At 39.2% G+C, this 70,135-nt stretch overlaps 8 protein-coding genes across 8 annotated transcripts in view; 4 read left to right on the forward strand and 4 right to left on the reverse strand.

Moving 5' to 3' along the window:
• Window positions 1–608: 608 nt before the first annotated feature.
• On the reverse strand, window positions 609–4,815 carry LOC116246124 (zinc transporter 4, chloroplastic-like). Its single transcript, XM_031617830.2, has 5 exons — window positions 4,628–4,815; window positions 4,409–4,478; window positions 3,594–4,291; window positions 2,859–3,008; window positions 609–1,054 (listed from the first exon to the last, which is right to left on the reverse strand). Exons 1-5 carry the CDS (start codon window positions 4,628–4,630, stop codon window positions 749–751), a joined length of 1,227 nt encoding a protein of 408 aa, XP_031473690.1. The 5' UTR covers window positions 4,631–4,815; the 3' UTR covers window positions 609–748.
• Window positions 4,816–7,948: 3,133 nt separating this feature from the next.
• On the reverse strand, window positions 7,949–14,172 carry LOC116246274 (zinc finger CCCH domain-containing protein 59). Its single transcript, XM_031618059.2, has 10 exons — window positions 13,994–14,172; window positions 13,622–13,895; window positions 12,965–13,094; window positions 12,688–12,807; window positions 11,595–11,712; window positions 10,032–10,429; window positions 9,452–9,794; window positions 8,871–8,967; window positions 8,605–8,747; window positions 7,949–8,390 (listed from the first exon to the last, which is right to left on the reverse strand). The coding sequence occupies exons 1-10, from the start codon at window positions 14,084–14,086 to the stop codon at window positions 8,262–8,264; spliced, it is 1,845 nt and encodes a 614-aa protein (XP_031473919.1). The 5' UTR covers window positions 14,087–14,172; the 3' UTR covers window positions 7,949–8,261.
• Window positions 14,173–17,458: 3,286 nt separating this feature from the next.
• On the forward strand, window positions 17,459–17,968 carry LOC116245712 (LOB domain-containing protein 22-like). Its single transcript, XM_031617226.1, has one exon. The coding sequence runs from the start codon at window positions 17,459–17,461 to the stop codon at window positions 17,966–17,968; it is 510 nt and encodes a 169-aa protein (XP_031473086.1).
• A 9,482-nt stretch (window positions 17,969–27,450) lies between these two features.
• LOC116248486 (probable mitochondrial adenine nucleotide transporter BTL3) lies at window positions 27,451–31,838 on the reverse strand. The gene is made up of 4 exons (XM_031621298.2): window positions 31,128–31,838; window positions 28,996–29,296; window positions 28,081–28,506; window positions 27,451–27,693 (listed from the first exon to the last, which is right to left on the reverse strand). Exons 1-4 carry the CDS (start codon window positions 31,601–31,603, stop codon window positions 27,625–27,627), a joined length of 1,272 nt encoding a protein of 423 aa, XP_031477158.1. The 5' UTR covers window positions 31,604–31,838; the 3' UTR covers window positions 27,451–27,624.
• A 1,201-nt stretch (window positions 31,839–33,039) lies between these two features.
• On the reverse strand, window positions 33,040–39,956 carry LOC116246358 (uncharacterized). The gene is made up of 5 exons (XM_031618206.2): window positions 39,817–39,956; window positions 38,560–38,584; window positions 33,677–33,751; window positions 33,455–33,559; window positions 33,040–33,380 (listed from the first exon to the last, which is right to left on the reverse strand). The coding sequence occupies exons 2-5, from the start codon at window positions 38,575–38,577 to the stop codon at window positions 33,264–33,266; spliced, it is 315 nt and encodes a 104-aa protein (XP_031474066.1). The 5' UTR covers window positions 38,578–38,584; window positions 39,817–39,956; the 3' UTR covers window positions 33,040–33,263.
• Window positions 39,957–40,605: 649 nt separating this feature from the next.
• Window positions 40,606–46,898, forward strand: LOC116268396 (uncharacterized). Its single transcript, XM_031650056.2, has 6 exons — window positions 40,606–41,342; window positions 43,644–43,746; window positions 43,828–43,893; window positions 45,443–45,616; window positions 45,765–45,861; window positions 46,402–46,898. The coding sequence occupies exons 1-6, from the start codon at window positions 40,787–40,789 to the stop codon at window positions 46,525–46,527; spliced, it is 1,122 nt and encodes a 373-aa protein (XP_031505916.1). The 5' UTR covers window positions 40,606–40,786; the 3' UTR covers window positions 46,528–46,898.
• Window positions 46,899–53,537: 6,639 nt separating this feature from the next.
• On the forward strand, window positions 53,538–56,567 carry LOC116245752 (zinc finger protein GAI-ASSOCIATED FACTOR 1-like). The gene is made up of 4 exons (XM_031617284.2): window positions 53,538–53,839; window positions 53,913–54,548; window positions 54,682–55,078; window positions 55,348–56,567. The coding sequence occupies exons 2-4, from the start codon at window positions 54,410–54,412 to the stop codon at window positions 56,267–56,269; spliced, it is 1,458 nt and encodes a 485-aa protein (XP_031473144.1). The 5' UTR covers window positions 53,538–53,839; window positions 53,913–54,409; the 3' UTR covers window positions 56,270–56,567.
• Window positions 56,568–69,057: 12,490 nt separating this feature from the next.
• LOC116246035 (uncharacterized) overlaps window positions 69,058–70,135 on the forward strand; it is a 6,491-nt gene continuing 5,413 nt past the window's right edge. Inside the window, exons 1-2 of the mRNA XM_031617718.2 lie at window positions 69,058–69,846; window positions 69,963–70,057. Of these exons, the coding sequence (XP_031473578.1) occupies window positions 69,569–69,846; window positions 69,963–70,057 (373 nt within the window). The 5' untranslated portion in view covers window positions 69,058–69,568. The remainder of the gene's footprint in view (window positions 69,847–69,962; window positions 70,058–70,135) is intronic.

Here is a 70,135-nt window from a genome sequence, read left to right on the forward strand (position 1 = left end):
CTTTGAAGGAATGGAGTTCACAGCTCCTGGACCAATCTGTACCTAGAATTTATCCCTTTTTACTGGAATTAGGATATGTGATTCTACAATTATTTAAATAGGAAACCTTACGAGTTACTTCATTTTAAAATCACAGCTTTGGGAATGCGCCGATGGACCTTTGCACAGCGCATTGAGGAGCTTAAGGTTCGGTGGTAGGGACTGGCCCCAACAAATAAATTATTAGTATTTGGCGTTTGAATTGGGAGATGAACAATTGCATTAGATGCAGTCCTGCGGAGAAAAAGGTAAGAATGACCAGCGAGTAAAACCCACTGCTCCGAATCTTTTAACTCGCATGACTTCAAACAAATGGAGAGATATGAAGATCACGGCAATGCCATGTAGTCCAAACATTGTTCTAGCATTTTATAGGGCACAACTCTGCCGGCCATGCTTGACTGCAGGTTCGTGAAGTTCAGAGGACCTTTACTTTCAGAACTCAAAAGAGCCTACAGGACAGTCTACTTTTATACTATTGGGAGCGCGACTGTAAGCATTCCCTTAAAATTGATCGACGAAAGGGAATTCAAATTGCTTTCGGCTTGTGGTATGTTGAGCAGAGATACTATTTCGAAACTCTATTCTGATGACAATTTACTTCCTCTAACAAATACAGGAACTATAGATGCCATTGCAATTACAGAAGGAGATGAAAGGAAGAAATGCCTTCTCTCCTTTCACCCAAAAACAGAAGAAAAGAATTTAATCATGCCCATACTGCAAGGAGCGACATAAGACTCGCACCAAGGAAGAGAGTGAAGTAAGACAAAATTTGTAACCGGGTGTTGCAGCTCATTTTCTTGCTCAAAAAATCCGCAGCTATCAGATCTACCAGTGCCATGTAGATCAAAATGCCTGCCGAAACCGAATCCAAGATCCCTTCCACAACTAGTGCCCTAGGACTGTTAGGGTTGTAAAAGGATGACAGCCCTATGCCGATACTGATCCCCGCTGGAGTTGTGATTGCGAAGAAGCAAGCCATGATTGTAGCAGACAATGTATTGAACTGAGCCTGCAGATACAAATTTAGTTAAGTTTCCTGCACCATTTTGCTCTAAGAAAAGGAAAAAACAAAGCATATCAAACGGTGATATGAAGCAGCATAGTTTACACTACAGCAGTGATCCTTTCTTCTTTTCCTCTTCATTACAATTTCAACAAACATAAGAGGAAACTTACTAATGACATCAGACTTGGATGATTCAAGAAGAGAGAACACTTCGGCAGATTGCCAAAGAAAATTAGGTGGGAGCTGTATATACCTATGGATCCCCACTACCAAACTAAGTCGGCATGATGAGAGAAAAGGAGACAGCTCAGGCAGTAGAAACCTGACACATTTCCCAAAGGAGGAAAAAGTGGCATAGACCTCACAACAGTAAGAAAATTAGAATATGGAGAAGCATGAAAGGCCGCCCTTACAAGTTTAAAAGTCATTGGAGACTACCGACCACTGTCCACCTTCAGCAATCGCAACTATTGCTTGGTGGAGAAAAAGATCAATCCAACCATTTTCTTATAAATGCCCAGACTGGAGAACAAACGGAATCAGAATAATGCGAGCAAAGAAGAATGTTCATCCGGGACATGGTTTCACAGATCACCAACGAAAGACTACTAAAAATTTCTGAAAATGGCTTGTGTTTAGGCGATCATAGACACAATAACGAGCAAAAGAGAAAGCATGGTGAATGATGTTTGACGTTCACATCAGCCACCTGGAGAGATTGGGTCCTAAATGTGATATCTTGGGAGATTTGGTTACCCTTTAATTCATGTTACTCTAACACCGAAGAAAGCCAAAGCAAAATCAAGAAAGTTCATCCACTCAAGGAAATTAGGCTCTTGGAGATCGTTCCCATCTCATACATGGTATAATACGGTAACAACAGGAAAATGAATTGCATTCTACAACGCAGAAACTGAAAGGGTTCTTCGTGCTCGATGAGCTGATTTTCAAACATACCTTCTTCTCCTTCCCCTTATCCATCATTCTTTCCTGTCCTTATGCTAAGAAGGATCTATGCAAGTCATTCATGTTTTCTCAAAGATGCATACATTAGAAAACAAAAAGGGGAAAGAAAGAGTCTGTCCTAACCTATAGATTATTGCATTCCCAATACTCCTAACTTGAGCAGCCACGGATTCCCAATGCTCCTAAGCAGCCATGAAGTCAGCCACACATTCTCCTCTTTCACTATTATTTCACTTGATTTTGATCCCTATATGAATGAACAATACTCCCAACTTGAGCAGCCATGGATTCCCAATACTCCTAACTTAAGCAGCCATGGAGCCAGCCACACATTCTCTTCTTTCACTATTATTTCACTTGATTTTGATCCCTATATGAATTTCATATGTCAATTTAATGAGGTTCCTTTCCTTCAAATGACTCCAACGTACATGAAGGTGAGAGACAGTACCATAAGGGTGTCTTTTGGAAGCACAAATAACTACTGTAAAGATGTAAGACGTAGACTCCTGTCACACAAGGTGGTAGAAGGTAGATATGATTTGTGAATATGACACTAGTCGTTGCGCTTATTATGGTCGAACGCTTCTGCAGAAGGATAAAAAAGACACTCGTCCCAAATTGCCAATGTCAACAGAAAAAAGCATCCTCTCTGTAAAGATGCTAGAGGAAAGAAATGCTGAAAGCTAAAACCAACAGATAAAACTTAAAAGCAACAAGTCACAACAAAGCAAATGATTTCTTAATAGTAGAGGACTGCAATCAATCTGCTAAAATCACCCGCTTGAAAAGCAAATAGCCACCAAATTTAAGAAAAAAAAAATGCAGTTGTAACATTTACCTGTGAAATGCACCCACCAAGGGCAAATCCTTCAAAAAACTGATGGAAAGACAATGCAGCCATGAGAGGTCGGATGGTGCAGGGACTCTGAGATACCCCTAGGGACAATCCGATGATCACCGAATGTGATACAATCCCCAGCTCCAATACCTTCAAAACAAAATCCAGCACAACTGTAGCAACATCAGAAACTAACAGTTGACAGAAACAGGATTGGACTCGGTTGATTAGGTCTGATCGTGGATGTCTCTTCCGCTGCTATGATGTGGGTTGTTGGACAAGGGAACGATCATATTATTTTTCCAGATCAGACAGAAGTCGGGCAAGTATTCCACTTTGTACGGCAAGGATAATGAATAGTGTTCAGCAGCATATAGCTGATGGGCTGGTCTATTATACTACTGTCACAAGGATGTAGAAGTTCTTGCATGATACATACTCACAGGATAACAATGTGAGTAGGATTGTACAGGTCGAGTTTGTTTCAGAAGCAAGATTTGCCCAGAATTCTAAAAACAGTAGTTTAGAAGATATCACCTATTTCAATAAATATCCTATTTCTACGCTTTCCTAAAGAAAAGTCTTCAATTTATCACGAGATATTTCTTTATGAAATTACCGAATTCGCCATTTTAAGAAGTATCTATGAAAATCAGAATGAAGGAAAAAAAATCTTGCCACCAATGCTGGAACCAAGATGTAGTTCCAGCCGAAGAGCTTCATTCAGCCGCTGACCTGAGAGACGACGATGTGGCGTACGTGTGAGTCGGCTTCCCCATGTTCGTGCGTATGAGCGTGGCCCACCAGCTTGTGCATGTGCGGATGCGTCCGGTCCTCGCAGGAGTGGTGGCCGTGTGGGTGGCTGTGCTGGTGCGACGCAGCGTGTGCGTGCATCCCCACGATGTGCATCCCCTGCCCCGCCCCGAAGCCGTCACCCTCAGCCTTCGCCTCCGCGTCGTCCACCACGATCCCAGCTTCCTCCGCCAGCAGAGGAGTCGCGGCACTACCAGAGCCAACGTCCTCCCGGGCGGCGTGCTTCCGCTCGTAGTATTGCGTCCCGATGAAGTCGATGACGAGCGTGGCGAGCGCAGCGGCCATTGCAACGAAGCCGGAGAAGGGGAACTTGGACCAGGGCACCTCCGGAAGGCAGGGGTCCGTTAGCGCCTCCTCGGCGTCCGGGAGCATGTGGACGAATCCCGTGGCTAGGATGACGCCGGCCGCGAACGCCTTCGCAGCGACGAAGAGATTGCCTTCCGTCGGGATTAGCCGACGCTTCCTTCCAACCAGCGGCAGCGCCACGCCGGCCGCCCCCGCCACCAGAATCAGGAAAATGGCCACGCTCTTCAGCCGCAACGCCGCCGCCTTGTCCCGGCACTCCGTCTCAAGATGCGACGTCCCGCAACTAGTCCCCGACATCGACTCCGCGATCGCCTCTGCAAATTTAACCGCCACCACGATCACATCACAATCAGCGAAGTCCACTAATGAATTCAAGAATGGAAAAATAACCAAAAATGCCTCAAAAGAGTCTATATGAGCGCGTCAATTGCCTGCGAGTACGTTGGTTTTGTTCCACAGAGATGCGAGCGAAAAACCGAATCCCAACTCGCCCATTTGATCCTGAAATTCACAAGGTGTTAGACTCTAAAAAATTCTCGATCCCCATTTAAGAATTCATCAAAAAAGAGGAATTCAAGCGCTTCATCCCCCCACTGCTCATCTGAGAACAAGATCGCACGGAGAAAGAGCAAAAGCAAGGGAGAGCATACCATGGTGGTCTGCTTTCGTCTGAATCTGCGTCCGTATCAAGCCAACAATACCGAAGAATTAATAAGAGATATAGGCACCAGAGTCTCGCCACGCGCCTTTCTCCACCCTTCCCCTTTCCCCTTTTAACATATTCGAATCCATTCCATTCGGTGGGAGGGGATCCCCTGAAAAATTACGTGAGGATGTCGACATTTTGAAATGGAGCGGCCGCCCACTCTCCCGGGCCACCGCTTCCGCCATCTCCCATATTGACCAAAATGGCCTGTCCCTGTGGCCGCCTCTAGCAACGAAGGTTCGCTCCCAACGAAGGACCGCCTCGTCATTTCGGACATCCATGTCTACATCCTTCCCCTTCGTGACTCCATCGCTCGGCGGAAGTCTGCCGCCTCGGGATGTGCAACTCTGAGACGACAATCCGTTTCGGGAGCTTCAACTTCAAACTCGGAGAATCTTAAATCCCAAGAAGAGACATGAAAAGACAGGGGCGAGCAGATGCTAGCTTAAACCTTTCAGATTTGGATTCCTCAAACCCCGTTAAGTAAAATCCTGAATGACATAGATTGTTTTACTGTCAGAAAATCCACAAGATACTTGAAACTGAAATTTCCATTTTTGCTTATGTTCTCTGGATTTTGTTTTTTCCACTGAGAACTTGGTTTCTCTTTAGCCATTTCTGGAATTTAATTAACTTCTCTCCCCGGTAACATTCCATGTCTCCATATTAACATCATGTGGCTGAAGTGAAACATACCTCTTATAGCTCAGAGGGATTCAGATTAAAATAATTATGTGATCTTCTTTGATGACGAAGAGGGGCCAAACGAGTTCATCATTTCTAGCGAAGTAAATCCAACACCATAAGAAAGCTTATAGATTAGGAAATCTTGGGTTTGGTTAACAAACTTCTCTTCAATTTCCTTCTCCATTTCCCTTTCAATAGTGAGATTGTAATACTAATTTTTAGGCATCAATCCCTTTGTTTTAGTCTTTCCTGCACGAAATTTCCTCCTCCCAACAATAATTGAGAACCATAACGATTTCATGTTTATCCTAACAGACGTGTGATTGACCTCGATGCCCATCCCCTCAAGTTGTGTATTTATGAACTTTTTGCTCCTAAAATATAGTTCAAGTATAAAACTCTTAATCAAATAAATATGTGTGTGTGTGTGTGTGTGTTGCATAAGTACGTGTGTGTTTGTGTTTTGGAAGGAAGTGTTGATGTTTTCCATGCATACTGGCGATGTCTGTGTTGCCCGATCTGCATTGTGGCATGTGCTTGAGGAGATAGATTCTTCCCGTATACATATTATATACCCATGCATGGTTGTATCTTTGTATGCAATAAAAGAATTAGTAGATCTATTCCGCCAAAAATGGAAATGGTCTAAGGTTATAAACTTATAATCATAGAATAGATTTCATCATCATCAGATTATATAAGTTCATTCCATACAGAATACGGTTATGTATATTCTGATTATGTTATAAGAATGGATCGTTTAAACGTATCTAAATATATACAAATACCTATCGTTGTGACTTTACATTCCATTTAGGATTGAGAAGAGGCGTACGTGCACCCGCTTTTGACATTTTTATTGTTATTTTGGTACTACATTCACTTCCATATGCTTATTCCATTGAATCGAGAAATAAGTTTGATTATACATCTTAAGAACCGCCAACAATTCAAATCAAAATAATTTGATGTCTGCTCAACGCTATATGACGTGAACGATCGATAGAAATACTCCATCACTCTATGTTTATGATATATTCCACATATCATGCCATATATATAATTTTTTTCTATGAAATTGTTTTTTTTGTTTATTATACACAGAAGGTGCACACAAGTTGAGAGATAGTTCATTTAATAGCGAAAAATTTAGAAGATAATGCTGTCACTCTCAAAAGCTTATGCGTGCTTCAACTTGTGGAGAGCGCTAACGTTCGTAAGGTAAAGAAGGCAAGGTGTTTACGTGACCACAGGCTGTATCCTAAGGTCAAGCACAAGGGTCGTCTGCCACATGTGTTGCAGAGTTCAGACCAGGCACACTTTCCAAGTGAATTTTTGTTCTTATAGATTATAATAACGCCCAAGAGTCTACGGCTCCATTATATTTATGTGGATGAGCCGCCGCCCTTGACGTCAGTGCCATTTTTTTTTAACTCACTCGTGCATGTAGGACCCAAGTCATGCAAGTGGGAACCAACTCAATCTTGAAATCAACTTGACTTCCACTCGGCTGGTTTAATAAACGGGTTGAGCTCGAACTTGAGTTGCATGAGTTCGGCTCATTTAAACTCAACTCTGCTTGTGTTTTTCCTATTTGTTAATCTTCAAAGGGATGTTAGTAACTTTTTTATGAATTTTAACATATTTTTGTAGTTTTCGTTTTTATTTAAAGAAAAAAAAATCGAATGACACTCGCTTTTTACCGAGTCGAGCTCGAGCTCACCTCATAAACCTCGAGTAATATGTGGCTCGAGCCTTTCTCGTTCCTAATCTTGCCTGACTTTTAAATACAAGATAAATGTTGTTGTTCGGATAGATTTCGGCAGCAATATGTATCGGCCGATACGCCCCCGTAAATAGAGTAGGGAAAGGTGGGGTTGATGCTGCGGCCCCATGCCTCGGCATCGTCTCGGTCTGGCTCTTTTCCATCACTCTTTAAGACCCAGAAGACAAATCACATTGAATGCTGGCGACGACAACAGAAAGACGCAGAAACACAAGGCAATTAGCCAAGTTGCCTTAAGGCTTGACTTGAACACCAATGACGTGAAAATGTTGAAAGGAAAGGTTGGTTCTAGACTGCGAAAATCTGGATCCCCATGTCAACACAATGGCGACATGGCCAGCCAGATTCAGACAAAGACAGTAGACCCTTCTGGCTGGCCGGTCCGTTGATGAGTTCCCAGATCCGTATCTTCATTTCGTCGGGTCGAATTGTTATTGAATCCGAATCTAGTACCAAATTCAGATTTGAGTTTAGGTATGAAGCTGCACGCTAATCCGATTATTAAGTCAAAATTTTCATTAGATTTAACTAAACGGAATTGAAATCAAGTTGGTAATCCAAAAAACCCACAACCGTTTACATCCTTGCTTTTCAGTGTCGGGTTCAAGTGGCTAAAAGTGAGGAGATGTTCAAACATGAGTGTCTTCATGTTCCAAGAACAGTTTTTGCATGGAGCTGCCTACTCGTTTCCCTGTTGGAGGAATATCATCATCTATCCTAGTTTCCATTTCTTATTTGATCTCTGAGTCATTGACAGCTAAACATGATATGGTAGAAAAGGACATGCACCACTTTGAATAAAGATGTAAAACCACAGGAATTGATGCAAACAGCAGATTACTGTTGTCGTTTGCCATGTCCAGTAAGGTACGGGAGATTACAAAATATGAACTTCACAAGGTACAGCTGAAGATACAAGCGGGAAACCTGGATTGCTAGGATGCACTATTATTATAGTGGGAGTTCAAATTTGAACCTCGTATGCGAGGCAAAACAAAGGAATGGGACCAAAACTGATAACGCAAAAAGCAGATGGTAATACTGGTCTTTTGCTGTTCAGCTGAACCATAAATCACAACCTCGTTGGCCTTTTGATCTCCATGACTCATCGGTTTGGATCAAATTCCTCAAATCCCTTCTTGAAATCTTCAGCCATCTGGATTTCTTCATCTTTGCTAAGTTTACATTTCCTCCAATCAGCTCTATCTTTCTGGTTCAGCACGCCTGCTAGAACCTGCAGTAACATGATATTTCTAGCTGATCCTACAGTTTCATTAAGAAAATAATGATAGAGAAAGAAACTGAACCGTCTAAAACCTTCACACCTGAATCCAACTCTATAGAAGCTCAGGCTAATTGACCGGACACATGATTGAGGAGCTGATAGTTTCCATTTGGTATCAATAAAAAAATAATTATTTCCAATATATGCAAACAGAAATAATTACCTCGCGACCAAATTGGACAGGGAATTTCTCATTGTCCCCAATAGAATGGGAGAGTATTGAACCTTCTGCAAGTTCTAAATAAAAGAAGCTTGAGCTTCTGTCAAGTTGTGACCTCAATTCTTGTCTAGCATCAACCTCGGAGGCTGAAACAAATGGAATTTCTCAGCAGGTAAAGATGTGCATATTTTAACTTTAAACAAGTACCCCTTCACAGTCCACTTAAATAACAGAACAACCAGCAAAGAATGACAGATAAAGCAACTTACTTGGCATGTGAACTGAAAACTCAAACCCTAATTTTTTTGCAGCTGAAATAAAATGTTGCCGCACCTCCGATGCTTTAGATAATGGCAGAGGAACCGCCTGCAGGCAAAGAGTAAGTTTGCATTTGTTGATTTATATGCTAAATTTGCACTTCTATAACAAAAAAAAAAGCTGGAAATGATTCCTTGATAACAATCTAGAGAAAGGAATTGTTATGATTTATATAGAAGGTAGGTACTTCCTCAAGTTCCAGAAGTGCAGGGTGGAAATCAGTAATTCTTAATATGCAGCTATTTTGAAAGTACATTTTGATGGAGCGTATGAGACTTTATATGCATAACAAAAATCATGATTTTAAAAAATAATAATTCCTTTTCTTTCATAATGTTCAACGAAAAGAAGGATATCTATCTGGCCGATTCCAAATAAGTAAACTCTGAGATCATAGTGGGTTCAGATTTTTCCAGATATGAAAAGTAGATGAAGACAAAGAAAAATATGACAGGGAACAAGCTTCTCTAGAACGCAATACCAATTGATAGCATTGATTCAAAAATTGTAGAAGCAACGTTACTCTTTCTACCTGAAGGTTAGCATGAGTTGTTCTACTGGGATTTGAGATGAACTCATACACTATTAACGCCATGCCCCGACTCCGGAAATATGCCTTAATTGCACTTTTAAACTTCAAAAGTTCTACCTCAGCACCTTCATGAACTAACAGAGTATTGTGAACATGTTCAATTGGTAATAAAAGCACATGGTCTTCAACTAATGGGCCCTTGGCCAGTGCACAATAGAAGGCATCTCCAACTGAAAGTATAAGGTGTGATTCCAAATTGGGGCTTGACAAGCAGAACCAACAATGACTTGACTGACTACTCAAGCGCCCACCTTTTGCTCCAGTATCAGCATGATCACCATGCCTAAAAACACATCCAGCGACATTTACAAAAAAATTAGAAGCAAAATCAGCAGTTTCTCAAACATAGTTGTAACATTTGATGAAGAAATCAAAACAGAAAGAAAAATGAAATTTCTAGAAAAATCCATGCAGCAGATTCCCACAACTGCATATGCCAATCTCCCTAAAGCCATAAACCAGGAAACAATGGAAAGAGTTTAATCTTCCCAAAGTCATGCAGACAATTCACTTGAGATACCTTGGATTTTCGTCAGATAAGCTATGGCGAAATTTGCATTCTTGACCCCGTTCACACTTTCCTTTGATAATGAAGTCAAAGCATGCACCTTTAAAAAATTGTTCTCGAGCTTCCACATCATGATGGAAGTCGCACTTCTCTCCTCGAGAGCATGACCCTGTAGAAACAAAATTGAAACAGACTCTTTTACCATCTTCAGTGTCGGATCTACGCCTCTTACGGGAAACATCATACCGCCAATGCTGAGCATCATCTCTAGGTCTCTCCAGTTCTTTCACACAAATATTTTGTGGTTCAGCAACAGTGTATGGTGATAATGTAGTATTTGGAGGAGCAGTGCGAATTTCAGCATCGGACATTTTACATGCAGGGGTAGGAGAAAGTGCATGTATAAATTTCTGGATTCAGAAGAATTAAACCATGAGCTAGGGAGCTTTCGAGCCAAATTTTCTGGAACTATCAAATAATTCAGACAGTACAAAGGACAAAAAAATCACAAAATTTCCAAACAGAAGTTCTTTTGAAAAAAAATAGTAATAGATTAAGACATAGTCACATAACAAATGCACTTGACAGCCAGCTAGAGGGAATACAAAAAAACATGAGCTGCAGATTCAAATAGTTCGAGAAAAACCTTCTTAAACATGAACCATTTGCACAACAATCAAGAATGAGTTTATTCATAAGCAAACATGAAGTGTGGACATGCCCTCACAAATTGCAGTCGCTATCTAATTTAGTGATGTAAGAGAGCACAAATCCACAAACATGCATGGCATAAAGGATAGCAGCTGATGATGAAACTTAAATCTGCCTTGAGGTGCACAACTAAGTCCTTTTCCCATTCTTATGAGAATGTTTAAAAGGTTAGAGGAAGCTTGAGCAGACATATCTTGAGACAGTTGGAAGCAATACAAGCAATAGAAGGGTAAAAATTCACAATTCACTCAAACAGAAACTTCCTGATGACTGTTTTTCTGTTTCCTCCTAGAGGCTCAGACTAGACCATGTGGTGCAGAAAAGGAAAAAAGGGGTCGACCGTCAACAAGGACTTGAGAAAAGTTGTCATTCATTTTTTGCATGCACACAGCTTCAACTAAACGAAGCTCAAATTCAAAGTTAAATGGCAGACTTTTTTAGGAGCTTGAGAAAAAAATCATTATTTCCATTTTTCATTTTAAGCAGGTGAAAGAAGAAGGGGAAAGAATCAGATAGAATGAAGAAAGATGCACAGAACAGCTATGAAGGACATCTAGTAAACCTGATGCTTATTTGATAATACGTATAGCAGTACTGCAGTTTTCCTTTTTTTTGCTACTTAATATTCCCATTTGCACCAACAAGAACAAAAGGGAGGCATTACTGAGCTTATCCAAAACTATATTTAAGATATCAGGTAGTTATATCCTTATGCTAGACAGATAGTTCACAATTGGTTTGACAAATTTGTATCAGAAAAAGAAATTTCCCAGGATTATATATTTAAAAAGACAAAGCACAATGATGCTTATGGCACCAAAACTATTAAAGTATCATATAAAGAAAACAGGAACAGCAAGGGACCTGTTTAGAGGTGTTTCCAACAGCTGCAAGGCCAAGAAATCTTGTGACATGCACAGCTGCATTATTACTGTATGGCTCTCGTGCATAAAACACACCTTTCGTACCTGCTATATGATAGCTATTGACAATGGTTCTGTTAGAGTTATTTCCACCAATGCATAACAAATTTCAACCACAATTAAAAGAGAAAACATGAAAACCGAAGTTTGCTTGTGCATGTGTGGGTTAGCCTGAGGAACATTGCCTGTCAAATTTTCGGACCTCTGGAATTTGCTACTCAAATGGAAAATATTGATTCTGATCATTACAAGCTAGCGTCATTTTATATGATGCACGCATGCATATAGAAGGTAGCTTACATCATTTTCTACAAATTGAACTGAAACAAGAAACAGCTATTGTCCTATTGATTTCAACATGCATACTTCTGCCTTTGATTTTCAGAATATGAGGCTTTTGGATATATGGAAAATCAACAGGTGTCGGAGAGACACAATGCAGTGCATTGATCACCTCTGGTGAGTTGCGACCCCAAATAGACAAATATGGCATGTTCAGCCAATGATTCATCTTGTCAGGTAATTTATCTTATTTATGTGAAATAAAATTCCCTTTAAGCAGTCAAATACATGCATTGGTGTGTGGGCTTCAATCCGACAAATGGTCCCATGGCGGTTTGGTCAATTATGAGAATCAAGTCTAATTTTTTTTAAATACTGATTTCTGAATTGCAACAAAAACCCTTTATATTCAAGCATCAGGAATTTAAGACAGGATGACCTAACACGCAATGAAGCGGCAAAAACTCCAGAAAAAGTTTTCTTCAATATAACAGCTAACTGAAAGGCTTCTTTAAAGTTAAAAGACATAATTCTAATAAACTCTTTAAAGATATAATTGTAATCAATGTACTGCGATTTTCTTACTGATAGCAATTTTGCCCAAAATCAAAACTGATTTCTAAGCGCAAATTTTAGCTCTGCTCTTCTCAAATGTAGAATCAGCTATAGACAAGATTTTCACTTTCAATGAATTTCCTCTACTATTTATGATATTGAAGGCTGAAGACATGAAAAATGGCAAGGGCAATTACCGAGGCTTAATTTCTGCAGCTAACTCAGACACAATTGCGTCAGTGCCTGCAGATGATAAGACATCAGGCAAAGCACTGGAAGTATCAGCTCCATTACAAATACCTCTTGGCCATTCATTGGTGGTTGTTAGTCAAGGCAAAAACCAAATGAAATCTGGACAAGCCATACACATCTTCACACCAATAACAGAAAGGAAGTTCAGAACATGTGCAAAAACAAGAAGCTAATGCTGAGAAGGAGCAACCATATTCCTAATGCTGACACCAAAGAGGATATGTTAGAAACAGATCAGTGACGCCAGGTTCTTCAGCTAAAGCTCGCAAGGCATCGATATCATCTTCACCATATACCCCAGTTGGCTGACCCTTGGATGAACATCTTCCAGATAAGTAAGCTATAAATAGATCTACAAAGCAAAACGTAAGCACCATTACCAAACGTTAAAAAAACCATGATTAATCAAAACCGACATATGCATGTCAACTGAAGTGAAATGTAACATATCCCCTGAGCAGGTTGAAAATTACCAATTAATATATCCTCAAAACAGGTTGAAAATTACCAATTAATATATCCTCAAAACAGGTGAAAATTTACCAATATATGTGCTAATGCATACATCATGAAATGAAGCTCAAGCAAGTTAAGAAATTATCAAAATGTTAAAATATCAGAAACAGCAAAACCATTCCCAACTACATGCCAGCAACTTTATTGACGAAAAGTTTAGTTAGATTTGATTATTTCCACATACAATTACAGCAAAAAAAAAAAACAAAGCATCACTAAGCAAGTACGTTTAGCATTCAAACTAACAAGAACAGGAAGTTAGAAGGCAAAACATAGAAATTTCTTCCACAATTGGGGTTTCGAGAATGGCAGGGGGCAAGTGAAAAGGAAAAAGCAAGACAAACAAATGATTGAAGGACGCACTGTGGAGAACGAATCGCCCGCTTCCTTTTAACCAGTAGAGATTGTCGCAGAGCTTCACACCGTCGGTTTTGAAACCCAAGTTCGCTGGGTCCCTAGTGGCAGCTGCGAGGATCTTCGCAGCACTAACGCCATAGTCGCCGATGAAGTAGGTCGGTATGGGGACCTCGCGGCGGCCTTCGACGAAGTCCATGAACTCGCCAAGGAGCTCAGGGTCGTCCGGGAAGAACTGCCCCACGCAGAGGAGAAAGTCGAAGGGCCCATTGGATTTGTTCACCTGGAAAACAAAAGAGCAGTTTCAGAGAGGGTTCCAAGATACCCATTTTCTCACCCCAACTCTCCATCAGAGGGATTGAGAGAGTGGTAGCTAATTACCGCACAGACTCGCTTGAAGAGAATGGGGAGACGGCCTAGGACGTCCCCGGACAGCAACACTCGGGGGGACGAAGACGACGACGATGAAGACATCGCCGGCAAAACTCAGCACCAACCTGAGCAGAGGTCACAGGGTCAGGTTCCGGGAGGAACCCTGGCGAGGGAAAATTTCAGTGTGTTTAAAATTTGGAGATTTTCCCTTTGGTTTTTAACGGTGATTTTAGTTTTTTAAGTCACCAAATCATTTATTTCGCGCACTATGTTGTTGAACTGATGTAAGAAGAAAAAGTAACGAACATTTTTGTTAACTAATATTAATTTTACTTATATATATATAATTTTTATTGGTGACTTAGCTTTCAAAGTTACACAAGCTATCTCCAAGTCGTTTAGGAGAGAAAAATAAAGAGAATGTGTAAAGTAAGAAAACTAAAATATTGATCACTTTTTTTTTTGTGTGAGAAATCTTCAATGACTTATAAAAATGACTTATAAAAAGATTATTAAAGTGGTTTGTTGTTTTGGTTATTAGGTTAGAATGAAATTTCTAAAGGACATGTTGGGATCCATCCAACCATGAGCCCGAACCCAGTATGGGAGTGGGTCAACTTATTTCAGCTTTATTATAAACCATTATTATACTATAAACCATGGCTAATGTTAATTTAATGATTTTCATTAGTGACAACATTTTAAATTTTAGTTATCTGATAACAACCAACACATGGTATCATAAACTATATTACCTTAAAAATATGCATATAATATAAATTTTCCAAAATTTTTCAGAGCAAGTGAAGACATAAAATAGGTTTACTTAAATGAAATGTTTCTTAGCACATGTATAATTGTTGTAGGTTATGAAATTGTGATTTAGTTTAAACTCTTTTCTAGTTGATTAAGTAAACCCATGCAAACGCCAAATATGTATTCCTAAATGGTTATGTATGCTTTTTCCTCTTCAAAGTGTTCAAATTTCGTAAAAAGAATAAAAAAAACAGATATGTTCCATAAAATTTTGAATTTCTTTAATTTCAAAAACTTTTCAAAGCTTTTAAAAGGCATTGGATATGGCTAAGATTTTGACAAAAGTTAAAAATTATGACAGTTTTCAAAAGATTTCTAAAAACTTCCAAACATGTATGAGTAGTTGAGTTACTTGCAATTGTTTAACAATGATGTACCTATAAGTATATAATCTGTCATCCAACTCTTAAAATCTGTATTCCAAAAAATTAACTCTTTTTCATCTTTATGTTAGCAACAATAATTTGCTTTTTCTAATATGCTTGTTTATGCATTTTGAAAATTCAATGATAGATAAAGTACTGGAGTCTTATTCCAATTGTCTAGATTTTTTTAAGCCAAAAAACATATTTATTTGTCTATCTTCCATGTATTGCACTTCAAATAAAACTTACTTATAATTTCATATATAAAGCTTCATTAGTTAGGAACATATTGCAACCATTGATTTGAATGAATGAACTTGTACAAGGAGAGAAGAGAAAAACAATGCATCATTCAAAAGATGAAAATATGTTTTGAACAACCTTTAATTGACGTAAATGAACATGATAGAACAATAATTTCGATAATGAAGATCCCATTATTTGTATAATTGATTCCTTACAATTTTATACAATAATTAACAATTATAGCTTCACATATAATTATTTAGATGAGCACTTCTACATACTTCAAATTTTGGCTATATACTTATGAATTGATTAAAAGCTACATGCATGCCCCAAGGAGGCGATTTTTTTTTCTTGTAGTAGTAAGAAAGGTACAAAAACATTAGAAATGCTAACACCATACTTTTAGACTTATAAAGGCATTTACATAATCTGCACATAGAGTTATTATGAATAAAGCTCCATCAAATCTCATTGTCACTTGTTTTTCACCGTCTCATAGATCCATTAAATTTAACGAATAATATATTTCTTCTACCCATGAACTAATATGTAGCAGGTCATTATATAACCATGCATATTTGGGAGACTAAAGGACAGTTAGCACACAACTTATTACTTAGAAAATAATAATTGTCATCAATAATGTAAAGTATAAAAAAATCATTCAAGTTTAGACTAAATACAATTTATATTTGGTCAAAAACAAGTTCTCCATTTTAACTAGTCAAAACTTTGGCATTTGATATTGTTCATAAATGTTGTTCTTCTTTTCCAAGTGCATTCATACGCACCCAAATCAAGAGCAACTCTATTATCAACATAACTAGTTTGCACATGTCTCTTGTATAGGATGTCATGATCTTTTTTTGATGCATTTCACAATCCTCCTTATGCAACGTGACCAGGTGACCGCAGAATCCTTCTTATGAGTTGTAACAAGATGACCTCAAGAATCTTTTTGCTAAATAAAACATATATATTAGTTATATTAAACTTAATATATAACAAATTTAAACCCCCTTTTATATATCTCTTGTTTTATTCTTCCTATTCTATTCATGGGAGAAAAATAAATATAAAGAAGATTATTCCAAAAAAATGACTACTATTTGCCCAAAGCAAAGCTAAGTATCAAGTGTAACACACATATTATCTATCAACATGTTGGTATGTTCTTGCTCAATTGGTAGTCATCCTTGTTAATTTTCAGCCATGATTTAATTACATATGCATAACATATTAATTTATACAGTACATATACATTCATTGACAATCACGATCTCCCTGACTAGCTATAGTCTTAAGTGAGCTTCCTTGCTCTAAAGACCACATGGTTAACGTTAAAACTTTTGAAAGAGAACAGTTTTCCGGGGCTGAATCTTTCTTTCCTTCTTTGCTGCTCAAGCATTAGAGTAGGATAGGATTTATCATTCCATTTAGGAAATAAAAGATAAAGCAATAAATGAGAAATCATAAGAATCAAATGAACCTGCATCTTCACTCTCGTATTAAAGAAGGTAAAACTATACATGACTAGTGTTACACACGCATATAGGCATGTATTTTTACCTTGTTCAGTATATATAATAATGAATATGGTTTTTTTTATTTTTATTGTTTCTCATTTTATTTCTTTATCATTTATTTCCCAAATGGAATGACATTCTTATCCAACTCCAACTCCTGAGAATCAAGGATCCCAATGCCATCCAGCAACAATTGATGTGGTCCTTTGTAATTTCCCTTACTTGGTTCCAACGCTATAAAGTCGTTCCCACTCCTTCCTCTAATGCATATATGAAGCATTAGATTCTGCCCATTTTAGTTTCATATTGTGCAACACAAGGCATCCATTTCTGCATTTTTTTCTTCTCAAGCTCCCAAGCTCTCTCTCTCTCTCTCTCTTTCCTCCTTGTCACTCCTTTTAGTAATAAGATTTTTCATGTGGTCGCCATTACTGTAATTTTTTTCTCAGGCCGTCTTTTTCTCTCTCTCCCTCAGTGCTCACTCTCTTACTGTGGTAGATTGTGTTACTTGGGTAAGCATGAAGGAGAAGCCATCATGTGCATCGTGCAAGCATCAAAGAAGACGGTGTAATGCTTACTGCCCACTGGCACCATACTTCCCACACGATCGCCTTGCTCAGTTTCTCAACGTACGCAAACTGTTCGGCGTCAGCAATGTCCTTAGAATCATCAAGGATCTTGAACCACAGCAGAGGGACGATGCCATGAGGACCATCATCTTTGAGGCTGAAGTGAGGGCCAGAGATCCCGTCAGGGGCTGCCTCGGTGTCATCGAGGACCTCCAGAGGCAGATCAACTGGTCAAGGGCGGAGCTGGAGGTGACTCTTGCCCATCTTCGTACTGTCAAGCAGCAGCGACAGACCAATCATGGCATTCCGGCGGCTGCCCACCTTGGTGGCTTCCCGGTTGGCTCCTTCTCGTCGAACCGACTCTACGGTATGCCCTTGAATCCGCTGCTGCACACGGACGGTGGTCGTGCTGGACATGGCGGTCGTAACATGGCTGGGGGCGTCGGCATAGATATATGATCAAAAGCAGTAAAAAGCGTAGATGCAATTGTTTTGGGCTTCTGCGGCTCCAAATATATAATTTGGAGCATTTTATGTAACATAATGCATTTGGTAAAGTTTGTAATGTTCCAGACAAGAAAAACCAGATATATGTTAATGGAGATATGTTAATTACAATGAAAGCATCGTAAACCTGCCTTCAGTTTTTCAAGATGAGCACTAAACATTTTTTTTTTTTCTTTTCAATGTTACTTCTTGATTCACTGCACGATATATGATACAAGGGTAGAACGCGAAATTGGCTCTTCTGGAGCCTTGAATCTATTAATTGCAGCATAGAAGACGGGAAACAGGAGAAAAATATAAAGCAAAACTTCTTTCTACGGTGCCATAAATAATTTGCACTTTGTTCCTGGGGATTAGTGGACACAAGCAAGATTTTCAGTAATGACTTAAAGATATAATAGGCAAGATATATAGACACAACAGACAGCATGATTATTTGCTTGTACATAACGTTAAAAGAACCGATCAACTTGACCACCTGTTCTCCTCGACATTAGGGTTAGTTTGGTAGTACTCACATTCTAAAAGATTTTATTGTGTTATGAATCTACTTCAAAGATTATGTCATGCATAATTTTTTAGATATATTTATGAAACACTCATAAAATGTCTCTTACCACATGACCCCTTATAAATCTTCAACTCAAAGAGATTTTGGGGCTCTTTGTGGCTTCAAATAGCTGAAACATTTTTTGTAACGTAGGTAAAAGCATGTATCCGTCTATATTTCCATAAATTTGATATGAATATGTTTGAAAAAATTACAAAGAACCGCCCAACTAAAAGGCGAATAACAAAGAGGCGCTCGTTTTAGATACACCAAAAAGATGCCTAACTTTTGCAGCAAATTCATAAACAGCGGCCTTTTTCACCAAAAAAAAATGTAAATATTAATTTAGCTTTACAAACTGACATTATGTTTAAGAAATATAAAATTTACTGTCGCTCATCAACAGCCAGAGAGTGACGGGCGACCCATCTGCCATCTTTGGTCGGGATGCCGCCGCCCCGACCCTCCCTCTCTGTCCGGCGAGCGTGCCGTCTGTCTCTGACTCTTGCCGTCGTCCACTGGCGACAAATGGTGATGTTGTCGTCGCCCTTCACCGACTGTGATGATCGATGCGGCAAATGGTGATGTTGGCGTCGCCGTTCACCGACTGTGATGATCGATGCGGCCCCATCCAGTCAAACTAAATTGAACATCATCAACAGCATAGAAATATGATGCAATTCGCAAACTTTATAGGTTGCTGCTACTTGCTGCTGGGCATGTTAAATTTTCTGCACCGTGTAAACAGGAGTGGCAAGCCAGGCACGATGATGACTTGTGAAGCAGATCAAGCAGTATCGCCTTACTGTTGCGCATCAACATGCTTTCAGAAAAGCGTAGTCTCTTAAAGGAACGCCACAAGAAGTTATGTGGAATGAAAAGGAAGAATAGTGTCAAGTTAGTCACAATCAATCAAAGTTTCACATTTAAGGGAAATTTCTGTCAAGTAAACAGTCTTAGAGAAGTTACTAAGCACTCAATATGCACATTAAGGGGAAACTTCCTTACGTATCCAAAGCAAGCAATAAATTTATTTGATATTATTTTTCAAGCTAAATAGTGTCTAAAGACAAGTTTTTGACGTGTTCCACGACATAAATACATGGAATGGTGCACTAAGCAAGTCTACTTACAAGGCTAATCTTATAAGTGAGCTTCAAAGCACAGGATTGTTTTGGAGATAGAACTGTAAAACAGATGAGAAACGTAGTACATGGTAAATGGTTATGAAACACAATGGTGAATAAAACAGAGAACCAAAAGAACGAGTTTTTCTTCCAAAGCGTATCCTTCAACTTCCATAAGCACAATGCCTAGAAATATGTCTATTTATGCCAAAACTGCAGCAAGGATTCCATAGAAAGAATGAATTGAGTGATCTGACATAAAGCTACCTTAACTTTTCTCCAGGTTGTGATGGTACCTCTGCAAGTGAAGTAACATTGAACTAATGGGTGGATTCCATCACGCAGTAATCAACTAATCATCGCTAGCTGGGAACATGCAGACTGATAATATCTGGTCATACTGCAGCTGTGTGTCATAATGTTGTATGTAATAGTGGTGCAAGGTATCTTAAATATATTCATTTTTTGTGAAAATTTCAATGGTCCCGTAACCCTGCCAATTTATGTAATATAGTCAATTAATGACACATAACTAAAAACTCTCCTATGAACTGTATTATTTGGAACTTATATTTTAATCAATCTAACTTCCTTCCTTTGTTTCAACTAGTTCATGAAGTATTGTGGCAACCCATCTTTGCCAGCGACAGTTTTCTGCTACATCCAAGTAATTTATCTTTCTGATAAACCGCTCAGCTCTAAGGACTCTCATCTGTATAAGAACCACAAGCTCTGTCAATATTTGTGCATTGAAAAATTAGTAAGAATTTCCAAGACATTTCGGCGTTGTAGCACATTAAGACAGTTTGGTAACTTGAATTTTTTCTAACTCAATTGAACATCTCAATACTGAATCGAGACAGTTTGGTGAACCGAACTATTTTTAGGAAACCAAGTGTTCCAGTGTACCTGCAGGACAATTTCATATTTCCTTGGCATAAAGTTATGGACCACACAATCTTGTCTAAAAACTGCAGAGTTAACATGAGAAGGTATCTGTTGCCTTCTCTAATATGCTCAGATGACTTGCAGTATCCTCAAGAGTTCATCCTTCATGAGTTCTAAATATGAAGAGTGTGTACACATATGTGAAACACATGCAGTTACATAGACAAGTATGTGTGTGAAGGAGATGTTCCTAAATCAGCCCAAGTTCAGTCAACAATCATCCGTTAAAGATCTTCTGCAGGGTGGCACATATAGATTAACCGAAGAAGAAAAAAAAAACCATGTCAGCAAGAGCGCAACTAGGATCATTACTAGGCTCAATGCCTTCCCGTCACCCATCTCCATCTCCCATGACTTCTTTTTAAACAAGTGACAATTCGATTAAAGAAATGCTTCACAGGCTAGTCAGATCTACCACGATAGATAATCACTCTAATTAAACTGTTGATTAGAAAATTGTCCCTCAAAAGGACAACTTGAATTGTTAAAGAGAAATCATGACCTTTAACTTCCAAACAGTCCTAACATTAATGCCACATGAAAGGAACTTCCATCAAAATTGAGTCCTTTTAATGTCTTCACGAAGCACAACATGTGCAAGGGAAGCTGGATAAAACAGAATGTACAGTAAAACCTATGGACTATGGAGTAAAATCGTCAAATGTTAGAATGAGAGGAAACATAACAAGAATGTCCTGATAACTCTTCCCTTTATGTTACGTCTATGAGTTGAACTTCAGTACCATTTTGGTCATGCAACGAAAGAAGAGGATGGTTGGGCCAAGTTGTGCATCGGCATCTTTTAGTGTAACTGTTCCTGAAAGGGAAGATTAATCATAAGAGAACACCTTTACTATGATTAGGACTTAGCAAGAAGTCTACCATGTTTAAAATAGACATAAAACAGAAATAGGGAAACCTGCAAGGGTCCACGCTGGCACCGCAGGCACCAGCTTTGGTTGCCACTGCTGGAACAGAAGATGAAGAGAACTCAGGTTGCTCGTTTACGTATTAATGGGCAACCAGCTGCCTGTGGAGCCACAAGAGCAAGACAAATGCAATATAAATCTCGTTAGTGTATATTCTTTCAAAACTTGGTATTCGTTACACATATTTCATGTTTTATTGGTTATTGGAGCGGTTCGACTGACTGATTGCTATAGTTGATCGATGTAAGTACCTTGACACTGAGTCACTCCCAAGGTAAGCCACTCTTGAGCTGATTATATTTTCTATTTTTAGTCCTAGTTATCTTTTCTTTCTTTGGCTAATTGCAGTTCTTTTCAAAGCCGTGGCCATGAAATTGCACGCTTACATTCTTGCAGCTATCGACGACAATTGGAAGAGCTCAGTATCAAGGGAAGTGATGTTTGTCAGTACCAAATTAATGGAGTTGCTGAATGGTAGTGTCTGCGGAGAAATATGTATATGAATGTGAAATTGGCAAAGAAAGATTGGAGCCTCTTCATCCATCTGGCATTTGAGACGAAGCTTTTTTGTTACCTAAAGCGATATAATGATAAATGGCTAAACATTTTGATTTTTAACTTCAGAATTATAGCGCTTAACCAATTGAGTCATCCAACAATGTGTAGGCATTGAAAAGTTGTCAATTTACTAATAAGAATTTTTATTTCCTCTTCCGTTGAAACAGGTCATAACCTTATATTTACGTGCAGTACTGGCAATGTTCGTTAATGATGTATTGGATCATTGAAAAGGAGAGTGACAATTAAGTGATTGTGAAGAAACACAATGCCTTCAAAATATTAACAAGCTTCTTTGGTGATTACAGCATTCAACTTCTTTGGAGGAAAGGCATGGTTGCAGCTAGGCAACCATTTTGGTGAGGCAGTCTTTCAAGCTGCCAACAGTTCCTTCTAGGTAGGTTGTCATGGTGCGACCTGGATCTGTGGTGGCACTTTTCACGGGGTCCTTGCAGGTTTCTCTATTTTTGTTTTATGTCTATTTTAAACATGGTAGACTTCTTGCTAAGTCCAAAGCATAGTAAAGACGTTCTCTTATGATTAATCTGTTTCTTTCTCTTTCAGGAACAGCTACCATAAACGGATGCCGATGCACAACTTGGCCCAACCATCCTCTTCCTTCGTTGCATGACCAAAATGGTACTGAAGTTCAACTCATAGACCCAACATAAAGGAAAGAGTTATCAAGACATTCTTGTTACGTTTCCTCTCATTCTAACATATGACAATTTACTCCATAGGTTTTCACCGTAGATTCTGTTTTATCCATCTTCCCTTGCACATGTTGTGCTTTGTGAAGACATTAATATCATATGTTCCTAAGGAAAATCTTATTATCGTGATACGACTCCTGTTTTACAGACAGCCATGTCATCTGTTGCAGGTTTTGCCATCCGCAGCTCTTAGCTATCTCTTCTACGAGATGATGAAGTCGATACTGAAAATCAATTGATTCGTATAGCTGAGCATGCGTGCATCCACAATAATCGTATGATATAATCAATTTTATGGCAATGTAATAGAAAATTACCCTTCGATAAGATTTTGGTCACTGTCTCCCTCGCCATTTTGTTTGTTGTTAATTGATGAATTGAAGCTAATAGAAGAACAATATTGCATTTTTGGTTTACACTGAACTTCAAGAGGAAAGACGAAAAGGCAAAAAGGTTCAGTGGTCATTTGTCTCGACAAACTGAAGGCCAGTTTTTTTAAGCTTTTACCATTTAATATAACTTCTGCTTTCCTTGTAACAGTTACAATCTACATCTGAAAGAACTGTTAGAGAAGATAAAAGAAATTGTGAAAATACAGAGAAAGATAATGGGGGTCAAAGGCAAGTGGTTGCCAATGGTGATCTTAACAAACAAGAGAGAGGGAGAGAGAGAGAGAGAGAGAGAGAGAGAGAAAGAGAGAGCTGGCAAGAATGTTTAGCGCCAAGCTCATTAGATAAGGAAATTAACTTCAAACTGTATGCGAAATACGGTTGCTCTTGATGGGGATCACGATAAGATCAAGAGAGAAAAATTAAAATGCCAAATGCTTATCATGATAAGGAATGTATGTTAGGTTACCATAAAAAACTTCAGTAATACATGCTCTCTCTGTCACGAATGTATGTTAGGTTACCATAAAATGCTCTCCACTAATATCTGTTATGCATTAATTCCACCCAAGAATGATGAATGACACCTTCGCCTCTTCTTTCTTTTCTGTACACGTGTAACTTGGCCGGGTTGGTTCAAGGATCATGGCTTGGCGGATCCTTTTCCTTTCCTGTCTGCAAAATCGCTCGTTGGTACCTGCATGCTGTAAGATCAAAAGCAACCTCACCAACAAAGCATAAGTCATGGTCAGTTTAATCAAAACAAGACCAAGTGAAAATTGCAATGATTCTTGGTGTTATATGTTCTTTTTGCAAACCATCAATCTCAGGATCGTTTCAAGATCAAAAGATCCATTTGGTGTAAAGGTTATCACGTCAATCAGAACTATAGCAATCGGTCTGCACAAATGGCCAAGAACAAAGACGAACGTATAATGCCGAAACAATAGTGGGCTCTGTGAAGATTTAAACCCGCGTTTGTCTTGCTCTTTGGGATCCACAGGCGGCCGGCTGTCTGCATCGAGCATGTTGGCGAGCAACTTGAAATCATTATCTTCAGTTTCAGCACCGGCAGCCAAAGCTGGTGGCTGTGGTGGCGGAGCGGAACTGGACCACTCGTCGCCAATGTGCAGCGGACGGTACCATGCTGATCCATCAACGAAGCTCATGGGTCGGTTTGGTCCAGAAGCTCCAGAATCCACGTTCCCGTGCAGCAGAGCCGAGGGCATGCCATGGACTGGGTTCGACCAGAAGGAGCGGATTGGAAGGCCGAGGTGGGTAGCCGCTGGATTGCCGTGAAGGGTCTGTAGCCGCTGTTTGACGTCATGGAGGCGAGCAAGAGTCACCTCCAGCTCTGCCGTGGTCCAGAGGATCTGCTTTTTTAAGTCCAAGATAACTCCCAAGCAACCCCTAACAGGATCTTTGGCCCTCCTCTCAGCCTCCCAGATGATCGACCTCATGGCATCATCTCTGTGTTCCGGTTCAAGATTCTTGATGATCTTGAGGACATTGGCGACGCCAAAGTGTCTGTTTACATTTTGAAAATCAGCCGGCCGATTGGGTGGGAAGTAGGGTGCCATTGGGCAGTCAGCTTTGCACCGTGACCTTCGGTACGAGCAAGACGCACAGGCTTGCCTCTTCATGCTTACCCAAAACTTTAGCGAGAAATGGGGAGGGAGTCGAGGTACAAAGATGACTAAGAGCCTATTTGTCTAGGTCCGGCACCAACGCCTGTAGCTGCAGAGATTCAGTTGGGCGGCGCCAGGATCTATATATCTCTGTATCATGACCTTGCATGGTTGGGCGGCTGCCATGATACGGAGATATATATACCCGGCGCCGCCCAACTGAATCTCTGCAGCTACAGGCGTTGGTGCCGGACCTAGACAAATAGGCTCTTAGTCATCTTTGTACCTCGACTCCCTCCCCATTTCTCGCTAAAGTTTTGGGTAAGCATGAAGAGGCAAACCTGTGCGTCGTGCTCGTACCGAAGGTCACGGTGCAAAGCTGACTGCCCAATGGCACCCTACTTCCCACCCAATCGGCCGGCTGATTTTCAAAATGTAAACAGACACTTTGGCGTCGCCAATGTCCTCAAGATCATCAAGAATCTTGAACCGGAACACAGAGATGATGCCATGAGGTCGATCATCTGGGAGGCTGAGAGGAGGGCCAAAGATCCTGTTAGGGTTGCTTGGGAGTTATCTTGGACTTAAAAAAGCAGATCATCTGGACCACGGCAGAGCTGGAGGTGACTCTTGCTAGCCTGCATGACGTCAAACAGCGGCTACAGACCCTTCACGGCAATCCAGCGGCTACCCACCTCGGCCTTCCAATCCGCTCCTTCTGGTCGAACCCAGTCCATGGCATGCCCTCGGCTCTGCTGCACGGGAACGTGGATTCTGGAGCTTCTGGACCAAACCGACCCATGAGCTTCGTTGATGGATCAGCATGGTACCGTCCGCTGCACATTGGCGACGAGTGGTCCAGTTCCGCTCCGCCACCACAGCCACCAGCTTTGGCTGCCGGTGCTGAAACTGAAGATAATGATTTCAAGTTGCTCGCCAACATGCTCGATGCAGACAGACGGCCGCCTGTGGATCCCCAAGAGCAAGACAAACGCAGGTTTAAATCTTCACAGTGTTCTTGGCCATTTGAGCAGACCGATTGCTATAGTTCTGATTGACGCGATAACCTTTACACCAAATGGATCTTTTGATCTTGAAACGATCCTGAACGAGATTGATGGTTTGCAAAAAGAACATATAACACCAAGAATCCTTGCAATTTTCACTTGGTCTTGTTTTGATTAAACTGACCATGACTTATGCTTTGTTGGTGACGTTGCTTTTGATCTTACAGCATGCAGGTACCAACGAGCGATTTTGCAGACAGGAAAGGAAAAGGATCCGCCAAGCCATGATCCTTGAACCAACCCGGCCAAGTTACACGTGTACAGAAAAGAAAGAAGAGGCTAAGGTGCCATTCATCATTCTTGGGTGGAATTAATGCATATCAGATATTAGTGGAGAGCATTTTATGGTAACCTAACATACATTCGTGACAGAGAGAGCATGTATTACTGAAGATTTTTTGTGTATTAGAGAAAGCACCATAAAGCAGTTGGCTGGCTTCAGTTTTCAAAATGATCATTGGACCTTTTCTCTTTCCATCGTTCTTAATCGACTGTATCCTATATGATGAAGTTAGGGTAGAGCAAGTGATATCATGTAATGTAATTAGTTCTTCCACAGCGCCTGCAGCTCCATGGCGGTCCGCATGCCAGCCTTGGTGGCGGTCTGCGCATCCTCCTATGCGCACACCAACCATCGGAGGAAGAAAGAATGAAAACCAAGAAGATAGCTCGCAGGTAACCAAGTTTAGATGTGATGACAGGAAGCGTAAAGGTCCTCCAGTGTCTTCATTCCTGGTGCAACCCAATAAAAAGTCTAAAGCAATACTTACAAACAAGTCGACATATAATCGCTGGTGGGTTGAACGGCAACTCTACTTCAGAGAATTAATCCATCGTTGTTGTGGTAGGAGTTGCCTACAGATCAACAGCACCATGCAACGTGAGAAGAAACCGCTTTTGTGCATGAAGCCATTGGTCTTAAGAAGTTGTTCTTGTAAAATTAAATCTGCACGATGAAAAATAAAGGGAAACATACAACAATCAAATTTGCGGTCCTGTGAGAAGGTCTACGTCCACGATGTTCCTCACCAATTTTTCACAAGAGAGAATTGTGAGAGACGGCTGCTTTTATTCAAGAAATCTCAAAGTTACAGCGGTAATTCCCATGGCTCCTGCCATTTTACAGTGATTATCATGATAAGCATTTGCCATTTTAATTTTTCTCTCTTGATCTTATCGTGATCCCCATCAAGAGCAACATTATTTCGCATACAGTTCGAAGTTAATTTCCTTATCTCAAGAGCTTGGCGCTAAACATTCTTGCCAGCTTTCTCTCTCTTCTCTCTCTCTCTCTCTCTCTCTCTCTTGTTTGTTAAGATCACCATTAGCAACGACTTGCCTTTGACCCCCATTATCTTTCTCTGTATCTTCACAATTTCCTTTTTCTTCTCTAACAGTTCTTTCAGATGTAGATTGTAACTGTGGTAAAAGCTTGAAAAAAACTGGCCTTCAGTTTGTCGAGATAAATGACCACTGAACCTTTTTGCTTTTCCGTCTTTCCTCTAGAAGTTCAGTGTAAACCAAGTAACATCGTGCAATATTGCTCTTCTATTAGCTTCAATTCATCAATTAACAACAAACAAAATGGCGAGGGAGACAGTGACCAAAATCTTATCGAAGGGTAATTTTCTATTACATTGCCATAAAATTGAATATATCATACGATTATTGTGGATGCACGCATGCTCAGATAAACGAATCAATTGATTTTCAGTATCGACTTCATCATCTCGTAGAAGAGATAGCTAAGAGCTGCGGATGGCAAAACCTGCAACAGATGACACGGCTGTCAGTAAAACAGGAGTCGTATCACGATAATAAGATTTTCCTTAGGAGCAATATAATACCCCCCCTCTCTTGCTCTTTTAAAATGTGCCTCTTATTTCAGTAAACGTTATGGTTTTATATGCTGATCGACCTTTTTCGAGCATTTCATCGACACAAATGTGTGAATATAGCAAAAATATGATTGTGTACGTATATGCATAGCCCATCTTCAAGTTGATAGTGATGTTTATAAATATCGCATGAGCGGTATATCACATTTCTTATGAAAAATATGATGCGTCAGAAAAGAAGCGCCATTCTTTAGGAAAAAAAATCATAAAGAACGATGGTGAAAAAAAAATGGAAGAAATAAAGTAATCAAGTTAACCTGCATGGTGCTAGGAACGAGGCCAGCAAACATGGATCCGAACCCATCTCTCTCAATCATTTTCCCAAATGCAGCAATCAGACCGACCTTGGCAGCAGTGTGAAGTTGAAGCTGCCTGCGGACCACTTCTAGAGGGTAGGTCACTGTTTCTGCACAAGCACCTGCAATGGCACCATAAATGAGTGTCCTTACAGGCCCCATCTCAACAAGCTCCTTCTCCAGTGCCTGTGGAGACGACCTCAGATAAGATGCTTTCAGTATGTCGTAGACGCCATAGAACACTGCACTGGCCGGCCCCATGCTAAGCAGTGCCGGAGTCAGGCCCTTATAGAGAGACAGTAACCCTTCTCTTCGAACCATATGAACGACACACCCCACCACGCCTCCTAGAGCCTCCCCTCCCGGTGCCAAAAGCCTGGTTCTGATCTGCATCGGAGACAAAACTGTTAGATTTAGAACTTATGAAATGGCTAAGGTTTTCAGTAATGATTTTAAGTTAATTACATGAGGAACTGAAATATGTATACTCAAACATATACTGCAGTTTATGATCATTCTGTTTATTTCTTTGCAAAGGTAACCACATGATGCATGATGTATTCAAAACAATTTACTCTTAAATTTACACTTTCGCCGGTCGGCCTATGGTGTTAGATTGGCAAGATATTAATCAGACCTTTCATGATTTCAGTAGTATGCATATTTGGGTAATGTGCATTCCGGTTAACATATAATGTGCTACTGATTGTTTAACCTTTAGCAATATCTGATCAGTCGAAATACTGAAAAATGAATCAGAAGCTGATAACTCAACGAATTTACATGATTACTCATCAGAGTTCATGATGCCAGTATAGCAAGAATTTGGCAAAAATTGAAAGTAAGCATAAGAAGGTGGAAATTGGTGAAGCGAACCGTATCAAGAGGTAAGCAGAGAACTGTCGCTAGGACGCCGGAGATGCCACCGCCGATGAGCCTGTCATGGCTTGTGAGTTCCTGCTTGCCATTAACCTGGCGGAGGCGGTCGCAGTAGAGGTCGTAACAGATGAAGTTGATGGATTTGAAGGGGACCATGCGGAAGAGGTTGAGGAGATTGCCCTTCCAGAATCCCAACAACCCCTCGGAACCCCATATCCATTGGATGGTGGTGATCCATGTCAGGTGTGGCCGAACCATGCATTCCAGCTTGATTCTTTCCAATGGAGCCATGCTTGTTCTAAACACCACCATCAAATCAACCCACAATAGAATCACATTTTATTTCCTCTACGTAAGTAACAATTCAAACAGCTCAAAAAATGCAGTGTTTGTGTGCGTGTGTCCGTGCACATAGACATGGAGAGAGAGAGAGAGAAGAAGAAGAAGAAGAATAAGAAGAATAAACAATTTTTCAGTCGTCTCAATCCCACACCCGCTGTTTGAACCCAAGTACTGAATATTAAGTTGGTCCCGCAAGGTTGGTCTTATTTGGACTAGTCGGACTGAATGCAGGCTCATTTTCTGAACAAAGGATGGGACTAGTTCTTGCCGGGCCAGGCTTCAGCCCACCATCTAGACTTAGCTAGGCTCGATCCCAGGCTTAGTATTAAACCAAATTGTGCTTTGAGTATATAAGTTGCAAGGTCGGTTATCACGTTGCTTTACAAGACAATAAGACACTAATATCAAATATAATTTCGATGGGAAATACCCAAATCGATACGCGAATATATTCACAAATAAATGAACAAGGAAACAACGAATGATGTGTGGAAATCATATAGCTAGCTAGAAATGTTGCCTAAACACTATGTTTCTTGTGATGATCATATAGTCCAGAAGGCAGATATTCTCTCCAAACTCTTGGCTGGAAATGAATGTAAAGAGACAATAGCAGCAGATAAGATGATACAGCTGTGGCAGTAAGCGCCCCACGTTTTCTCTGTTGGCCCTAGAGCCCCTTGGCTTATATGGAGTCTGCCCTCGCCAATACCAGCAAAACCAGTGGCTCAAAAACTGTTCCCGTTTGAACCATGTCTTTGCTTTCCAAATATGGTCCCAGTGGCTGACCTTCCAGCATAAGTGTGAATACCCAACTGAGAACTACCCTTTTCCTTCCTTGAACAGCTTTGGTTAGACCAGACAACCTAGATATAGGCCACAAGATGACAAGTTTGACTATGGATCCCCTTTTTCTCTGTAACATAAAACTCATTGGTTTTCATGCTCCGACTCACCAGGAAGGTCTTCCTAACCGATTTATGTTTCTGGCAGCAGGGAACTTGCACCTAAATAGCAAAGTTGCAATGTCTGTGAGCGTCGCGTAGCCAGGTGTGGAACCCCTGCGGGCCATGAAATAACATTCAACAATGATTCTTCTAGAGTTTTAGTTCTATCACCAATACTTTTGGAATGAATAAGACGCTAACGGGCCTCATGAAATGAATCGAAGCTGTTCAATAAAGAAATGGGCCCCATAAAGCCAATGAGAAAACCAGAATTCCTGAACTTGGTTGGTCAAACCTTTTCTATGTCAAAAGAATGTTGTCTAAGGTCTAGACTCAAGTCATTAGGAAAGAAAAACCAGGAAAGTGAGGGTTTGTGCAGAATCTAGCTAGCTGTCCCGCAAGCTCTGTGTTGCAGCTTTATCTAGACTATCAGGTAAATTAGAAAGTTAGGTTCCAGCCAGATTGACTGCCATTGATTTGGGATCTTGAAAATGGATTAATATGGGCTGTTCCTGATTTGTTGGCTAATTGAAAAAGAACTCTTATCTGTGATGAGTGCTGTAACTCCAATTTCAGGCGTGGAATCAGGATGACAGCAGATCTAATTGTATGTAACTGACCAACAGCAGCAGCACTCAGTCTCCACCATCTATCTCAAACGTGAGATTGAGGCCGACATACCTTTCTGTCAAGAAAGATGTGCAACAGGAATTGAATATGACTTAGGAACTGATCCGATAACATGACATGATCTGTTCCCTATCCAATCTTTTACAGGAAATTCACCTTCAGATACAGAGTAAAGTTTTAAAGACTCGATTATGCAGAAAAAAGACCAACCTTGAAATAATCGTTGACACCGCACCAGCCAAAAGATACTTGTGCATTTCAGCAAAACTGTCCCTGCCGTTTGATCTGTTGCCCTCTTCATTTTTCCTCTGTACCTCTTGTTCTTCTTCTTTCTCTGCATTGACATGGGTTTGTCCTAATGCTAAGATACCTCTAGAACTTGCGGCCTGTGAGATGTTGGCGAAATTAAGACAATCCTGTGACTGAACATGCAGTCCATTGATGTTAAGAACTAGTCCTCGAAACTTCAAGGCCAACTGAGATCCTAGGCCGCACAGATGTGCTGTGACCGCCGCTAGCTCCCGAGCATGGTCCGGCTGGCTGAGAGCTGCAGAGAAGGTGGAGAAAGAGAGAGGAGAATGGAAGAAACATCTGTTTGTGTCAAAGGCACTATGGCCGTCCTTTTCTTGCTGAAGCTGTGGAAAGTACTTGCGCAGGTTGTTACAGTGTGAAGAAAATGGGTTCATCCTCTCTTCCCACACAGAGAGAGTGGGAAGAAGAATGGAGAAAGTTAAACGGTGATAGCTATAAGACGATGAATGATGGGGAGAAAAATCATTTTGTGGTGGTGGGGAAAGAGAGGGAGAGCGAGAGAGGGAGAGTTTGGCTGCTTCCTGTGATGCGTATGTGGGGTGGTCCACGTTTAATTTGCGAGGACTAGAAGCGTTGCTCTGCCATGGAGAGCCAGCATACCACCATCATGGTCATTCTCTCAGCAACTATGCGCCGGCCATTCCATCTGTGAGATGCAGGAACATGATAGATTCTATAGGGCATCAAATCGTTTCACGTAGAACCAGATCCAAAATAAAACTAAAACCTCAAGAAACAGCATCGCCAAGAAATATCTGGTGCTGGTAGCGTCCAGCTTGACCGATGTTATAAAATGCCTAGAGCAGATGAAGTAGATTCACCCCACCTCATCAGTAAGTTGAACAAAATGAGATTTGGCTCTTGGTTAGACAGATTTATATCCGAAGTCCATATCCGGCCTGGGGATCCAATTAGTTATTTGTCCAATTAATTAGATCGACCTGCGTCTTAGAGAGCGCAGACGGGCGTCTCATGAGGAGGACCTGGACGGACGGTGGAAATGGCAAGTCAAACAACCAGGTTCCTTCAGTGTAGGAGCCAACCATGCCGACGATAAGTCCCATAAAACACAAATCAAACATCGGAAAAGAAAGAACGGCTACATACCAGATCGATATCGGAAAGGAATGAACGATTTTAGCCGTCTTCTCCAAACCGGAACATGTGAATGTCGACAACTTTTGGTTTATCTTATTGAGAGATTACTTGGCGATTCAAAATTAATATGTACGCATCACAATTTTTTTTTTCTTCCTGACCATTACCATTGAAGTGTTCCAGGTAAACAAGAGGCTTACCCACTGCCCGGAAAAAAAAACCCCGAGGCCATCCAGTCCAGCTGCTTCTCATTACCATTGAAGTGTTTCAGGCAAACGAGAGGCCTACGACCCTCGGTCTGGAAGAAAAAACCTAAAGGCCACCCCTTCCACCTGCTTCTGAGACACATTCTGTGTCAGCATTATCAATTGCAGCAAAACACCTTCTAACTTATTTATCACACACCGCCACTCAAAGACAACCTACAAAAATCATTCTAAAAACACGGCTCTTCAACACCCTTAACCCAACCATGTCATGTCCCTAGAAGCTTATCTTTGAGGTGTTCCACGATCATGCATACATGTCATATTATGACAACAAAATTCGTTTGGCTGATTAATCAACCACATCTTTCGTCTAAATAAACGTAATCTGAATAAAACAGCTAGCAACTTATACGGTGCTTGTACGCGACTCCTTTTCCGAATCCAAATGCAGGCCCATCTGAAGAAAACAGCCAGCAACATATAAGGTGCTTCGTAGACAGCTCTTGGTACTGAAAACCGACTATAGCCTCCATTAATACGTAGATTGTTTTGCAGTTGGCACACAAGTTGTAATATAAAGAGTACACGGTTTTAAAAAATAGTCGCAGATACTCAAATGTTTCATGAGACTAGTTAACATCCCGCAAGTTTCAGGCTCCTGTTAGCTTCGAACTAGAAAAATGTCATGTACACTGCTGGAGGAAAAAAAACACAACAAATTCTACGTTCAGCTGGGGTTTCTAAGGACGATGATCACCGAGTCCCCTCGCAGAAACATCTTACTGATGAACCTATCCTTGTTCACGGGCTGAGCCTTCTTCTTGCCTTTACCAGTCTTTGGGACCTGCACCAGTACAAAGCCAAAGGCATGAGAAAGAAAATAGAATGGGAGCCCTTTGAAGGTTTTCTAACACAAACCTCTGTCCACATCTCTCTGACATTCTCCAGAACCATATTGCAGTGCCTGTCAAAAGCACGAACACGGCCGAGAAGCTTCTTGTTGTTCCGACAGTTAATTAGAACCTAACAATAACCAAGAGAAATTATTTTCCTCTCCTAGACGACTATGCCTAAACGATTAAAAATACACACAACTAACTCTAAAGGATTAAAAATACACAATAACACTATGCAACTGACCTGCGTGTTATTCTTAACACTCATCATCAACACAGAGAGAGGACCGGTGTTAAATTCCTCCTCCTCTTTCTTCGCCTGGAATATTAAGAAACAAATGAATATCAGAGAGAGAGAGAGAGAGAGAGAGAGAGAGAACAGGAATGACAAGCGGCATACACAAAGTTCCCAGTCCACCTATTGCATTGTAAAATAATAGGGGAACATATGCCTCTAATGCTATAAAACCTCAGCAGTTCACCTGGAAGCCTTTTTTTCTATATAACATGCTAGATTGCAAACTGGCCACATAAAAAAAGTGGACACTTTTCTTAGGACTATAACTTCTATTGCATAAATTTTTAAACAAGTCATGACTTAATCCAAAGAGAGAAAAAGAGAGACCTAACCAATAGGGTGACAGGATTCATGCATAACTAATATTCCACATTCAGCTTCTGCTTTTTGTTATCAATATGAATCCAACATGAGAAGACCATGTTTTTGACTTTCACATAATGACGCTCATTTCCTTGATACTAGACCACTCTAAGTACTAACTCTTTTACCATGGCTCATTCTAAAGTTAAACCATTGAAAACTCATCTACTAGCAGATCCCTACAGTTCCTTTAACATCACCGGGCTACAAGTCTTTCAGAGAATCAGTAAAAAACAGGTATACTGACTGGAGGAATTAGATACATATAACAATGGTCCAAAAGGAGAAAGGAAGATCATCAGTGCAAAAGGGAACGATAAGGGAAACAGCTGAAATGGAGAGTCTGGTAAGGCCAGAGAACTACAGAATAAAGGATTGAACAATAGGAAAGCTGCAGATATCTTAAAAATCGAAGTTCACACATGGAATTGGTGGTGCAACAAAATTGAGAGCATAATAGTCAAACCAGTGATATCCGTATCCTACAATTCAAACCTATATGATACGGGCACGATACACAAAATGCATGTGCATCTTGCCGGTATCGACCTTATCTTACGATAAGTGTCATATAATACGGCCAAAAGTGGATCTAGTGTCCCTTTTTTGTTATTTTTTTAAAAGTTCCACTCCTTTTCATTTTCAATGCTTCTAAGAGTTGTGGGAGGGTGAGCTACCACCATTTTAAACAGAAATTGCCAATAAATCATTGTCTTAACCGAGAAATAACTGGCTTTAAGGGATGAGGATGAACATGAAGAATATAATGATTATTGTATCAATTGATAATAATCATGATGTTATTTAATCATAAACATTATTTCAATTCCCATTTGACATTGAATGACTACAGGTTGTCCATTTTGATGTGATGTACAATACATTAGAGTTTAAATTTGTTATGTGTCATTACTAATGAATGATAAACCATGAATGTTCATTACGTGTGTAATGTGTAATGAGATTTTTATATAAAACAGCTTTTTCTGATTTTTTCATTTTCTTGATTTTTAATAAATTTTTATGAATTAAAAAATAAATAAATTTACAACACGTTTACAATATGCTTACCATATATTACGATATGTTACGATATGCGTATAGGTCGGCTCGATCAATATGCATTACGATATGCCTTTTACAACATTGAGTCAAACAACTAATATAACAACAGGAGATAATACAAGGAAAAAGCAATAGATGTCATCATCATAAAGGCCCACAGCCAATCACAACCAACTGACAAAGCAGCAAAATTATCATATTCTAAAATCTAATATTTTCTTTCCAAAAAATTTTCATCCAAATACATTTCATTACAAAAGCAACAGTTGTAATGATTCTCTGATACTCACTCCTCAACAGAAACTAAACCCATAAAAGGCAACAGGCATTGACTGGTAATTTCCCTTATGGTTTTGATTACTTATGGGCTTCTAGTGCAGCAAGTGGACATCCATCCAACCATATACTCGCAAGCCTCAAACCACTTAAACAAACATGAAGTACCGAACACCCAACTTCAAATTCATGCTGTGGGTGCCTCACATTGAGTTTTTTGTTTCTTTATAATGCCTTTTAATGACACCAATCCTCGTTCATGCTTTCCCAAAGTTAAATATACCCATACCTAATCACCCTTCACCAAAATGTTATTAAAAAACACAACACTATAATTTTATCACCTCAAGGATACTCACATTCACACAGACAGGATCAAGGAATATTTCCTTCTTTCCCTCTAATCAATTGGTTCAAGAAAATTAAAAACCACATTTTTCCAAGTATTATTACCAAAGAAATTGAGTTCTTTAAGAACCCCAGATATGTGGCGATGCGCTCAATATGGAGATCATTTCATGCACTTCCATTTTTTAGGGACTAAAATATTTTGTGATTTATCGATGTACTTGGTTATTAAGATGGGTATAGAAGGAACACAAAGAAGAGATGCACACAGAAGGACAATTGTGCATTAAGTTATGCACAGACGCTCATACCAGCCTAATCAAAAGGAAGTGGCAAACTACTGTGGTGGCTTACAGGATTCAACGTCAACCATTCTTTATGTCCCTCTATCTTTCACAATTTGTATCTTATGCAAGGCTGAAATCCCAAATCCAATAGCTATTCGACCGTACTGGTAAATGGTTGAGGTGAGCAATCAAGTCGTAAAGCAAATTTGAGGTGAGCAATCAAGTCGTAAAGCAAATACCACTACAGCTGGATTCGTCAATTTCTAAAATAAAAATGAGACAATTGAGAGCCATCTGCATTCTTGAACAATCATTTTAAACAAGCTATCATATATATACCTAAAAAATAAAAAAGATAACGAGTTAGGGAGCCACTCAGAAAAAGAAAGCTAAGAATAAAGATGCCAAAGATATGGCTTTGATCAATTTAGGCATGACAGAATAGAATTTCTAATACAGATACGTAAGCCATAGGGCACATGATGGTAAAATAATAGTACACATGTGACAGGCTGGAAGGAAGGATGCACAAGTTCATACAAAGCAAAAGAGCAAGGAGAAGATTACAAAGTAGAAGAACAACCAAAATGCATATATTGAAGACAAGAAGCAACCTTATTACAAAAATCCAAAACAAAAAGCTGAAAGAAATAAACAGGAAGCCTGCACGAAGGACTAAAACAAATGGGAAAACATGTAGATTGTACCGCCTGAGTGCTCTCCACATCTTTGGAACTGATTATGAATAGGCCACTACGTTGTCAATTGGGCATGGGTTGGTCAAAAGTTTTGAGCACAGTCTAAATGGTAAGTTAAGCCTAAACTCAGGGAAAACTAGGTAGGACTAGGCACATTAGGCAGTCCAAAAACATTAACTTACACAGATACATTAAATATTTCATGAAATTAAGCATCATTTAAAGGTATGAAAGAGTAAACTTTTAATCATTAAAGTTTAAAGGTTATATGGCACAAAGAGACCAAGTTTAATTTAAGATCACTGTCTTGAAATGTTATAGGCTTATAGGGAACACAAAATCGTCTAATTTATTAAATACCAACTAGGCAACTATTAAATCTTTACTTTAAATTTCTAAAACCTAAAACCATAAACTAAAGAGTAAAAGTGTAAAATTACTCACCCAATTTTTTCAAAAAAAGAAGGAACACAACTCCTCAGTACAATCACATAGTCTATGTTAACATTTTTTGTCATAACCGATTAACCGTATCATTCTAATAAACAAAAAAAAAAAAACATTATGAAAATACATGCTATAATATATATGCACAAACACACACAGACACTTTAAAGTTTAACTGCAAAAGCATATGCAAGATCAAAGAAGAACAAGAGAAAGAAAATATGCATCAAAGCAGACAAAATAGAAAGGTCTTCGAATCCCAAAATCTAAAGAAGAAGAAAAGGAAGAAAAAGAACATACTCAGACAGTAGAAGAAGGAAAAAAGAGATGATGATATAGAAGAAGAGGGGGAAAGAAAAGGTGTAGATTGTTGAAGAGAAAAGGTCTGTCGAGTGCCTAGGCGGCACAAGTGATGGCCTAGGCATTTTCAAATTGGTGGCCCGCTAGGAACAGCCAGATTACACGACCAGCCAAGCCTAAGGGCCTAAGTAAGCCTAGGCATGTTTTAACAACACAAGTGAGAGAGAGAGAGAGAGAGAGAGAGAGAGAGAGAGAGAGAGCACTGAAGTGAGAACCGTACCCTTCCTTCGTGATTGTTCCCAAGAGATCGGAAATATTAGCATAGAATTGTGTTCAAATATGCTAGAAACAAGGGTATGATAAAATCTAGTTAAAAGTTAAAACTTTCTACTCCACTAACTACCTACCAGTAAATCAGTGTCAAATGCTAATTTTTGTTGCGAGCAGGTCATTCCAAGTCAAACTAGTGTGACATAAACAAAAGGGGTAATGTGTCGATAGCCGAATATGAAAATATGAAACCTGTCACACTATTTGTTGTCTACAACAACTCTCTAAGGTCGACTCTGTTGAAATGACTGCATATATGATTGACCGTATCCACATACCAGTGAAGTAAATCAGATCAAACAAGCACCAAGTCCAATATTGGCAGCTTCTGCAAACTACAAACAACTCATGACAACTATAAATTTAACGTTCAAGCTGTAATGTCAGTCACATAAATGACAGGAGAAATGAAGAATTGGAGGGCTGTTCATAAGTGAGTTATGAATCATGAACAGCATTCGGCCTTGTGACTATGAAAAAAACAGCTAACTGAACAAAGTAACACAATAAAATTACAGAAAAAAAGTTCGATGTGAGGAAAAGACAAGGATGGGAATTGCACGACAAAGCTGTCCGAGGATGGAAGAAGTAACCAGGTGACAATTATGAAGAAAAGTAAGCCCTTAAATGCTGCTTGAACAGCTGACGCCAAAAATTGGGAGGACAACATCATAACTTTGTTAACTTGAACAACAAGAGATTTGAGTCGACTTACATTTGTATCCTCCTCCATGGTTGCTCTGCAACAAACAAAATAAAATAATTAGAATAAAAAAATCGCTCATCTTGCCCAGAGATACCCAATTAGCATTCACATAGCAACAAAAACCAGTGCTTAGTGGATTTTGATTTAACCCCCACCTACATGAGACATCGAAAGGTAGGGATGTTGCATTTTGCAAAGCTGCATCCCAGCACCTTGTTCCTCTATATAGATGGGACGATCGAAGACCATGCACGTGCTCTATTAGCACAAGAAGCTCAAAAGCACGGTAATCACGAGAATATTCATTGAAGCGAAACTTCATTTTTCCAGAGTAAGAAAGAGAAGTACCAATCGAACTTAAAAGTCTTAAAAAATCACGGCAATCACGAGAATATTCATCAAAGGGAATCATCATTTTGCGAAGGTAAGAAAGAGAAGTACCAATCGAACTTAAAAATCTAGAGGACATTAGGTGAGTTTCCCGCCTATCAAGCAAAAGGCACAAATATTCCTAGGGTTTGCTCTTCCTCACAGAAATCCGACAGACAATCAACCATACAAAAAACAGTAAAACTAGGTTTTGAAAAAGTTGTCCACATTGTCACATTTTCCCTTAAACAAAGAGCAACAAAATCGGCAAAAATCAAAATCTCATAAAAAGAATCTATCGCCGAACGACTTACTTAATGAAAGAGGAAGGAAAACGACGGAGACCCAGAGAAACGAACACATTGATAAATGCACCTAGAAAAATTCCCTGCTGATCTCTTTGCCTGGAGACAGCAACTCTAGCTCCAACAACGAAGCCAATGACGAGGGCACTCGCCGAACGATACAGTCGGATTTGGAACTTGAGACTTGAGGTTTAAGCGCTAGGGTTTACGGCTTTATGCTAAAGCCGGCGTCGTGAACTTAGGGTCTGGATCTTAGGGTCCAAAAAGAAGCAGAACAAGACGAAATTAGCCAAATGACGAAATGAAAAGTTTAGAACAGTAAGAACATAACCGTATTCTCAGATTCTCAGCGAAAGATGAGCAAACTAACGTTTAGTAATAAAAATAACGGAAAACTCCGCAAAAATGCGACGGACTGGCCGGTTCATTTTCACAAGGGGAAAACACTAACAGTGAAGACACAGAGAACCGACTAACGAAGCAGCATATCCCGTCGGGAGGAGGTGAAAGAGAGGGGGGCACCTCTCTGCGCCCCCCACCGAAGCACAAGGGGGAGAGACTTAGAGAGAGAGAGAGAGAGAGAGAGACGTACCGGTGGCGTTGATGGCAGAAGCTGCGCGCGGGAAGAGCAGAGAGGAAAGAGGAGGTGCCCTAGCGGGAAGATGAAATTTCCGGAATTAAAATGCACCGCTTGACGCACGCATTTCTCGACTTCTCAAAAATGGAACCAGATTTCGGGCGTTCTGGGCAGGCGGGTTGGATTCAGTTCCGGTCTAAACCAATTATCCAAACCTGGCGATTATCATTCACATGATAAAATACCTAGAATCAGCGAATTCCAAAAGAAGTTATCTAACATATTCTTAGTAAATGATAAAATCAAAACTAGCTTTCATAAAATGTTTTGTTTTTTTTTTTAGAGCAAACGTGAAGATGAAATTGAATACAAGATCTTCAAAGATAAAAATCTAATAAAAAACTCTTGAAGGTCACAAGGAAAGATGAAAGCATTCAAATGAGGTGCATTAAACGAATAAAGTGTCATAGTTTTTTGACGAACCTAGTCAAAGCCCATAGTTTTTGACACATCATTCATTCAACTTAAAGTATAGGGAAGAATACATATATATATATATATATATATATAAATTTTTTTATGAATGTTGCTTTAATCAACTTATTGGAAAAAAAAATAAATATCGACAAATTTGACAATGAGTTTTCATTGTTCCCACTATAAACAACTAAGTTCATTAGATCAACAAATTTCTCAAAATTTTAAACGGCAATGCTAGTTTTTTCATTAATTCCTAAACTGTGAGAGGCTTTTTGGCAGTTTTCCTCGAAGCAAATGAAAATAAGAATGCGCGAAACGTTGCTTGGAGCATTCGAGGTTGGGGTTTCATGAGTTTCCCAGAATTCAACTCTATCTGTTTCTCTCCCTCTGTCGATCGCCACCACCACCTCCACTGCTCTGCCTGCACCACCACCGCGGCCGCCGGAGGAGGGAGAGAAGGGGGGAGGATTGAAGAGAACGTGGGGGAAGGTTGGGGAGGGGCGGGATGAAGTCGTTCCTCATCTACGTGTTGGTGGCGGTGCTGCTCATCTACCTCATTAACCATGGACCCAAGCAACAGGACCACGGGTCTGACCATCACCGCCGCCTGAAGCTGCGCTCGGCCTTCACATTCACCAAAGAGAAGCATGATCCCGTTGCCTTTGACCCACTGATCGCCGAGATCGAGCGGCGGAGGGAGGACAGGCAATGGGAGCAGCAGTACTTTCAGGAGCACCACAAGCATCTGTCCCTCGAGGATCCGGCTGCTCCTGGCCACGAATCCCAGCCGGAGTGGGAGGATTTCATGGACGCCGAGGACTATGTCAATGACGAGGACCGCTTCAACATCACTTCCCGGCTGATTACCTTATTTCCGCAGATCGACGTGAACCCCTCGGACGGATTCCTGAGTTCCGATGAGCTGACGGAGTGGAACTACCAGCTGGCCCTCAAGGAGGTGATGCACCGGACGGAGAGGGACATGGAGATCCAGGACAAGAATCGGGATGGGTTCGTCTCGTTTCAGGAGTATGATCCACCTAGCTGGGTTCGCCAATCTGGTTAGGGCCGTCTCTCGGATTTTCTCTGGTTTTCCTTTTCTCTTTTGGCTTCGAATTCTATCGCATTTGTTGTTTGTTACAATAATTGCTTAATAAGGTTGCGAAAGCTGGACTTTTATGCGAGATCTTGTTAGCGTGTTGTCGTGATTTCAGTCTTGATGGCTATCCGGTGGTTGGTGCAAGTATATATTAATAAAAATGTGCTTCGTTGTTGGTATTGTTCTACGACTGTAATTTTAAAAGTGGTCGGAGCCGATCATCTTTCTAGGTGAAATTTCTAATTTTGTGCCATTGTTTCGGATACACTGTGAAATTGGTAACTTTTGGGTAATAGTTGTTCTTATTCTGTTGGTTTATGTGCAGTTTGATCTTACTGGTAATGCAATTAGCCTGTAGAGGAAATGAGAAATATATGGATCTCACATCTGGTAGATTGTGATGGCGGAAATCATGTGACGATGAACTTACAGGCCTTAAGCAGCGCTTTGATCCTATCTTTCCAGTTTTGGTGTTGAAAGACTTCCGCAATGTGGCTCGTTACCTTGTTTGTTCACGTTATTTGTTATGTGATTTGTGGCCATCAGTTTGATAAGAATAGAACAATAAACACCGTTAGCTTTGATCATGTATAGGGATCTAGACTTTGTCATGTTCATGAGTCACAAAGTTTCTTATAGTGACAGGTGCATTGGGCCTGACAAGTTTAAGTTTGCGAGCAGATGTTATTGGTGATCAGATGCATGACCATGTATTTGATTAGGTTTCAGTTACATGGATTGAAGTAGTGGACATTCTTGAACATGTGCATGACCACCATTTGTCGTATCTAGTGCCCCTTCTATCAAGTCCTAAAGGCTCTTCATTTTCTTGGTGAGCACTGCCATGAAAAGTTAAAGTTATGCGCTTACTTCTTGGTTGTTCTGAACACCGGTGTTTGGTCCTTTTTTTTATACGGACAACTTTAGGATTGATTACAATCCTACCAGGCCTTCCTATAAGCCTTTTATGTAAGCAACACTCTAATACTTGCTCCGATGGGTTAGGGTAGCACATTCTTGTGATGACTAAAGTAAGAAATAGGTACAAATGGATAGTAATTTACCATTGGATGTGCAAAAGAATAAAAAGTGAAAAGCTAAATAGCTGGCGACTGCATGACATCTTGATGACGCTGAATCAATTTGAGGGCCCCAACTTTAAAGGCAAACATTACTTTTGCAATTCTCTGCTAGTTTTAGGGGTCCACACCCACCCTTGGCCTCCTTTTCTGCTAACTGCTAAGTGTGCTGGAGCGACAACTTATCTGTATGGTATCTTGTGTTTACATTGATTTTCATTTCTTCAACAAATGAAAGGGTAATGGTAAGTAATGTCTGAATCCAATTGCTTTTAACACAAAGGTATGGATAACTTATTGAAGGGCTTTTCAATGATTGATTCAGTAATTTGAAAGAAGAATTATGCATGTTACTTTCAGATAGTGATAGATGGGGTGACTATTGTTCTTTGTGGTTCATATCTTCTGTAGTTTGTGGCCATAGTTTGCCATGCCTGATGGCAATCTTATAGTTTTTGGCTATGTTTTGGCAGGTTTCCAAAAATGTAATTTACCGTGTAAACCTCTACATCTCTACCCTTTTAACAGCTATAGTTAAGGTGGAACCGTAAACAGATCAATAATGTAGATCCTCGGAAATAAGAGTTTCCTGGAACCTATGTCTAATTCTTTTCCTGACCTCTGCTTCCATCTAAGGCACAGTGCATGAAGGCCAAAATTGAAAGTTCAGAACCTTTACTTGCATTCCTTCTGAAATGCACTGTATGTACTTTTGGTCATGACATGACAATTCACAGATTGTTGAAGCCTTATCATTTGAGTGATCTGAGAGCAGTCAAAGATGGAACCACAGTTTGTTATTACTGAATTTTGATTCTTCCCTCTTGATGCTTGTGTCTCCTGTTCAAGGATCCAGAATGTTGTTATGCATTATATGTTTTTTTCTGTTCATGAAGGTCAGTTTCTGAACAATGTCTTTGTCATTTGATCCAATAGCATTCTGTCCAAAGTCGAAGATATATCTCCAGTATCATGTGTGCATTTATCATGCACATTGACTGTTATATGTTGTCCTTGAATGCAGGCAGACTTCTTTTTTTATTTTTTAGTTTCTAGCATATGAACTCATATTATATTGTTAAGGATGGTTTATAATATGTGATATGAAAACACTGGAAGTGATTCAATGTGGCATAAACTTTCCATCATCTTTTCTGGCTAATTGGTTTTGTGATTTTCATCAGAAAATGATTCACTTGCTTTCCAGCTGGGATGGTGGAGAGAAGAGCATTTTAATGCTTCAGATGAAGATGGAGATGGTCGTTTAAATATGACAGAGTTTAACAAGTCTGTATTTTCATTCAAATTCTTTATTCCTTTTTCACTTCCATGACTTCGCTAATCTGTTTTTTCATTCTCGTGTTTTAGTTTCTTGCATCCATCTGACAGCAATAACAAGAAGCTCCACATGTGGCTGTGCAAAGAGGAAGTGAGGTATCAGAAAATTTTAAACCAAGATACTTTCCAACAATTTATTTACCATGCTTGGCTTTGCTTTTTTACTATGTACCCCTGTTATCACCCTTGTCTCTTTCCATTTTGGTACGTATATTTCTTTGGTTTGAAGTTTGATCTAGTTTTGAGCTTTTTTTTTTTATCTAAATTATGCACTATTTATGGAGATATTGCTCTGATATGCACAGCAAGGCTGTGGAGTCTAAAGCCGGTAGATCATACTTTAAGAATAGCATGAAGAAGACACAGAAAGAAAGTCTGATGGTGATCTTCAATATAATAAACATATTAAGAGCCAGTGCCAATTAATTGCTGGTTGGGCTGCTTGTTTGCTGGTGATGGATATTTCCTATTTAATTGTGTTTGGCAATGACGAGTGTGATATAGAGTAGTTATTCCTACTGCTTCAATGGGATCTTTAGCCAGTGCCAAGTAATTGTTGGTTGATCTGCTTGTTTGCTGCTTTTCAAAGTTCATAAATGCGGCCGGCCACAAATTATTTACTATTTTTGCTTGCATGATGCCGCTCGAGCCATGTAGATATTTGCCTTTTTCTCTTTCTCGTTTTTTTATTTGTACACTGGCTGACTAGCTTGCTAAATGTGAAAAAACAAACTACGGTTGCTTGTGTTGAGCTTGTCATTCTTGTATCAACCCAATCTTGGATGAGATTGGTTACCTTTTTTGTGCTGGTGATTCTGGCCATTCTCAGCCTAGCTTTGAGGTTGAACTTATAACTTGCTGCTGCAAAATTGCTTTTGTTTGGATAGCCATTAGTTTGAAGTGCACTTAAGCTGTGTTTCTGGATGAAGCCATTGCTTTTGAGGGTGTAAGTAGGAAGAATTAAGCATGAAATCTTTCACCAAAATGCTTATATTGCGACTACAACGGTATTATAAATGTATCAATACAAGCAGCTCATACAAGTGCATGCATGTATAGCGCATTACTACTACACAAATTATTAAAACATAAAGTGAATTTGTGAGTTAACAGGTCATGGAATCCTTGTGCCCAAAGCCCCTGATTCCAGTAGTCATTTATCTGGTACCTCCCAAGGAGCGGAACTGCCATTCTAACCCTTCTCAGGGGATCTCATCTGCCAACTCAAAGTTTATGAATGGCAGATGTTGCTCATCATCATTTAGCTATTGCATTTATTTTTCTCTTTGCTGGTCATGTATAGAACTAACTTCGGGATTCGGCACAGCATAAAAGAACTTCTAGAGGCATATATTCCTCCAGAGTCTCGATTGAGTCATGGGCATATAAAGGCCTTTGTGACACACAAAGGTCTTTATTTGGTTCATTTTCAATTAGGTCTTGCTGTAGCCTCTTTTGGTGGTTATTATTTCCTTGGTAGCAAAGGTTTGTGTTGGCTTGTCAATCCTAAGTTACAAGCTTGAACTTCAGTTATCAAAGTTGATACCATCTTGGATGCTTGAAAGCCTCTAGAACAGACTCTTTGGGAATGATCAAGCCTCAGTTTTTTTTAACTGCATTGTCCATTTTTTCCGTCTTATCTCAGGGAAAGAGATACTAATAAGGATGGGAAGATTGACTTTCAAGAATTTTTCCATGGCTTATTTGACATGATACGAAACTATGATGATCCAGACCATAATGCTTCACATGTGTTTGAAACCTCAAGAGAGGTACCAGCAAAGAAGCTTTTTGGAGAGCTTGACAGAGATAATGATGGGTATGCACCTTTTTTGTTGCTTCCTGTGGACCTGTTTGTTTTATTCATCAATGCCAGAAAGTATTTTCACCTGTTCATCACTTATCATCTTCTGGTGTATTTATCTTTCCTTTTCAACAGCCTGAAACATGGTTTTTTTTTCTGTCAGGTACGTGTCAGCAGATGAACTACTGCCTATTGTTAATAAACTTCATCCAGGTGAACGTTTTTATGCAAAGCAGCAGGCAGATTACACAATAATGCAGGTTATGATTTTACACTATGGGATGGGTATCCTTCTATAATTTGTTATATGTTTAAAGTTCTCATTGTAGTAGAAAAGAGGATTTTATGCATTTTTTATTTTATTCCTATATATATATATATATATATATATATATATATATATATATATATATATAATGTATATATTATAGAGAGAGAGAAAGAGGGAGCGAATGTCCCTTCAGGCACTTTTCTGCTTTCTGAATGAGTAAATGATAAATATTATCCTTGGACCTAGGCAGTAGCAACTGGTTGGCTGCCTTTGCGCTGGTGCTTCTACGGACCGTGCAGGTCCACTTGTTGGATACATAGTTAGACTATGTTTATTTCCCATGTATCACTCCATATAATACAATGCGCCGTGCACTACATCCCAGTATCTAGATAGGGTGATGTATTGCAGTGTTTTCTTCAGACGTTGTGATATGTGTAGTGCGATGGACCTTTATATCATATGATCCGTACAATGCTGCTGGCAAGTATGTTGTGTCTTTGCTTAATTGATTTGTTTTTAATTGCAGGCTGACAAAAATAAGGATGGACGCTTGGATGTGCATGAAATGATTGAAAATCCATATGTTTTTTACAATGCTGTTTTTGCTGACGATGAAGATGATGATTACGATTACCACGATGAATTCCGTTGATCTCTTATTTGATTGAGTTCCTCCAACAATCCATTCTTTATTTCAGTTGTTCCACTTCTAGTTCTACATTGTGGATATCTGACCATTCACCACACAGGAACCTTACATGAAGAGGCAATTCAAAACGTGTAATTTTTTGTTTGTCTTTTTGAATTTTTTTCATCAAGGCGCAGCCACTAGACTATGTAAGATTTGGGTTGCTTGCACATGCAATCCTTTCATTGTAAACTTATATCTTCCCCACTTCCTGTTATTAGGAGGTTCTGCTAACATGTTTGACAGTTAAATAGTTACTCTTTGATCAGCTAAACTAGTCATGATTTGGCCTGTTTTCCACTGCAAATTGGAAGTAACATTTGATTACAGATGTCGGAGGAGCTCTTTGCATGTAATGCAATGGCAAAAAGCATGCTGTACTTTCATGCTTAGTTCTTACTTTATTGAACATGATAGCACATAAATGATGTTTTGTAAAGTTTTTTGTATGAAGAAGCCGAAGCATTCGACAGCCCCTTTTTATGTTAAGCTTCCCATCATGATAAAAACCATCCGGCCTCCAGCCAAGAACGAGATAGGCTAGGGATGCAAGGAGACAGGCAGCACCGAGTTTCCAAGTTAAGCAGCTGAATTCTGGTTCTGGTCCGTGTTGATTCTCAAATGTCATCCTTAACTAACCCTTTTTTGCAAATTCTCTTTGGAGGAAATTGTAGCATCACGTTCAATGCCTCCTGATTATAACTGTTTTACATATTTCTTAGATATCTCATCTGCTTTTCTAAACTCACATGCAGCTGAAGGTGAATAATTGCTTTTTCTAAGCTCCTGCTGATTTCTGGTCCTGTATTGGATGAGCAGCTTGACATAATCATTATATCTCTTCTGGACCTGTTAATCTTAGGCTTTTCTCAAATTTTCGGCTCTCGCAGGATCCTCTAACAAAGATTCATTAGCATATGGGCGAGAGGCATTTGCTGTTATCGACTGGGAATTCACCATTCCTCCTTAATGTGTCATGGTAGATGACTTTTCTTTTCGACTTTTCTTTTCTTTTGGGTGGCATGTTAGGATCCTTCGTTGACCAGACTGGATGATGAGCCAGCTCCTGTAAGAGGTAAGCCTCAGGTGATCCGTGACCATCAATCTTCACCAAACTTTAGTTGAACGTTATAAAAAAAAGACCACACTGCCTTAATGCCTTAAATTTGTGTTGTCAACGTCTGTTGACATACATCATGCTGCCCCCTCGCTGAAACTGCACAGCCCCTTGACACAGGTGAGATTGGCCTCTCTCTCTCTCTCTCTAGCCGATTTAGAGGTCACCGTCGTGGGATTTGAATTTGAAATGGTGAAACTTTTTCGTGTCTATTCTTGACATCATTTTGCAAAATGAGCAGCTTACAGTCTTCGTCAGTCCAATTTCCACGTTGAGCTTCGCACACTTTTTAGCCAAATCGTTTCCGCTGCAAATCATGCAAAAGACGAAAGATGGTATGGGGTTTATTATCGCCTTCCATAACCATTCTGGGTGCTATGTCATTGCTATAGACACTAGTCCTCTTCACCAACTGGGCCTCAGATAACAAATGGACTAAAGGACCCTGGCCACGAAGTTGAATCAGTTTTCTTTTTCCTTTTTCCATTTTTTTCCTGGTCCCAAACTCAATAAGGACAAGGCTAACCCGGGTTTTGCGGAATTTAAGTAATAGAATATATCCAAATGAATTTGGTCTTTCTCTTGAATTCAATGGCACAATCTACCACCTATTATCCTTTTACAGTTACCACTTACCAACTCGCAAATATCACAAAGCGGTGTGCTTGAAGGCATAGTCAACAGGAAATGGTAGGATATCTGGAGTTTGATGAAAAATAGCTTGAAGCAGAAGAACATTCATGGAAGGTGGAGGGAGATCTTTTGTATGCCTGAAACTATATATTGAATTAGTAAGTGAATGGTTACAACGCTAGATGCTTGTGTTCTAATGAGAGAGAGAGAATAATCAAAGCTTGTGTTCTAGTCGAATCGTGAAAGATGCATCTGAAAAGGATGTGGAGAGATGATACACCAATCATTTAGGATTTCTATGAGGACCACCAAGCTCATACATTACGAGCATAGGAAAATCTCTCTCTCTCTCTCTCTCTCTCTCTCTCAAGCACACATACACACACACACACACATGCACACGTACACACACAAAATTAAGTTGTATTCTAAAGCACGTTTTGTTTTTGGCTTTAACACACGTCAACAGGTATGGGTACAGATGATTGCCTGTAAAAGATATGTATCTATGTCTGCATATATTCCACTTCTGCACAAATGTTAAAAATTGGTTCATATGTAGAGCTGCAGTTTGTTAATTATAGAGTACAAATCTGAAAGATATATAACAATTCAAATTCAAAAATAAAAAGGCAACATTGGATGCCTTGGTCACCTACTTGTCACATATTGTCCATATTTTAAACTGGATGAAATTGCTGAATCGAATCTGGAACCCACGTGACCCATATTCGAAGTACCAAGTACCAAAATAAGTGTCACACAGCTTTGTACAGGTACATGATGCTTACAGAAGGCACACATGTGACATTTATTCTAAATAATAGCCCCATCGTTTGATCTGTAAAGACCGTCATCAATGGTACTGTCAATGCCGGGCTGCCGGCAACTGTAGAAAGAGTAGGCTTTAAACTGCAAGAGTTGTATCTCTATGGTTGGAAAAATATGAAAAGATCGAACTTAAGCATTTGATTTCGTATAATTGCAGATTTTTTTTTCTGTGATCACATTCATGCGGCTGTTTGTTCTCACATCTATTGTATGCCAACTTCACATGCACTTGTAACTTCTAATGAGATGATCAAACAAAAACGAGTTCAAATAACATTCATACGGTTGTGTTCCTTATGCAGTTTTCGCTGCTTTCTCTTTCTTCATAAACAAAAGGAAAAACGTTAAAGATTTTAAGATATAAGAAACGGAAATTCGATTGCTCCCGGAAAAGCCGCCGCGTTGGGCTCTTGTGAATACCATCTTCACTTGACACTCCATGCTTTCCGGCAGGATTCGACCCCACCGAGAACGTAGGGAGACTGTCAGATTCTAGTGATGGACAGTGCTCCAAACATCTGTGAACAAACAAGAGAGCCCATCCAAATGGGTGCAGGCTGTTGCTGTGTGGGCTCTCATCCCCAATTGCAGCAAAACATTTCTTGACGGTTAAGTTGCTTCTGATCATAGAGTAGCTCACTAAATTCCAAATGGATTCTGGTCCTTAGAATTGTTGTTATATCCTAAGGTTGTACAATGTACATGATGTACAATCTGCTTATTCTTGAAGCAAGTGCATCTCTCTCTCTCTCTTTCTCTCTCTCCCTTGTGTGTGTGTGTGTGTGTTTTGCATGCAATGTGAAGAAGCCTGGACATATGTCACATATGTCTCTCTCACCTTCTTCCAATCTATGTCCCAACCAAAAAGATTTGAAGGGAATTTGGTGGGTCCTATCTGCATTATCTTAAGTAGATCCTGCTTAGCAAGGGACAGGTTTCATGGCGAAATATTCTATATTTACGGTTTAGAGAGAGAAAGAGAGAGAGAGAAACACTAACAGGAGGAGAGCAGTGCCTACCCGATACACGCTTTCTGCCCACCAGCTAGGGGGGGGAGAGAGAGAGAGAGAGAGATAGAAAGAGAGAGATTTTTTATTTTTTAGTTGTACCCAGTTGGATTAATCTGATCCCCAACTTCATTTAGATTAAGTGAAATTTTTTGGGCAAGCTGTAATACCGAATAAACTTCGAGTGCTGATCAAGAATCATGCATCGAGAAAAGAGATCATATCGGGAAGGCAACCACCCAACGCGGTTTGGAAATGCAGCCTTTTTAGATCAGTAGCAGCTTATAGGCCTTCTGAATTTTCTGAATTATGGGTAGATCTACACCTCCTAATATTATATATGGGGTTATTGGAGTCTAGAAAACAATATTTCTTGGGTTTATATCTTAATATTTTGCCCAACTTTGTGCTGAATCAGATGATCATGTTAAGAAAGGACGATACTACCGTAGTAAATTATTTAACATGGTTTAACTCGAATGTCTGGACTCTATGATTGGTTTTGATTATAGTCCTCCCAACATTCATTTTTCTAAAGGATAAATTAGGAGATTCTTCACCATATAGATTTTTTAATGCTATTTCATAAAAAAGTTAGTAGACTTTTCAAATAAAACTGTGATTTGGAGATCCAATTTACATGTGTAGGACGCAGGATTCGTATGAAAAAAAAAAGAAGAAGTTGTTTCTCTGTCTCTGATCACTAGTAAGTTTGTATTTCTCTTATCTGACATGACCAATAAGAATTTCAATTCCACCGAAGATCCAAAACATGAATGCCATACTTCACATATTACAGCATATAAAGTGTATATTGCTCTCTCTCCGTTCGTGATCCGTTTCATGATATATAATTCTTATCATTAACTGAGATTTGCATATGTTTAATTTGTATCCAATTTAGATTTTAGCTACATTCAGATGCCATAGATTAAGTCATTCACATCAATACTCATAAAAAAAAAGAAAAACAAGTTATATCCTTCTGCATAGATTGTGACGTCCCACTGTATTATAAGTTCCTGTTTCTGCATGGGATTCCTTCTGATGATCAGCCCTCCAATCTTATCGTTGTAATTTAAAGTTGTAGTCACGATTGATCATTGTGAATCAACCACTTGTTTGAATATTAAATAGTTTTAGCTATTGTTTATCAATTATTATATATGAATGAACCATTTTATCGGTATAATTGCCGAAAATAGCTGTATTTAACTCAAATTACAACTAGCTTGTTTTTTCTAGAGAAAACGAAGGAACAGGAGCATGAACCCCTAAGAGACAAGAAATTTTACATCTCAATTAAAGAAACTAAAATGGAAAACCTAGTCTACCAATCTTTTTTTTTGTCAGAAAATGAAAAATTTAATTCGATTAGGATAGATCTGTGTTGTAGAGGCCGAATTTAAGATAAAAATACTAAGGGGGGAGGACGAAAATGACAAGGCATGAAATAATTTATTATACATTATTTTAAAAATGTTATCTATTTGGGATTATTTTATTGAAGTAGTCTAGGAAGGTGGAGCAGTCGGACGCGGGATCACGGGTTCTTGTTTCTAAAGCTTCAGATTCTCTCACACACATACTCACATTATCGCACGTGCGACCATTCTCATCCTCATTAATTTCTTGCATAATTTACGTTCATATGAATACTAACTAATTGTACAATTTGTTTAAATTCCATATTCAATGTAGAGGGATGTGTGTCGGCCGGTATTAGACGTTTTTGTTGTTGTAACAATTATGATTAATATACATATACAGTAAATGATGAAACCTGTTTCAACATGGAATTGAAATTTCAGGTTAATTTCTTTTTCTTCTTATGATTAACCAATGATGAATTATATGACCGTTAACAGCTAGTGTATCGGAAGATAGATTGGAGTATTATTGAACGCAAGATTATTATATTATGCTTGTAAAAGCATAAAAAGCGTAACATATGTCATAACAGAGAAGTGGGTTTTTCTGCAACGAAGAAAGCGATCTTCCTACTTTTGCTTCGATCTTCCTTTTCTTTAACAAAAGCCAACGGCTTCTGGCTTTCGAAATGCGCTCCCCAAAAAGCCAGTTCTCTTTTCAATAAGACTCTATATTAATTTCTCTTTTCCCTTCCTCGCTAGAAATAACTCCGGAGATCAGCAGGGCGTGCCGCCCCATTTCTGGTACCAAGTTGGCGCATCGGGGGCATCCGTTTCCACAGGTGACATCATGAGCTTCGCCGGTCGTCCGTGACCGGAACCCACCGGGCCGGCGAGTAGAGACGGGGATAATAACTCACGGTCTCGACTCGACGTACAGTGTCGACTGCACGCGTAGGCTTGATAATTAATATTGCAAGCAGCGATGGCCCCTCCTGCTATAGCAATTACAGACAAAGATAATAAAATAATTTGGTGGAGAAAATCTTCAATGTTGTTCTCTACTCGAAATACCTCACCTCTGATTTTCCTTCCAACTTTTTACAGCTCCCCATCTGCCTTTATTTTGTGTTTTCTTCAAGATTTAATCAGACTTAATTAGTTCTGTTCTTAAAGCAGAAGATCAGAAGCCGTATCGCTTTCCTGTCTCATACTGGCTACAAACCGGTTAGAGGCTTAAAGATTTAAGCATCTTTTAGCTGTCGACAAACCACCACTTTTGGCTTTTTTACAGAGCTCTGTATACGTTTCAGGCTCAAGTAACTCTGTTTTTAACTTTGAATGATTGAGTGGGACCCCCGCCATGTGCAAATAACTTCATCTGCTTGATATCATATATAATAGAGTTTCGATAAGAACGGAGCACTATATAAATCAATTAAATCTTTTTGATATTCACGTTTTCTGTCTTTTATTTATATCAAAGATGGAATTTGTGTATAAGAAACTTTCTTTGGTGAAAACAAAAGAGAACATAACTAAGAAGACAGAATGCGTGTAAAGAACTTCTATACTTTGGTATGAGCAGAAAATGCTACCAACATTATGCTGCAAAAGTTAGGGAGCAGAGAGAGTAATACCCCCATGAGAACGCAAAGACTTTGTGATAAATCATTGTGATGGTGATGCAAGAATGACAAGTGTGGTCTGAAAAGATATAGAGCAGGAAAAGCTGAACCAAGAAGGGAGTTGTTTTTTCACCGCGCGATGACACACGTACGAAGAAACAGAGAGGAGCACAGAAAAGGCTGTAAATCAAGGCCGTTATTATTCTCTCCAAATCAATAAAAAATCATGAATCTCTTTTCTTTCAAGTAACATTAATCGAGAAAAAGGAGGAAGAGAACATAAAGTTAGAGAGAAAATAAGCGAAGGAAAAGACAGAAAATGAGACGTCAGAGTAAGCCCTGTGGGGAGGAGGGGGGGCATAGGGAGAGAAAGAATAGTAGAGGATATTGAACGGGTGGACGATTACGGGGTTTTTCTCATCCACATCTCCTCTTCCTTCCCTCTCTCTCCTTTGCGTTTCCTTCCCCGCAGAACCAAAGTATTTTTATGATGTGGGTGTCGGCCGTCTCTGGCCTTTTTTATTGACTGGCCTTGCATTAGTGCAGAGAGAGAGAGAGAGAGAGAGAGAAAGAGAGAGAGAGAGAAAGAGAGAAAGGGAGAGATTCAAATATGGCGGCTAGCAGTCTTTCTTCTTCTCTTCTCTCACTGAGACACAGGGCCCCATGAGAGGGTGCAGGTTCATTTACCAAGTATGGAAGTTTTTGAGTTTCATATATTGAAAAGCTCCTTTTGAGGCCCTCCTCTTTGATTTTTTTTGCACAGCATGAAGTATAGGGACTAGTTAATTAGACAAACAGAGAGAGAAAGAAAGAGAGGAGTTTTTGTGGCGGTTCGAGTTGCTGAGGTACAAGGAGATACTATTTCCAGCTTATGAGAAAAAATTGTTTGGCTTGAAGACTGGTAGAGTAGTATATGCAATGATGAACTTCTATTGGCTTCTGGACTCATGATGACTGTCCTCTTCTTGGATCTAGTGAGAATAGATTCAGCTGTGTATGAGTGTCTTCTGCTGAGCTTTGGGAATCTCTGTTGATGTCTGCTGCTTGACTGCCGATTCATTAGAAATTTTTCTGGCCAAGAAACAGTGTCAGGAAATCATGAGAAGGAGTCCCAATATTGCTCTTGCTTGGGTAACTCTTGCAGTCATCTATTTCCTCTCTGTGTGGCGTGGCAGTTGAAGTATTGCTTGATATATATATATATATATATATATATATATCTGATTTGGGTCATACTTCACCATTTTGCGCCAAAAGAAAATGTCAAATTTAACTTCAGCTTCTGGTGAGGCCAGTGTTTCCACAGGCAACGCAGGTGACAAAGGAAACTTGTACCAGTCCTTTGGTTCGACAAATCCAGCTCCAGTGAAGAAGAAGAGAAACCTCCCAGGCAATCCAGGTCAGCTGAAATATAATTTATTTTTCTTCTCTCACAATCGAAGAATGAAAGGTTCCTATCCAAGCTTTTTCCTTTCCTTCTCTTTTACTATCCCCTTTCTGATCCTTTTTTGTTCCTTGAATATTTTGTTCAGACCCAGATGCAGAAGTGATAGCTCTATCGCCCAAGACCCTCCTGGCCACAAACCGATTTGTGTGCGAGATTTGCAACAAGGGATTTCAAAGGGATCAAAACCTTCAGCTCCACAGAAGAGGGCATAATCTCCCATGGAAGCTCAAGCAAAGGACAAGCAAAGAGGTAAAAAAGAAGGTTTACATATGCCCAGAGCCTTCATGTGTTCACCATGACCCTTCAAGGGCACTTGGGGACCTCACAGGCATCAAGAAACACTTCTGCAGGAAGCATGGCGAGAAAAAGTGGAAATGTGAGAAGTGCTCAAAGAAGTATGCAGTCCAGTCTGACTGGAAGGCTCACTCCAAAACTTGTGGCACTAGGGAGTACAGATGTGATTGTGGAACCCTCTTCTCAAGGTAAGATCAATAAATATATGCACCCAAAATCTCTTGCTTCTCCTTACTTTGTTTTGTTCTACTCCCCAACTTCAATCTGTCCTTTTAAAATTATCATTCCTTCATAGACAGTCCATGCTGGTAGCAATTATTGCAATTCTCTTACCCATTCTGCAACTAGAAGTTAATTCACACATTTATGCTGAAACCATGTCTTAAAGCAAGCTGTGTCGGTAAACAGTTTAATGAATTAACCATAGTAAAAACTAAGAACAGGCGTCCTTTTCCAGGAGGGACAGTTTCATCACCCACAGAGCCTTTTGTGATGCATTAGCAGAAGAGAGTGCAAAGGCGACACCAGTGCCAATGAATACGCTCCTATCAAACCAGGCCACGGCCTCCACCACAATAGGACATGGACCTGCAGGTCTGCCTCTTGTAGGGCCATCCTCATCATCCGCACTGCAAACTCAATTCCCGCTTGACCTCCAATCGTCGGGACTAACCCTAAAGAGAGATGATCAGGACCTCAGCGTCAGACCAGATGTTCCTTTGTGGTTAGCAGCAGGAGAATCATCTAGCATGAGCCAGCAGGAGATGCCTTCTACGCTATTCCCGGCACGCTTGAGCCACGAGTACGCTAGTCCCCATGCTCAACTCAGTCAAGAGCCTAGGGTCCCATCTAACACTGTGCAGATGTCAGCTACTGCATTATTGCAGAAGGCAGCTCAGATGGGTGCAACAGTGAGCAAGCCTTCATCGACTCTACGAGCCCCTATCCACATCTCCACTGCAATGCCGCCCGCTAATTCTGGTTTCGGATTGGGACTCGATTCTTGGCAAGAAACTCCAGGATCTTCAGCTGCTGTGAGTCGCAGCCCTACTGTAGAAGCACCAAGCGTGCAGGAGATGATGAATTCATTACCGGGCCCTGGCTTTGGGCCCTTTGAGGAGGCATTCGGTGGGATGCTGGGTTCAAGAAGGGAAGAAGAAGGAAGAAATGATGGGTTCACAAGGGATTTCTTGGGTGTCGGTGAGCCTTCCGGGGTTTCTGGTTTTAGGGGTCTTTCACATAAGGATATACTGAGCATCGCTAGTATGGGTCAGTATATTAACCCTCCGTTTGATGGAAGTGCAGTGGCAACGAGCGACCCATGTCTGGAAAATGGCAGCGCATCCACTGCCCACTTCGCCAATCGAAGACCATGGTAAGGTTTATCACCAAGGAATCTCCTTTTTTCTTTGCCTGTGATTTGAACACAGACAAAAGGCTGGACAAGTCTTCTCTCAGTCTCAGCCCTCTTCTTCTTCTTCTTGTCTTTATTTTGCATCTTTATGTTTCTTACTTTCTTCTTTTCCTGTGTCTCCCAAAGGGAGGGTACTCTTTTCTTTCATTTTTATCTTCTTCACCTGTTACTGTATCGCATAGCTAGTGCTGGTAGTAGATCTCTCCTTTGGCTCTTGATTTGTTGTACTCAATTTGGATAATAATAAGAGATTCTTTTATGCATTTATGTATCTTATTCACTGTCTTCTGCCCCATTTTGGGATATGTACCTGCATGGTGGCCTCTTGTGAAGGAGGAGCAGACGTGGGGATCTTCAGCCTCTTAACAACCTAATAAGAACAAGAGGGAAATCCGACCTGTTTTCCTTTTGTCATTATCTGGTTGGATATTTGTTTTCCACAATTCTGCAAATCTTTCTTCGTTCACACTCATTCATCGATGCTACCACCATGTCCTCATTCTTTGGCCCAGTAACATCTCGAACAGTTTTGACCATATCTTTCCTTTTCGATTATTTGGACAAAAATCTTGCATCATAATTAATATGTGTGTGAAAGAGAGAGAATGCGTGCGATATATGTTATATATCGTTAAGTAGATTTCGTATGAAAGTTATATACTTATATTTGCCATACAGATGAATTAATAAATTGGAATACGTAAGAACGTTTTATCTAGGCGATATTATATATGCACTTTGAACTCGAAAGTAATAGGACAACTTTCCGCCACTGCTTTATAAGCAAGAGAATGTTATGTCATGCATTGTATTATTCTGGGATAAGCTTGTACTGTAGACCTGCCCATTAAAAGACATATGTAGAACAATAAAAAAGTGGGTTCTCCTTGAAACTTGATGTGGCATGAGAACTACCTCCCAGGTGATGTGAAGCTCATATAATGACAAAATACATGTAGTGCAATAAATGGTTGCACTAACTGTATATATGACAGTGCAGTGGAAGTGCAGCTTTATCTTAGAAGAAGCCTCTCCGACATAGGCATGCATCGTACCCGCAAGAGATTCTTATAATGTCAGACAAACTTATACGAAATTAAAATTTTTGAAACATTTCATGTGGTCATATGCTTATGTTAAGGTAAATTCTCCAAGTAAAACAATTCATAATGTAGGAGCACGTTCATTTTTCTAAACTTCGTGTAAGTAACACAAGTTTTGTTACATCCACACATGTACGTAAGTATACATATATGCATATATACTTGAGTTGTTGAGAACTTTGAGTAAACTGATATAATGGTAAGTACAAAAGTATCCAGATTTTGATGGTGCAACATATTATAGCCACGCCAAAAATTTTGAATTTCTTTCATTTGAACACCCGATCTCCTGTACATGATTCATGCATATTAATGGAAGAAATTCAAATTTTTGAGTGCGCTCACAACCGCGTCAAAAGTTTGTCTGTTTCTAAAGTTTCCGACTTTATGTACATCAAAGAAAATGCAAAAAATTGAACACCCCATTAACTGTACTTTGTTTCATAATGATGTTTTTATAACAATAAAGCAGAAATTTTTGTTCTATGAATATGATTGCGATGCAACATATATGTATATATAACTTATCTAAGAGTGCAAAACTCCCTCAAGATTTACGAAAACACACTGTTAGGAGCATTTACGTTTTATCTTTGCTACAACTATCAATTGACAGGGTCTCAGGCAATATATAATAGGTTTCCTTGTTTGCCTAGGTCGACATTCAACCCATGAAGGTTCGCTCTGATACGATATGGACATGGCACTGTAAAAGAATTTGGTGCAGCCATGCTTTGGATGCATGACATATCAAGTTAATAAAGACAAATCACATAAGTACGAATGAAGCATGTATCTGATGATGTGAAGGAGTTGGAGACACAGTTTTAATCTGATCATAGATTATTCGTCCCTTTAACATCTGCCGCTGTATCAACAAAATCAGATGTCGACGTAATACCATGCAATTGACAACTTGCTCAAATTGTTCATATACTATGTGAAATGAACTATTTGGGTTCTGCAGGGAATTAATGCAATCTGCCTCAATCATTCACCAACGCCTTCAACAATGAGATTAGACCATCAATATGGCCCCCACTAGAGCAGATTTTATATTTGAATATTGAAGTTGCAATTCGAAATTGTTCTAATAAATTGAAGCTTAGATAGGAGTCGTTGTCTGCACAAAAATATATAGTGTGGTCGATAGATAAGCATCCCCCACCTAACTCCAATTATTGTATAGTGTTTTGTATTCACTTTCGGTGAGAGTATCTTTCACACTAGAGTACCTTGTCTAGTGGTAGATGTAAGCCTTGAAAGCTGACCCGAGCTTCTGAATCCAATGTAGTGCAGCTATATATATATATATATATATATATATCAAACTGTTTGCTTTTTTTTAATCGTAAAAATAGAGATAGCTGCTTGGTGCTGTTGATGGTACCATACTATCTCGTGCAAACTCGAACTGTCCTGCTCAGTGATTGAGCTCCTCACAATTTCGCAAAGGAATTTGTCTTGGAAAAGGAATGTGCCGACCAACCATCTTGCTCTCTCTCTCTCTCTCTTTTCTTACCGAGCAACTTGTGTAAGCACAAAAGTGCCCCAGTTTGTTAGATGTTCTTCGAAAGTTGGGGACGCCATGAACAGCAAGAAAGTTTCAAAGTATTAGATTTGTCTTTCAATGAGGAGTTTACCTCCTACCCTTCGTAGCTATGATTTATAATCTGCTGTTAACTAATAAGGATGCTAAGCGTGAATTGTTCTGCAAGACTTTTGTTTGTTCCTTGTCGATCTTCAAAACTTCGCTTAGTATTAAGAGACTGAGAGACAGCGAGAACAAAGCTAATGAAACTATGGTTACCAAAAGAGGCGGTAAATTGCCGTAAAAGAGATTAAAAACATTGAGAGCAAGACCAGTGTAAAACTAATTATGCATCTTCCTCAGGCACCAACTGAAGGAAGATAGATTTGAACAATTTAAAATTAAAAAACTGAAGATTTTCAAGGTTTTGGTATCTCGTTCTCGCGTGGTCATCCCAGGACGCCTGGCTGCTGCATGCTCTGACCCCTCAGTGATCTTCTCCAGACAAAATACACGTGAGAGAGAGAGAAGAGTAATACCATTCTCCCAATGACTGTATGTCAACGGGTTGGCCAAGAAAAAAAAAAAATTCAGACTCGTCAGCGTAACCTTCTCTCACAGCTTTTGCCTCCCTCTCTCTCTCGCTTTCTGAGAAACAATTCAGCCACAGAAAAAGAAAAAGATGAAGGAGATAAGAAAATGAAAGAAATTGTAGAGAGAAGTGATCACGGATTCACTGGACAAAAAGCAAGAAGAAAAAGGCTGGCGACGTGGGGCATGCGGTCTCCAGAGCCCTCGTGATCACTGCCACCTCCCTCTCTCTCTCTGTCTCTCCGTCCAAGTCGAGACGTAACTGGATCGGGGGTTTGCTTTACCCATTCAGTTTCCGATTCATTTCAAAGACAACTCATATTTGATTTTTGGGGTGCAGTTCGCTAGCAGAATTTGAGTTCGACTGCAATATCTTGTTTGGGACTAGAAAAAAAAATCAATATAGTTCGATTACATATGAGATGCTGAAATTGTCACATCCATACATCTCACGTAATCAGTTTGTTTCATATACTGCTTCTTCCGCATCTATTCATCCAGATATCTCATACACGCACTCCGATAATCCATTGAATGGATAGTCACAGGAACTCAATAAGCCATTATACATGTATGTATATGTAGAACTTTATACTCTCATTTCCATTTTGATTGCATGAACTTCTATAGAAGATAAATCTATCCCGAATTCATAATTTTTCTTGTCAAAATGGCGGCTTTGGTTTTTCAAAGTTACCAAAAATATAAAAGGATGGTTGAAAGAAAAATCTATAAACTAATGTTATATGACAAAAATGTCTATCACTCTTTTTTCTTTGTTTCTTTTAGCTATCCATCATGTTGGATTGAATTGAATGACTCTAATTAGATGGTTGGGACACTAGAAAAAACTAAAGTCACCGCTCAATTTTCTATAAACATGTATATGCAAAGAAAAAAAGAGATCCCATCTATCTCAATTCCATGACAAAGAAAAGTAGAACCATAGGAATGAACAAGAAGCACACCTTTATCTTCCCCTTCCCTTTTCTTCAGTGTCCTCCTCTCACTCTCTTTCTTCTTTCAACTTCTAAACCACCAAAGGAAAGGAGGCCGAAGAAAGTTTTCATTCGGCCTACCTTTTACTTCTATTTGTCGGAAAAAATAAACTTCATTTTTTGTGACTTTTTGAGTTTTTGTGAGGACGGACTTGCTGCTTAATACAAAGCCCAGGGGTATTTTGGTCATTTCATTACTCAGACACAAAACCTATTGGCATAAATATTTGATGTATATCGTATCTGTAAGAAATGATTAGTTTAAAATGGATTTACAGGTTTAATCTACCTTCTTATAGCCAATAAAAATTTTCAAGGTTCCCCATAAGAATCCGAAACTGAAACTGAAGATCGACATATTCAGGTTTTGTAGGGATGGATCGGTGGTTCAAGCTAAATTGATCAACGTGAATGTCACATATTGAATTTCCAGCATCTAATTAAACCATTAGCAAGGGAGAAAGAACATTCGAATTGCCAGGAAACAAGCAAGAGATCAATGGTTTCCAAATGGATTTTCCCTGAAAATTTGATCGATTTGGAGCGATTCCGTGGTTTAGTTTTCCTTCAAACACATGTCTAGCTAACAGTGAGGTTTAAGAAAAAATTCAGAACGAAGATCAAAATCAAGCTAAAGAGCAGGATTCCATTTGGGCAGGTCGGCTTTTGCTAGCTAATTTATGTCTTCGACTTTCAGATCTTTGGGATACCTTTTCCTAGTGATTTGGGCAACTATTTCTCTTTAAAAAATCATTCTACGATAGTCTAGCTCTGAATAATTTATTTTCCCCGACGATGGGAAATAATGCTTTTGGCACTTTAAAAGAATATTAGGTATTTTTGACTTTAAATGCCACAAAAGTCTTGAGTATACATAAGGAGATTTGACGATTTAAGTGCTCATTCTTGTTAATTAATCAATCATGTAGACTGCACCTTCATAATTAAGAATTATTTTTCTTCCATATGTCACAGCCGTATCAAAAGCCGCCAATTGATCAAACAACTGGGGTTTTAATCGACTTGGATAGCAGGAACTACATATGTTTGGCTACTTTGAAGAAAGAGTTCTATTTCATTGATCCAAGGTCTAACTATGTACTCATCTTGGGGACGCAATCTTCATTTATAATCTGATCAGTCCTCCATGATCACATGTTTCCCTTTTAAGAATTCATGGATAAATAGCTAGGAAGGAGGGTAGGATGAAATACTTCTCATGCATCCAACAAATAGTTAAGAAAAAAGAATTTGAACAAGCTATCCTGGCAGTAGCATATGGAGACTTACAAAATTTTCATTTATTGTATTCCCGAGGTGTCCGCAACATGGTTGTGCCAGTGTAGAAGGTGAATTGATGGTTCAAATCCTGCTCTTTATGAAACTCAATGTGTGATAAGATGGACTGGAAGCAAAAGAATCGGCTTTTGATCTTCGAGTGAACCAGGTGCAGAGCCAGAAATATTTTTCTATAGAGCACTAAGTATATAGTTAACAAATTTTCAATTGACCATGGGACAATGAATTGAATCTCGTGGGGATATCTCAAATAACTGAACCCAAGTTCATGCAAGTTTCAACACTAATTCATGGTTTCAAAGAGTGGGCTCTGTGGGGGCAACTCCACCCATTCTGTAATTCAAAGTTCTTTTTACTGTTACGTTTACACATGAAGTTGAACTTTTTAGGATAAGTAAAAGCTCTAACTTGACCTTCATGTTTAAGGGAGTCGAAGAACAATGAAAATTTTAGCAACATACCCAATGTTTGTTATGTAACAACAACACGCTTAAGTTTGAACTTTCCAAGAAACCACAACCTAACCACACAATTAGCACTTAGCATGCATGTTCTTTTGCTATTCCCTAAAAACTTAAGTACGCTGTTCCAACAATTCTCAACGAGAAATTATCAAATACCTTGTGAGAATGCTATATGCATCTCTACGATATTGAGCACTTTTTTTTCTTATATACTACCAAATATCTCAAGGGGAGTTTGATATATCTAGAATCATGGAATTTTTAGAATCAAAATACTCGCTTTTTAAGAAATTAACGAACAAGATATTTTGTTTCTGAAATTAAGAAACTTTAAAGATGGAGTTTTGATTCCATTTCAGTTTGGAGAGATCAAACTATGATTCCGAAATTTTCATTCTTGAATCAAAATGCCAAACCATCAAACGCCCCATCAAGTTCTTAGATCATTGAAAGGAATAATATTTTGGATTTTATAGTTACATATCATCCACCGTCTGGCAAACCCCAAAGAAAAAAAAATCCATTGATAACCAAATCCTACACTCCACAGCATCTATCTCCTTATTTCTGAAAAGGAATCTGAAAAAATCTTTGCCCTTGGACCAAGTAAAAGAAACTTCAAAAGATAATCTCTTGGCCCCGAAGTCAAGGAGAAATCTATTCCTAGCCATCCACAGTTGCCAGATGATCCAATGAAAAGACCATCCCTCCAGCACTTAGCAGTCCTTTTCATATCTGCAAGCAAACCATGTCTTCATTTCTTGAATGAAAGAAGAAATGAGATCAACCTCTGGTATTATATGCATGGTTGAGCCTGCACACTATTTGTGAAGATCACTTTCAGTGTGGATTTAAGATCAATCTCAAAACTTAGACAAGAGGCAGTCAAATGCCCCTTTAAACTGTTCTAACAATGTTTGAGAGCAGATTTTTCAAAAGATTTAAATTCAGGTAACTTAAAGGGGCATTTGATAATAGAAACATTATGTTGGAATCTTTTATAAATCTACCTTGATCTTTGAGGCAGATTCACAAAATGTTAATACAGTGTTCTTGTTACCAAACACTCTCTTAAGTTCTTGGTAAACAAGTCAGTTTTTATTGGATATAGTAATGTTCATACTAGGAATGGCAGCTTGCTAGATCCATATGCCATGTTTCAATTTAACTATTTTCAAGAAAAGCAAATTGCATATTTGCTTGCCCTACTATGACTAACTTCTTGCCCAGAATTAATTAAGGCCAAAGGAAGGGCACCACAAAAGTATGTATCAATTAGCTAGTGCAGCTGGAAAAAGAAGATCAAAGCAAGGAAGAGCCATGATATATGAGCTATGGTACCAACTCAGGTGAAATATGCAGTAACAGATGATAAAGTGATGGGACAAAACATGGCAATGGCCTGGCCAATCTCATGCAATGAGTCGACACAAGCTGTTTGTCTATATATATATATATATAGAGAGAGTGAGAGAGAGAGCTGTTCCCACCAACTGACTGAGTTTGCAGGTCTACCAGATCAACAGAACTAGTGGCTCTCTTGTCATCGAATTAACGACCTTGTTGATCACCAACCACACGCAACTGCTGTGATTTTTTAAAGTTTAAGCACGAGAAAAAACCATAAAAAGTCAGAAATAACAAGAACACATTAATCGAAGCCTTGTTATGGGATATTGTTGACAATGATATTGCCCATAGCATGTTCGACCTCAGTTTTCTTAATCATTTAAACCAAGGATTGATCTTTGGTTGGTGAATTTCATCAAGTTTTTGAGCTAACAGGATCAAGAGAGTCACCAAAAGGGCCACAACTTGATGATTTAAACTTCCAAGACATCAAGAAAGAGAATGAAACCAATTTCAATTGCTTCAGACTCTTTCTGCTAATTGATTTCAGTAACGACCTTTAGTTTTGTGGTATTCAAGTTTGCAGCTGTTTAGTTTTAAAGATAAAAATCTGATGTTTTTTCCTTATAGGAGAGCTTTCCAGCAGCAGTTCTTTTAGTCTGTTAATTATAATTGCATGAAATGAATGTTAGTTTAAAGCCAATGCATATAATAAGCACAAGGAGTTTTAATTTGAATTTGACTAAATTCAAGGAGTCATTTACACTTTCCCCCACTAAAAAAACGGAACTCATTGGATTCAAAATACCCATTTACCTTATCCTATTTATTGATTGATTGACATATTTGGATTCAAATATGGACGAAGAAAACTCTTTAATCTATGTCTGAATCCAATTTTTAAGTTAACAATCTATGTCTGATTTGAATCCAACTTGTATTGTATTTTTACAACTGAATCTGAATCCAACTTGCATTACAATACGTTAAAAAATCAACTTTCAAAATGTACAAATATATAAGATATTTGTTCGAATATGATCGGATATTATTTCTTAAATTAGAATCTCATTTGATTTCTCAATCAAATGTTAAATCTCTTATAGTATTTGTCCCTTTTCGAAGCAGCTGGGTCTTATACTGATAGACATAAATTACCACATTTATATATAGATACCCCCTTAACTTTTACTTATTTTTATATAAGTGTCCCTTAAAGTTTAAAATATAATCCGTACATTGGTGCCATTTAGTTAGAAATTTTTGGCTCTGCCAGCCCTATATATTATATAGTCCCAAAGTTTTGGTGGGTCTTATAAGCCCAAAATAGAACCATATGTTTTACATTATTTAACGCAAGCTTTCGTTAAAATTATATATATATATATATATATATATATATGGAAAAGGGAAAAACAGCTTTAAATAAAGGTGCAAAAGAAAGTAGTGCATGCACAGATTTAAAGTACATAATTTTCTGGAAGGACCACTTTTTTCTCTTTTTAAATAAGCAAATTGGGGATAAATAAACCTTTACCAGATTATGCCAAAACCTCCGCATTGAAGTCTTGACTTGCTTCAACTCGAAGTTCTTTAAGCCCAAATCACACAACATCAAGAGAAGAAACGAAGAAGAGAAATAAAACACGATAATTTTTAGGTGGTTCAGAAACAGAGTTCTTCTACATCTAAGGCTACACAGGTTTTTTTCTTTTTCTTTTCTTTTTTCCTCTTAGACAGATCAAAAGTACAAGAAAAACAACCACTCCTCTCTCTTATACATGGAGATTAAGGCAAAAACGAAAAAATCTGTATGTTATTTTTTAATTAAAAAATATTTAATATGTCACATTGCATATTCAAACTAAAAAGTAAAGGTCTTCTCTATAAACTAGGCAAACATGTAGACTATATTTTCAATGGCTTTTTTTTTTTTTAATTTGAGATGGGTATAGTCAATATTCTTAGTGGTTTTTTCTAGGAAAATGATATTATGCAGTTGTGAATATTTAAATCGACACAAGAATAAGTATTTTTTGGACTTTCACCATAAGTTCTTGGAAGGCACTGCAAAAATCTTATCTATATCTGTTTTTAGATTTATAAAGGTAAAAATAACGTTCAGCAGCCAATATTTCATAAAGATAATGCAGTTTTTCTCTATCATCGATCTCCAAGCTAATATTTTAGAGAATATGTGAAATATAAGCAGTCTAAGGAAAATTTCTGCACTAGATTACGGGAAAGTACCTAACGGCATTTGATTATCAGTAAAAACACATGGGTGGTGGCGGCCAATTTCAACATTCCACACGAATGTGGGTCGCCGTGAAAGGTGCCGTGAAGCTCTCGTAGTTCATCAAATATTGCCGGAATCTCTGACCCCATGTCCTTGAAACAGGGGAACCGTTGAAGAGGGATACACTCGCCAATGATTCGAAGGTGATCTAATATTTGACATGAATCCGACTTCTTGTTGTTGGGATCCAGTAAGAAAATTCACTTCCAATTAGTAATTGAATTCAGATATAGTATAATTTTTTTTCTACCAATTATGTCGATAATGTCTGGGATTTCCAGATATTACATGTAAAAATTTCGTTCGGTTTTTTGGCACTTGAGTCGTTCTTAATCGAACTAAAGCAACATCTGAGAAGTTGGATAATGGTAATTGCGATATCTAATTCCGGCCCCATCTAGAGTTCCTGTTTTAAGAGTGTATAGCCTGCTAGGCGGAGTTTGTCAGTTCCTGGTCTGGAATTTTTTTATAATTGAATCTTTTTCAATTCAGTTTTGAAACTTGAGTTGATATTGACTCTCTCTCGGCCCCTCCTTTAAATATATATATATATATATATATATATATATATATATATATATATAAAGATGAAACCGTCGACTAGTATAAATAATGTTAGGCCGAGGCCCCCCTTGACATGATAATGGGTATTCCATAATGTTGTTTCCAATTCAGATCCCATTTAAAAAAAAAAAAACAAAGAGATCATAATAAAACCGATCTATGGCCCATAACATGCATAATTGACATCATCTGGGATAAGATCTCTCCTTTCTCCCTCAATTATATGTATGTAAGAGAGAGAGAGAGAGAGAGAGAGAGAGAGAGAGACGTGCATGTAGGGCGGAGTTAGAAATAGTTAGGGGCATTAGTTATATAATTTTATATTTTCAAGGCGCACTTATACATAAATGAAACAAACGAACATGAAATTTCAAAGTAAAAACAAACATTTTCTGTGAGTTTGTGTGGGCAGTTGCCCACACCTGCTTCCACTCTTGCGTGTAGAGAGAGAGAGAGAGAGAGAGAGAGAGAGAGAGAGAGAGTGAGGGAGATGATGCATTTGAAGAAAAATCCAAGCAGGAAGAGCAAAACTTTTGGAGCCCATGAAGCCATCTGTTGCGTTGGCCTGCAGAAAACTCAAAACTGCATGCACCATGATGTAATGCCGCTGCTTCTCTAGTCCCATGCATGATGATGTCAACCAATGAACCATGTGATCTACACCATGAACATTCATGTATCGGCTGCTTACATGCATGTGATGTGAGCAGGAACGCGACATGTGCTTGTCCCCTGGTATCTTGCATTTCCTGCTTTGGGATATTTGCAATTCAAGATCTTCTGTGTTCTCGGAAAAAAAGAAAAAAAACTAGCAACTGAAGTTTTATTTCATAACTGATAAAAAATATTCATAAGCTTATTTTTGTGAACTTAACAGCTAAGTTAGTGAGAAATCATAATTTCATTTTTCAAAATAAATGTATATCCTAATTAAAGGCTTAAGAGCAGAGAATATGCATGCCCCGTCAATAGTGATGAAAATGATTCAGATCCGGGTCGGAACCAGTCTTTACTTGACTTCAGATCAGTTTATTTTATATGGACTTGAATTCAGATCAGCAATCGAATAGCAAATCTTAATTTTTTCTAACAACTAAATACAAATCCAAGTCAACATTTATTTATAATTGAGTCAGGTTTTACCAATTCCCAGTTTAGATATCAGACTTTAATTCAAATCTCCACCTCTTAGCACGAAGGCCAAACATCTTAGTCCGACCAGCTACATTATGCTCCTTGGAGCAAACAAGATTATGTACTTAATAAAAGAAGAAAAAATATTTTATCCGTTCACAAGAATGGATGTGCTTGTGACATACTCAAGGAGATGAGTGCACGTCATGAACGTGAGAGAAGCTAAGGAATAAGAGAGAGAGGAGTGAGAGAGAGAGAACAGAACAGAGCACATTGACAAATTGGCAAAGATTAAAGATTAGTTTAATATGGATTCTAAGTTAATCATCCACTTGAATTGCAACAGAAGATAAATGTAAAACCAATGAAGTTGACAAGTTTGCAAAAATTTTAACAATGTAAAAGTCTTTAAAGTAAAGAAAAGTTGGAAATATAAAAAAATTTAAATTGTCTTGCTCTGCAACCGAGCTAAACCTACAAGAACAATGTATAATCCTCTATATTCCAAGTGACAAATTATTTTAAGAGAGAGAGAGAGAGAGAGAGAGAATCATAATTTTTTTTTTTTACTTTAGAAAGGTACTTGGCAGTTCGATTTCTAAGCCAATGATGAAAATCAAGAACTAATCATGGGCTTCCAACTTATGACTTACATCTGGCTGGGCCTTGGCCAGACTCCTCCCCTCAAAACCTAAAACATACAACCACTTTGTATTCTACCCTATAATGGAGGATCCAAACTCCAACTCTCTGAAATTGATTTCATTTTATGTATAGGTTTAGAAAACCATTCACCTAAACTAAATAAAAAAAAAAATGTCATTGTCTAATAATGTTGACAAAAAAGCTTATCACGCGCCCTACCAAGAAAAACTGCAACCACACTTGAAAAGGAAAAAGAAAGAGTCCTTTGACTTGACCTCACCAAACTTCAACAATCAACATCAGCCTAGTTGCTAAAATAAATGCAAAGCTCGTCAAGAATCCATTTTCAAATTTTCACCTAGACCTAACCTAAAGGAGGTTGGGTAGCAAAGGAATCTACACTCTGAACCATCAGCCAAAGTTTGATGTTTATAAACATCTGGCTTTCTGCAAGCTAAACATAATCTTATCTCTCGACATTGAGAGAATATACAGGATCACCGTTGCTTTCGAAGTTGGAGGATGATTTTTCTTGTCCAACTACGACAAAAGAGAACACTTACCTGGATCAAGGATCGGACTTGAGAAACTGTTAATAAAGAAATATCAATGGTAAAATAAGTCTCTTATCATGAAGCCAAGGAAAGATCTGCAAAAGAGCAGATGGTGGATGTTTTTCTCCCCTTTCTTTTAGGGTGGTCAGCTGATTACAGGGCTCATCTTTGTTCATGCACCTACATGAAGAAGCATGATACATGATCTCATAACATGCAAGCATACATACATCCTACATACTCATACATACGTGGATATATTCCAAGCACTAGGAACATACATGCCCAACTGGTTCCCCACACAGAGACTTGACCCGATGAGTTTCTTGTCCATCTTTCTTTCCTCCCTTTCCGGGTTGGTTTTTGGTTCTTTACTTTCTGCACACACAGGGGAGAGAAAAGATTCACTCCCAAAACGCATATTTCAGCTTCTTAAAATCTAGAAGAGCTTTCGCTACAAATTTGTATGGATTTTCCAGTTGAAACAGACAAACCAACTAGTTCAACACCCCTTCCCATCTGAGCCCATTTGTAAATCCTGCACTAAATCTAGGAGAAGGATACGAAACTGTCGTTCCGAGGGCGTTACAGTTCGTGGTGCCTCAAATTCGAGCACAATTTCTCGGTCTGGAATTGGGCTGTAGATTCCCGACCGTAAGAAATCGTGGGCACTCGACGTTTTCACTTTTTAGTCGATTTTTGGCGATCTTCTGATTGTTTCCTGAAGCGAGGATGACGTCTGCGAAACATAGCGTCTTGCCGCCATCTCTAGTTTCCAATCTCCAGGACGTTTTGATGAATAGGAGAAGTGGGAAAAGCGGGGAGGAGTCGAAGGCGGAGGTGGAAGTCGGGCGGGCGGCAGAAACGGCGGTGGAGAGGGAGAAGCAGGAGGAGAAGCCCATCGTTCTTGTCACCAGCGGAGATGGGATCGAGTCGCCGGGCCTCACAGCGCTCGTAGAGGTGCTGGTTCGAGGGGGACGGTGCGACGTTCATGTCTGCGCGCCAGAAACGTGAGTTTTCCCCCCTTTCCATAAGCTCTTTGGTTCGTCTTAATATGCATTTTTTGTAGGTTCCACGTCGAAGTTGTGAAAAATTTGGTGTTCTTTTTGTTTGTGATCTGACTAAGGGATAAGTCTTTATCGGGGCACTCTCTGACGTTGAAGGAGACGGTTTCTGTTAGCTCTGTGGAAATTAATGGTGCTACTGCTTATGGAGTTTCTGGTATGTTTGTTTGGTTTTCGTAATCAGTTCTATTTATAGTGTAGAATTTAGTTCCTTTGTAGTTCCAATTGGTTTATC

The sequence above is a fragment of the Nymphaea colorata genome, chromosome 1, assembly GCF_008831285.2.
Source record: "Nymphaea colorata isolate Beijing-Zhang1983 chromosome 1, ASM883128v2, whole genome shotgun sequence".
NCBI lineage: Eukaryota > Viridiplantae > Streptophyta > Magnoliopsida > Nymphaeales > Nymphaeaceae > Nymphaea > Nymphaea colorata.

Excerpts from the sequence above, each read along its gene's own strand:
- LOC116246124 (XM_031617830.2), bottom strand. Across the intron at positions 4,292-4,408 it reads CAAAACCAACGTACTCGCAG|AGGCGATCGCGGAGTCGATG; the intron begins GCAATTGACGCG and ends TTAAATTTGCAG. Across the intron at positions 3,009-3,593 it reads GCCACATCGTCGTCTCTCAG|GTATTGGAGCTGGGGATTGT; the intron begins GTCAGCGGCTGA and ends TTTGTTTTGAAG.
- LOC116246274 (XM_031618059.2), bottom strand. The coding sequence starts at position 14,086 with ATGTCTTCATCGTCGTCGTCTTCGTCCCCCCGAGTGTTGCTGTCCGGG. Across the intron at positions 13,896-13,993 it reads TCTTCAAGCGAGTCTGTGCG|GTGAACAAATCCAATGGGCC; the intron begins GTAATTAGCTAC and ends TTTGTTTTCCAG. Across the intron at positions 8,391-8,604 it reads CTGTCCAATTTGGTCGCGAG|GTTCTAGCAGGCGTGCTGAA; the intron begins GTAATTATTTCT and ends ATGTTACTGCAG.
- LOC116245712 (XM_031617226.1), top strand. The coding sequence starts at position 17,459 with ATGAAGGAGAAGCCATCATGTGCATCGTGCAAGCATCAAAGAAGACGG.
- LOC116248486 (XM_031621298.2), bottom strand. The coding sequence starts at position 31,603 with ATGAACCCATTTTCTTCACACTGTAACAACCTGCGCAAGTACTTTCCA. Across the intron at positions 29,297-31,127 it reads GTGTCAACGATTATTTCAAG|AACAAGCATGGCTCCATTGG; the intron begins GTTGGTCTTTTT and ends GGTGGTGTTTAG. Across the intron at positions 28,507-28,995 it reads TCTGCTTACCTCTTGATACG|ATCAGAACCAGGCTTTTGGC; the intron begins GTTCGCTTCACC and ends TCTCCGATGCAG.
- LOC116246358 (XM_031618206.2), bottom strand. Across the intron at positions 33,560-33,676 it reads GTGTTAAGAATAACACGCAG|GTTCTAATTAACTGTCGGAA; the intron begins GTCAGTTGCATA and ends GGTTATTGTTAG. Across the intron at positions 33,381-33,454 it reads TCAGAGAGATGTGGACAGAG|GTCCCAAAGACTGGTAAAGG; the intron begins GTTTGTGTTAGA and ends GTACTGGTGCAG.
- LOC116268396 (XM_031650056.2), top strand. The coding sequence starts at position 40,787 with ATGAAGTCGTTCCTCATCTACGTGTTGGTGGCGGTGCTGCTCATCTAC. Across the intron at positions 43,894-45,442 it reads CTGTGCAAAGAGGAAGTGAG|GGAAAGAGATACTAATAAGG; the intron begins GTATCAGAAAAT and ends GTCTTATCTCAG. Across the intron at positions 45,617-45,764 it reads CTTGACAGAGATAATGATGG|GTACGTGTCAGCAGATGAAC; the intron begins GTATGCACCTTT and ends TTTTTCTGTCAG.
- LOC116245752 (XM_031617284.2), top strand. The coding sequence starts at position 54,410 with ATGTCAAATTTAACTTCAGCTTCTGGTGAGGCCAGTGTTTCCACAGGC. Across the intron at positions 54,549-54,681 it reads AAACCTCCCAGGCAATCCAG|ACCCAGATGCAGAAGTGATA; the intron begins GTCAGCTGAAAT and ends TATTTTGTTCAG. Across the intron at positions 55,079-55,347 it reads TGTGGAACCCTCTTCTCAAG|GAGGGACAGTTTCATCACCC; the intron begins GTAAGATCAATA and ends GTCCTTTTCCAG.